General features: G+C 44.4%; 1 protein-coding gene across 2 annotated transcripts; it reads left to right on the top strand.

The window, feature by feature from the left end:
- The first annotated feature begins 2,499 nt into the window (after window positions 1–2,499).
- On the top strand, window positions 2,500–39,530 carry LOC112255863 (tetraspanin-17). Of its 2 annotated transcripts, XR_006083955.1 has the most exons (9): window positions 2,500–3,120; window positions 13,991–14,041; window positions 24,798–24,944; window positions 26,817–26,987; window positions 27,314–27,439; window positions 27,579–27,626; window positions 33,538–33,654; window positions 35,196–35,340; window positions 35,388–39,530. XR_006083955.1 is itself a non-coding variant. In XM_042326137.1 (8 exons), the coding sequence occupies exons 1-8, from the start codon at window positions 3,022–3,024 to the stop codon at window positions 35,259–35,261; spliced, it is 825 nt and encodes a 274-aa protein (XP_042182071.1). In that variant the 5' UTR covers window positions 2,500–3,021; the 3' UTR covers window positions 35,262–39,530. The 2 variants fall into 2 exon arrangements, 1 of the variants encoding a protein (XP_042182071.1); XM_042326137.1 differs by having other exon boundaries at window positions 35,196–39,530.
- The last annotated feature ends 32,559 nt before the right edge of the window (window positions 39,531–72,089 follow it).

The raw sequence follows: 72,089 nt of genomic DNA on the forward strand, positions 1-72,089 counted from the left end.
GAAGGGCCTATGTAGATGTGGTAGAGGCTAATCTGGGATGTTACAACAGGAAGAAGACTATGTAGATTTTGAACAGGCTAATCTGGGAATACCTAAATTCATGGTGTTCTGTAACGATACATAATGCTACACAGTTACCACATTTCTTATCCACGCTCATAGTCTTTTATAGTATATGACAGGGGAAAAGGACTATGACGACATACTAACTCAGAATCATTTAATTCAGCACACCAGCAGCCACCAAGAGAAAATCAATACAGATAGCAGCTAACAAGCAAACGCAAGTCTGTCAGGCAGACCTCTGGGCTTTCTGCGCCCCTTCAGCTATCTCACTGGTGTCTATAAGAGATCATCTTTTTCTGCATCTTAAATAGAACCCTATTTCCTAAATAGTGCACTATTTTTGGCCATGACCCGTAGGTTTCTGGTCTAAAGCAGTGCACCATATAGGGAATAGAGAGTGTCATTTGGGACGCAGATGAATTTATTCATGAGGGAAATCTTTCATTCGCACAGCCAGCTAGTGACAACAAACTATATTGATTCTAGAGTTAAACGTCCACTGACTTTATTCACATTTCAAGAACTACACACTAGGTTTTTAAGAACAAATTCTTATTTACAATGACGGCCTACCCAGACAATTGTGCGCCACCCTGTGGGACTCGCCGCCCCGTGGGACTCTCCGCCCCGTGGGACTCGCCGCCCCGTGGGACTCTCCGCCCCGTGGGACTCTCCGCCCCGTGGGACTCGCCGCCCCGTGGGACTCTCCGCCCCGTGGGACACTCCGCCCCGTGGGACTCGCCGCCCCGTGGGACTCGCCGCCCCGTGGGACTCGCCGCCCCGTGGGACTCTCCACCCTTTGGGATTCTCCACCCTATGGGACTCTCCACCCTGTGGGACTCTCCACCCTGTGGGACTCGCCGCCCTGTGGGACTCTCCGCCCTATGGGACTCTCCGCCCTATGGGACTCTCCACCCTATGGGACTCTCCGCCCTATACTACCAATCACAGCCGGTTGTGATTAAGACTGGATTCCAACCAGAATGTCCGTAGTCATGCCCCTAGCACTGAGATGCAGTGCCTTAGACCACTGTGCCACTCAGGAGCCCAAAGTTAGCCTCAGGAAATCCTAGAGTATTGCTGTGTCTATTTTAATAGCTAATTTTGTCATGAGAACATAGCCAGACAGTAGCTACACATCATCTTGGGGATACTGACCTATGGAAATCTGATTTGATGTAGCCTACATATTGGGCAGCTATACACATGCAAATGAAGGAGGTATAATTATTGGTGATTTAAAGACATGCATAGACTGCCATCTGTAGGACTAAAGAGGGGAGTTTTAATGTCCAGTATCTCCATCTGCAGTAATCTAACATAACACCAGGTTGCAGTACAACACAGGTCAGATATGGACAGGTCAGGAATCACTGATATAGCCTGGCTGACACAACCCACAGTGACTCACAGCACTGGGAAGGCTGTGACACTGACTGGCTGACACAACCCACAGTGACTCACAGCACTGGGAAAGCTGTGACACTGACTGGCTGACACAACCCACAGTGACTCACAGCACTGGGAAAGCTGTGACACTGACTGGCTGACACAACCCACAGTGACTCACAGCACTGGGAAGGCTGTGACACTGACTGGCTGACACAACCCACAGTGACTCACAGCACTGGGAAGGCTGTGACACTGACTGGCTGACACAACCCACAGTGACTCACAGCACTGGGAAAGCTGTGACACTCTGGAATGGAGGCCATTTGTTAAATGCAATCAACGCTCAGAAATTGATCGACGGGTTTGATTGGTTCTCTCAAATGTTTTCTTTGCCTCAAGGGGTTGAGACTTGTTTTTTCAAATCAAATAAATAAATAAAAATTGTGGGGGGGGGTTGAAAAAAAATCCACCCGTTGTTATGGAAGCGGGGGACTGTGTGTGGCTGTGCTTTGGAAGCGGGGGACTGTGTGTGGCTGTGTTTTGTGGGTGTTTGAGTGAGAATAAACACAGAGAGCCAAGCAGTAAAATCACATCCCCCTTCATTATGGATGCATTGTGCTGACAAGGTCAAAGAGCCATTCCTTCTAGACCCCGACATCAGGAGGATTTGGAGAGTTAAGTGTTAGCCAGACTATCACTGATAGGCTCACAGCCACAGCACAACCCCCCATATATTTAAAGTTGTTAATTTGCACATTTTTGTCTTATTCTGTATTGCTTAATTTTTTGTTGTTTTAGTTTAGTAGTTGTACAAGGTTTACATTTCATGATTTTTTTTTTTTTTAAGTAACATTTTAAACTGTCAAATAACAAATTCAAGAATTACCAGTGCCTCTTACTTGGTACATATTATTATCGGTACGTTATTTATGTTGTACAAATAGCTAAATTGTTTTCAGAGGGGTATGTTCATTATTCACCATTGTTCTGTTTGGTCTGTGTACTGCACCAGTGGGGGGGGAAAAAACAGCAGTGCTGTTCCCCGAATAACCCCAGTGCAGGTCTCGCTCTAGATATACAACTTGTCCAGATGGGTTTCTTCAGCTCAGTTCATATGACAACGACGGTTGTTGTCAACAAGAAAAGGTGAAATGTAAAACAACCAAATGCTATGAACGGGAGAAATCGACTTTATTTATATCATCAACAAAACAAAGTAATTCTTTAGATTTTTTTTTTTTAGCTTTCAACTATATGTTTAGTTATGGAGAGTAACGTTGTACGTTGAACCGCAGATGAATGTATATTTTGTTTACACATCCAAAAGTGTTTTTGGATCTGTTGTTAGCTAGTAGGCTAACTAGCTAGCCGGCGATGTATTTGTGATTTGGCTGGCTAGCTAGCTGAATTTTCTTTCTTCTCAAAGTTGTTTTATGGAGATAGTTAGCTTGTGTGTTACACAAATAGTAGTTAGTTTGTCATTGTCGTGATTGTAGGTTAGCTAACTAACCAGTTGCGTCTACATTGTTAGCTAGCTAGCTAGTTAGCCTCGACGTTTACAGGATGAGTAACGTTAGCAGTCAAAAACGCCAGCATTTTAAAGGAGCCGAAGTGAGCTGCGGTGTCAAATACTTCTTGTTTGGATTTAACATCATATTTTGGGTAAGTAGCTGACATTTTTGTATTTCACACCTGCATGTAATTATTCTAAACAAGAGTTTTTCTAGTGCTGCCCGAAAGAGACAAATGAACTAAACAAGTTAAAACTATGCTCGATCGCCTAGCCCTAAAACTATATTCCGATGTTCTTTATCGAATAAATCCTAAAATACTGTTCAGTAAGTTAGTCCCATTAGATAGTGATCATTTCCTGTTATTGATTTGGTGATGCTAGCTACCTTTCTTGACAGTGATCATCTGCCAGGTGAATGTGTCATACGTAATTTATGCATCCCACCATTATGAGTGATTTGTTAATTTGAAACGGTCAATTTTCCAATTTCCCCTCTCTCTCTCTCTCATTCATATATATATATATATATATATATATAACTGTTTTATGATCAATCATCCATCTGCTAATATTTGACTTTGGGCATTATTGTGCCTATTTGTGTGAAGTCTATTGTGTGGTTCCCAGCAGCCCTAATGTGATAGTAATGTAGGACAGCAGAATGCCAACAATAGTAGGTAGTAACTTACACTGTGGGTGGGTGCTCCCCATAGTTCTGATGAATAGCTGTTTGTAGGGTAGGTTTGGGTGTGTATAGGCCTATGTGTGTTGGGCTATTGGAGTCAGACAGCTAGCTAACTGTCTCTGTACTCTACTGCCTTAATGCCTGTCCTATCCGTGCCTGTTAACCTCATACAATAGCCACTCTCACTCTGAGCTAACCTACTCCGCCCATACACACCTCTTAAAGCATGGCTTAGACAGTGAGCTAGTGTACAGTACACAGTAGCCACTGAGTCCATTGTCAGCAACACTGTCATGGCCACACACAAAGAGCTGATAGGCTACTAGCCAGGGACATTATTTCATGTTGCAAGCCTAAGTAGTAATTATAAAACTGGTTGTTTTGGTGCTGATTGGGTGATAGCAGGGAGTTATAGCGCCACAATCCCTGAATTCTTCAGGTAATACCTGTGAACAGTTCTATTAGATTTAATAATTTGCTTCCACATCCCAGCCAGTCAATTTATAAACTTAATCTCCCATAGTAAAAAGTGTCTAGATAATATTTCCCCATGCTATTAGACTAGCATTTGGTTTGCAACATTTGGGGTTTGTCTAAACTTTGCAGTCTGGCTCTCTGACCTGTGGAAAATGTTCAGTTTTTTGTGTGATCTCCACCGTGCCATGCAAATATGTAAGTGAAGAGGCGGACAGCTTCTCTGATCCAGGCACATTCGTTTATCAGGATCATTACAATAGATATCCAAATAAATGACAATAGAAACAAAGGTAAACAAACAAAAGTGTACATAGTTTGCTGTCATTTGAGCTGCTTGATGTGATTGTGTGTTAGCTTTAGTTGGCTAGCTAGCAAATGAGCAGTAGTTAGCCTGCATTGCTGCATGCCAAGGATTTGTTTAGCATATTAACAATTGCAAATAGAATGGCTAGAAGGAGTAAACTGCCGATTTGGCTAGCAACTTCAGAATCTTAGAACTAACGACTGGCTTTTCCCCAGACTATTTTGTATGGTGGAAAGATTAAATAAAACAAATGTACTCAATATAATAAAGATTCTCTGGTCTGATGAAACCAAGATTGAACTCTTTGGCCTGAATGCCAAGCGTCACGCCTGGAGGAACCTGCCACCATCCCTACGGTGAAGCATGGTGGTGGCAGCATCATGCTGTGGGGATGTTTTTCAGCGGCAGGGACTGGGAGACTAGCCAGGATCGAGGTAAAGATTAACAGAGCAAAATACAGAGAGATCCTTGATTAAAAACCTGCTCCAGAGTGCTCAGGACCTCAGATTGGGGCGAAAGTTCATCTTCCAACAGGACAACGCAGGAGTAACTTCGGGACAAGTCTCTGTATGTCCTTCAGTGGCCCAGCCAGAACCCGGACTTGAACCCGATCAAACATCTCTTGAGAGAGATCTGAAAATAGCTGTGCAGCAACGCTCCCCATCCAACCTGACGTAGCTTGAGAGGATCTGTAGAGATGAATGGAAGAAGCTCCCAAATAAAGGTGTGCCAAGCTTGTAGCGTCATACCCAAGAAGACTTGAGGCTTGTAATCGCTGCCATAGGTGCTTCAACAAAGTACCGAGTCACATTCCCAGTGGGTCAGAAGTTTACATATTCTCAATTAGTATTTGGTAGCATTGCCTTTAAATTGTTTAACTTGGGTCTAACATTTTGGGTAGCATTCCACAAGCTTCCCACAATAAGTTTGGTGACTTTTGGCCCATTCCTCCTGACAGAGCTGGTGTAACTGAGTCAGGTTGGTAGGCCTCCTTGCTCACACACACTTTCAGTTCTGCCCACACATTTTCAATAGGATTAAGGTGAGGGCTTTGTGATGGCCACTCCAATACCTTGATTTTGTTGTCCTGAAGCCATTTGCCACAACTTTGGAAATATGCTTGGGGTCATTGTCCATTTGGAAGACGCATTTGCGACCAAGCTTTAACTTGCTGACTGATGTCTTGAGATGTTGCTTCAATATATCCACATAATTTTCCTTCCTCATGATGCCATGTATTTTGTGAAGTGCACCAGTCCCTCCTGCAGCAAAGCACCCCCACAGCATGATGTTGCCACCCCCATGCTTCACAGTTGGGATGGTGTTCTTCGGCTTGCAAGCGTCCCCGTTTTTCCTCCAAACATAAGGATGGTCATTATGGCCAAACAGCTCTGTTTTTGTTTCATTTTTACCCACACGCTCACTAGACTCTACGCACACGCTCACTAGACTCTACGCACACGCTCACTAGACTCTACGCACACGCTCACGAGACTAAATCCAATTTATTTATATAGCCCTTCTTACATCAGCTGATGCCAGAAAGTGCTGTACAGAAACCCAGCCTAAAACCCCTAACAGCAAGCAATGCAGGTGTAGAAGCACAGTGGCTAGGAAAAACTCCCTAGAAAGGCCAAAACCCAGGAAGAAACCTAGAGAGGAACCAGGCTATTAGGGGTGGCCAGTTCTCTTCTGGCTGTGCCGGGTGGAGATTATAACAGAACACAGCCAAGATGTTCAAATGTTCATAAATGACCAGCATGGTCAAATAATAATAATCACAGTAGTTGACGAGGGTGCAACAGGTCAGTACCTCAGGAGTAAATGTCAGTTGGCTTTTCATAGCCGATCATTAAAAGTATCTCTACCGCTCCTGCTGTCTCTAGAGAGTTGAAAACAGCAGATCTGGGACAGGTAGCACGTCCCGTGAACAGGTCAGGTTTCCATAGCCGCAGGCAGAACAGTTGAAACTGGAGCAGCAGCACGGCCAGGTGGACTGGGGACAGCAAGGAGTCATCATGCCAGGTAGTCCTGAGGCATGGTCCTAGGGCTCAGGTCCTCCGAAAGAAAGAGAGAATTAGAGAGAGCATACTTAAATTCACACAGGACACCGGATAAGACAGGAGAAGTACTCCAGATATAACAAACTACTGCTGCATAAATACTGGCTGAGACAGGAGGGATCAGGAGACACTGTGGCCCTATCCGATGATACCCCTGGACAGGGCCAAACAGGAAGGATATAACCCCACCCACTTTGCCAAAGCACAGCCCCCACACCACTAGAGGGATATCTTCAACCACCAACTTACCATCCTGAGGCAAGGCCGAGTATAGCCGACAAAGATCTCCGCCAACACACAACCCAAGGGGGGGCGCCAACCCATACAGGAAGATCACGTCAGTGACTCAACCCACTCAAGTGACACACCCCTCCTAGGGACGGCATGAAAGAGCACCAGCAAGCCAGTGACTCAGCCCCTGTAATAGGGTTAGAGGCAGAGAATCCCAGTGGAGAGAGGGTAACTGGCCAGGCAGAGACAGCAAGGGCGGTTCTTTGCTCCAGAGCCTTTCTGTTCACCTTCACACTCCTGGGCCAGACTACACTCAATCATATGACCTACTGAAGAGATTAGTCTTCAGTAAAGACTTATAGGTTGAGACCGAGTTTGCGTCTCTCACATGGATAGGCAGACCATTCCATAAAAATGGAGCTCTATAGGAGAAAGCCCTGCCTCCAGCTGTTTGCTTAGAAATTCTAGGGACAATTAGGAGGCCTGCGTCTTGTGACCGTAGCGTACGTGTAGGTATGTACGGCAGGACCAAATCGGAAAGATAGGTAGGAGCAAGCCCATGTAATGCTTTGTAGGTTAGCAGCAAAACCTTGAAATCAGCCCTTGCCTTAACAGGAAGCCAGTGTAGGGAGGCTAGTACTGGAGTAATGTGATCAAATTTTTGGGTTCTAGTTAGTGCGAAATACGGCTGCTATAATCCTAACTTAAGTTTATTTAGTGCTTTATTGCAGTAGTCTAACCTAGAAGTAACAAAAGCATGGATACATTTTTTTGGCCAAAGTTTCTGATTTTTGCAATGTTACAATGTCTACCCACACACTCACGCGACTCTACCGACACACTCACGCGACTCTACCGACACACTCACTAGACTCTACCCACACACTCACTGGACTCTACCCACACACTCACTGGACTCTACCCACACACTCACTAGACTCTACCCACACACTCACTAGACTCTACCCACACACTCACTAGACTCTACCCACACACTCACTAGACTCTACCCACACACTCACTAGACTCTACCCACACACTCACTAGACTCTACCCACACACTCACTAGACTCTACCCACACACTCACTAGACTCTACCCACACACTCACTTGACTCTACCCACACACTCACTGGACTCTACCCACACACTCACTGGACTCTACCCACACACTCACTGGACTCTACCCACACACTCACTGACTCTACCCACACACTCACTAGACTCTACCCACACACTCACTTGACTCTACCCACACACTCACTAGACTCTACCCACACACTCACTAGACTCTACCCACACACTCACTAGACTCTACCCACACACTCACTTGACTCTACCCACACACTCACTGGACTCTACCCACACACTCACTGGACTCTACCCACACACTCACTTGACTCTACCCACACACTCACTGGACTCTACCCACACACTCACTAGACTCTACCCACACACTCACTAGACTCTACCCACACACTCACTAGACTCTACCCACACACTCACTTGACTCTACCCACACACTCACTGGACTCTACCCACACACTCACTGGACTCTACCCACACACTCACTGGACTCTACCCACACACTCACTAGACTCTACCCACACACTCACTAGACTCTACCCACACACTCACTTGACTCTACCCACACACTCACTTGACTCTACCCACACACTCACTTGACTCTACCCACACACTCACGAGACTCTACCCACACACTCACGAGACTCTACCCACACACTCACGAGACTCTACCCACACACTCACTAGACTCTACCCACACACTCACTAGACTGATATTCCAACACACACATACATGCAAACACACACCAGTGGAGGCTGCTAAGGGAAGGGCGGCTCATAATAATGTCTGGAATGAAGCAAATAGATTGGCGTCAAATACATGCCAGTGCCAGCCATTACCACGAGCCCATCCTCCCCAATTAAGGTGCCACCAACCTCCTGTGACACACACACACGTGCATTTTAACGACACACACACTCACACATAGACAGTCTTTCATACACTGCTGCTACTCTTTTTATTGTCTATCCTGATTGCCTAGTCACTTACCCCTTCCCAAATGTACCTCAACTACCTCGTACCCCTGAACATTGACTAGGTACTGGTACTTCCTATATATAGCCATGTTACTACCTGGTACTTCCTGTATATAGCCATGTTACTACCTGGTACTCCCTGTATATAACCATGTTATTACCTGGTACTCCCTGTATATAATCATGTTATTACCTGGTACTCCCTGTATATAACCATGTTATTACCTGGTACTCCCTGCATATAGCCATGTTATTACCTGGTACTCCCTGCATATAGCCATGTTATTACCTGGTACTCCCTGTATATAACCATGTTATTACCTGGTACTCCCTGTATATAACCATGTTATTACCTGGTACTCCCTGTATATAACCTTGTTATTTCCTGATACTCCCTGTATATAGCCATGTTATTACCTGGTACTCCCTGTATATAGCCATGTTATTACCTGGTACTCCCTGTATATAACCATGTTATTACCTGGTACTCCCTGTATATAACCATGTTATTACCTGGTACTCCCTGTATATAACCTTGTTATTTCCTGATACTCCCTGTATATAACCATGTTACTACCTGGTACTTCCTGTATATAGCCATGTTATTTTTATACCATTTCCTTTTAACTCAAAGAATGTATATTTTTTTCAGCTCTGCTTTGTTGGGACGTAAGTTAGCATTTCACTGTAGAGGCTACACCTGTTGCATTCGGCGCATGTGACCAATACAATTTGATTTGAACTGTGTGTGCGGTGCTTCAGGGGTGCATTCATTCCACCAATTTTTTTTTTTATTGCAAATGTTTCTTAAACAGAAGGAGACGGGACATCTTTGAATTTGTCCAATAGAAACTCCTTTTGTAGTCTAGGTTGTAGCAACCTTATGGGTATAGGGAACATTAAAGTATCTAGTATTTAGTATCCTAAACGTATCAATGTTACATTGAACTGGGTGAATAGAATATGAACGACAGTCATCCAATATGCTGCTAGGCTAACTGCTAGACCTATAAGGAAGTAGGCTAGCTAACTTGAGACCTACTAGGCCTGCAGATTTCTTTCTAATGGTCATTTTGGCAAGTTGTTGACTTCCAGAAATAACACCTACCTGTCTAGCTCAGCGATTCTCAGCTGGTGGGTCGTGTTTTTTTGAGTAAAAACATAACATTTGTTTGAATGATGAAGTTAGTGTGTATAATTGTTAATTTACGATTGTAAATCATTTAATCTCTGAACAAATGTTCTTCAAACAGAACTATCGGCAATGGCATTTTGGTAGATTTTATTTTTTTTGGTCTCAAGTGAGTTTAATATTCTTCGGCAAGAATATGGGCAACATTTTATTTTTGACAGTGAAAGAGGTGAGAATGTTGTTCCCTTGTTGTTATGTAATTGCTACATTTACTATCAATGTAGCGTAAATATAAAGCGTTTTCTCCAGATTGTATTTTGGGTGCCGAGGATAAACCAGTTAAGAACCACTAATCTAGCTTGTAAACAAAATTAGCCTACTGTCTCTTATCCACGTCGTAATTAATCACGTTTTTCACTCCACTTCTCAGATGTTCTGCGAACCTTACAGGGTTGTAATTACCAGATGGTTCAGAAGATGGAGGCTCAGAGTTTCTGAGTTATCTGCATGAACCTTGTGGTCTCTACTGTAACATTATACAACTCTGTAAATACAGTGCCTTGCGAAAGTATTCGGCTCCCTTGAACTTTGCGACCTTTTGCCACATTTCAGGCTTCAAACATAAAGTTTTAAAACTGTATTTTTTTGTGAAGAATCAACAACAAGTGGGACACAATCATGAAGTGGAACGACATTTATTGGATATTTCAAACTTTTTTAACAAATCAAAAACTGAAAAATTGGGCGTGCAAAATTATTCAGCCCCCGTAAGTTAATACTTTGTAGCGCCACCTTTTGCTGCGATTACAGCTGTAAGTCGCTTGGGGTGTGTCTCTATCAGTTTTGCACATCGAGGAACTGACATTTTTTCCCATTCCTCCTTGCAAAACAGCTCGAGCTCAGTGAGGTTGGATGGAGAGCATTTGTGAACAGCAGTTTTCAGTTCTTTCCACAGATTCTCGATTGGATTCAGGTCTGGACTTTGACTTGGCCATTCTAACACCTGGATATGTTTATTTTTTACCATTCCATTGTAGATTTTGCTTTATGTTTTGGATCATTGTCTTGTTGGAAGACAAATCTCCGTCCCAGTCTCAGGTCTTTTGCAGACTCCATCAGGTTTTCTTCCAGAATGGTCCTGTATTTGGCTCCATCCATCTTCCCATCAATTTTAACCATCTTCCCTGTCCCTGCTGAAGAAAAGCAGTCCCAAACCATGATGCTGCCACCACCATGTTTGACAGTGGGGATGGTGTGTTCAGGGTGATGACCTGTGTTGCTTTTACGCCAAACATAACGTTTTGCATTGTTGCCAAAAAGTTACATTTTGGTTTCATCTGACCAGAGCACCTTCTTCCACATGTTTGGTGTGTCTCCCAGGTGGCTTGTGGCAAACTTTAAACAACACTTTTTATGGATATCTTTAAGAAATGGCTTTCTTCTTGCCACTCTTCCATAAAGGCCAGATTTGTGCAATATACGACTGATTGTTGTCCTATGGCCAGAGTCTCCCACCTCAGCTGTAGATCTCTGCAGTTCATCCAGAGTGATCATGGGCCTCTTGGCTGCATCTCTGATCAGTCTTCTCCTTGTATGAGCTGAAAGTTTAGAGGGACGGCCAGGTCTTGGTAGATTTGCAGTGGTCTGATACTCCTTCCATTTCAATATTATCGCTTGCACAGTGCTCCTTGGGATGTTTAAAGCTTGGGAAATATTTTTGTATCCAAATCCGGCTTTAAACTTCTTCACAACAGTATGTCGGACCTGCCTGGTGTGTTCCTTGTTCTTCATGATGCTCTCTGCGCTTTTAACGGACCTCTGAGACTATCACAGTGCAGGTGCATTTATACGGAGACTTGATTACACACAGGTGGATTGTATTTATCATCATTAGTCATTTAGGTCAACATTGGATCATTCAGAGATCCTCACTGAACTTCTGGAGAGAGTTTGCTGCACTGAAAGTAAAGGGGCTGAATAATTTTGCACGCCCAATTTTTCAGTTTTTGATTTGTTAAAAAAGTTTGAAATATCCAATAAATGTCGTTCCACTTCATGATTGTGTCCCACTTGTTGTTGATTCTTCACAAAAAAATACAGTTTTATATCTTCATGTTTGAAGCCTGAAATGTGGCAAAAGGTCCTAAAGTTCAAGGGGGCTGAATACTTTCGCAAGGCACTGTATCAGGTCTCTACTGTAACATAATACAACTCTGTAAATATCAGGTCTCTACTGTAACATTATACAACTGTAAATATCAGGTCTCTACTGTAACATTATACAACTCTGTAAATATCAGGTCTCCACTATAACATTATACAACTGTAAATATCAGGTCTCTACTGTAACATTATACAACTCTGTAAATATCAGGTCTCCGCTATAACATTATACAACTCTGTAAATATTTTAATGTAGTCTAGTCCCTGGGAAAGGCAGTTGTGTGGTTTGTTGCAACCCAGATAACACATCCACACGTTTGATAGGCCCTACGTTGATTACACAGGATGAGATGTGGTGAATTGGGAATGTTTTTGAATCTTTTTGTGTGTGTGTCGTATCATCAGCAGAGTATATAACCAATGAAAGTGGTTGGCTTTGAAAGGTCATTCATTCATCTGTTGATGAAAGTGTCTAGTATGTAGGCCCTTCCCTAGTTTATTTAAAGCACTGAGATGAGCATGGGACTGGTTGTGTAGCCTAGGGTTAAGGTTGGGTAAATTGAGGTTAACACACACTCAACCTACGCCGAAGAGTGTAACAGGATCATATGGATTAAGGAGAGCTTCTCCCCCCAACTGTCAAACTCTACGGTACTGAATTATACTCTACTTGACTATACTGTTCTCTTTGAATAAACCTATTTGTCTCCCTCTGATTTTCTTTGTGGTCTGTGTTACTGACGAGTAACATCAACTGCTAACAACTATATATACAAAAGTATGTGGACACCTCTTCAAATTAGTGTTTTTTTCTATTTCAGCCACACCTGTTGCTGACAAGTGTATAAAATTGAGCCCAATACCATGCAATCTCCATAGACAAACATTGGCTGTAGGATGTCCTTACTGAAGAGCTCAGTAACTTTCAACGTTGCACCATCATAGGATGCCACCTTTCCAACAAGTCAGTTTGCAAAATGTCTTCCCTGTTAGACCTGCCCCGGTCAACTGTAAGTGCTGTTATGAAGTGCAAACATGTAGGAGCAACAACGGCTCAGCCGAGAAGTGGTAGGCCACACAACCTCACATAACAGGACCGCCGAGTGCTGAAGAGTGTAAAAATCTTCTATATTCGGTTGTAACACTCACTACTGAGGTCCAAACTGCCTCTGGAAGCAACGTCAGCTCGAGAACTGTTCGTCTGAAGCTTCATGAAATGGGTTTCCATGGCCGAGCAGCTGCACACAAGCCTAAGATCACCATGCTCAATGCCAAGCGTCGGCTAGAGTGGTGTAAAACTCGCCGCCATTGGATTATGGAGTGATGAATCATGCTTCACCATCTGACAATCCAATGGACGAATCTGAGTTTGGCAGATGCCAGGAGAATGCTACCTGCGCCCAACATACAATGACATTCTAGATGACTTTGTGGAAACTGTTTGTGCAAGGCCCTTTCCTGTTTCAGCATAACAATGCCTCCGTGCACAAACCGAGGTCTGTATGGAAATGGTTTTGTGGAAGAACTCGACTGGCCTGCACAGAGCCCTGACCTCAACCCCATCGAACACCTTTGGAATGAATTGGAAAGCCAACTGTGAGCCAGGCTTCATCACCCAACATCAGTGCCCGACCTCACTATTGTCCATGGCTGAATGAAAGCAAGTTCCAACATCTAGTGGAAAGACTTCCCAGAAGAGTGTAGGCTGTTCTAGCAGCACAGGGGGGAGCATTAATAACTCCTTATTAATGCCCATGATTTTAGAATGAAATGTGTGATGAGCAGGTGTCCACATACTTTTGCTAATGTAGTGTATATGTGTACAGTCAGTTTACTGTGATGGAATATGTGTAGTTTTTTGTATGTCAGGTAACCTTCTGTTTCTGTGTTTTATTCACCAGTTACTGGGAGCAGCCTTCCTGGGCATAGGACTGTGGGCATGGGCCGAGAAGGTAAAAAACATTTATTAGTCAAATATTTTCAGGACATTTTTTTTCAGGTATCCGGATAGTCCAAATTCTAAACAAAATATATTTAATAAAAATAAAGAGCAAACATGCTGCTTTTCTCTGGTTGTTTGGCTAACAGCAGAAGAGAAGTCGGATTTTTCACAGTGATCGAACTGACTTTTCTGGTGAATATTTTGCATTGATCTGTGTCAGGTATTGTTGAAACTCTCTTATGTGAGCACCTGTAAATGCTATTTGAATTGGGGGAATAGCATGCTGATATCAGGGTAGCCTGGAGGTTAAATACATACTGATGTTAGGGTAGCCTGGAGGTTAAATACATACTGATGTCAGGGTAGCCTGGGGGGTTAAATACATACTGATGTCAGGGTAGCCTGGAGGTTAAATACATACTGATGTCAGGGTAGCCTGGAGGTTAACTACATACTGATGTCAGGGTAGCCTGGAGGTTAAATACATACTGATGTCAGGGTAGCCTGGATGGTTAACTACATACTGATATCAGGGTAGCCTGGAGGTTAAATACATACTGATGTCAGGGTAGCCTGGATGGTTAACTACATACTGATGTCAGGGTAGCCTGGAGGTTAAATACATACTGATGTCAGGGTAGCCTGGAGGTTAAATACATACTGATGTCAGGGTAGCCTGGAGGTTAACTACATACTGATGTCAGGGTAGCCTGGAGGTTAACTACATACTGATGTCAGGGTAGCCTGGAGGTTAACTACATACTGATGTCAGGGTAGCCTGGAGGTTAACTACATACTGATGTCAGGGTAGCCTGGAAGTTAACTACATACTGATGTCAGGGTAGCCTGGAGGTTAACTACATACTGATGTCAGGGTAGCCTGGAGGTTAACTACATACTGAAGTCAGGGTAGCCTGGAGGTTAACTACATACTGATGTCAGGGTAGCCTGGAGGTTAACTACATACTGATGTCAGGGTAGCCTGGAGGTTAACTACATACTGATGTCAGGGTAGCCTGGAGGTTAACTACATACTGATGTCAGGGTAGCCTGGAGGTTAACTACATACTGATGTCAGGGTAGCCTGGAGGTTAACTACATACTGATGTCAGGGTAGCCTGGAGGGTTAAATACATACTGATGTCAGGGTAGCCTGGAGGGTTAAATACATACTGATGTCAGGGTAGCCTGGATGAAATAATACATACTGATGTCAGGGTAGCCAGGAGGTTAACTACATACTGATGTCAGGGTAGCCTGGAGGTTAACTACATACTGATGTCAGGGTAGCCTGGAGGGTTAAATACATACTGATGTCAGGGTAGTCTGGATGAAATAATACATACTGATGTCAGGGTAGCCTGGAGGGTTAAATACATACTGATGTCAGGGTAGCCTGGATGAAATAATACATACTGATGTCAGGGTAGCCTGGATGAAATAATACATACTGATGTCAGGGTAGCCTGGATGAAATAATACATACTGATGTCAGGATAGCCTGGATGAAATAATACATACTGATGTCAGGTTAGCCTGGATGAAATAATACATACTGATGTCAGGGTAGCCTGGAGGTTAAATACATACTGATGTCAGGGTAGCCTGGAGGTTAAATACATACTGATGTCAGGGTAGCCTGGAGGGTTAAATACATACTGATGTCAGGGTAGCCTGGAGGTTAAATACATACTGATGTCAGGGTAGCCTGGAGGGTTAAATACATACTGATGTCAGGGTAGCCTGGAGGTTAAATACATACTGATGTCAGGGTAGCCTGGAGGTTAAATACATACTGATGTCAGAGTAGCCTGGAGGTTAAATACATACTGGTATCAGGGTAGCCTGGAGGTTAAATACATACTGATGTCAGGGTAGCCTGGATGGAATAATACATACTGACGTCAGGGTAGCCTGGAGGTTAAATACATACTGATGTCAGGGTAGCCTGGAGGTTAAATACATACTGATGTCAGGGTAGCCTGGATGGAATAATACATACTGATATCAGGGTAGCCTGGAGGTTAAATACATACTGATGTCAGGGTAGCCTGGATGGAATAATACATACTGATGTCAGGGTAGCCTGGATGAAATAATACATACTGATGTCAGGGTAGCCTGGATGAAATAATACATACTGATGTCAGGGTAGCCTGGATGAAATAATACATACTGATGTCAGGGTAGCCTGGATGAAATAATACATACTGATGTCAGGGTAGCCTGGATGAAATAATACATACTGATGTCAGGGTAGCCTGGAGGTTAAATACATACTGATGTCAGGGTAGCCTGGATGTTAAATACATACTGATGTCAGGGTAGCCTGGATGAAATAATACATACTGATGTCAGGGTAGCCTGGAGGTTAAATACATACTGATGTCAGGGTAGCCTGGATGAAATAATACATACTGATGTCAGGGTAGCCTTGATGAAATAATACATACTGATGTCAGGGTAGCCTGGATGAAATAATACATACTGATGTCAGGGTAGCCTGGAGGGTTAAATACATACTGATGTCAGGGTAGCCTGGATGAAATAATACATACTGATGTCAGGGTAGCCTGGATTAAATAATACATACTGATGTCAGGGTAGCCTGGATGAAATAATACATACTGATGTCAGGGTAGCCTGGAGGAAATAATACATACTGATGTCAGGTTAGCCTGGATGAAATAATACATACTGATGTCAGGGTAGCCTGGAGGTTAAATACATACTGATGTCAGGGTAGCCTGGAGGTTAAATACATACTGATGTCAGGGTAGCCTGGATGGAATAATACATACTGATATCAGGGTAGCCTGGATGAAATAATACATACTGATGTCAGGGTAGCCTGGAGGTTAAATACATACTGATGTCAGGGTAGCCTGGATGAAATAATACATACTGATGTCAGGGTAGCCTTGATGAAATAATACATACTGATGTCAGGGTAGCCTGGATGAAATAATACATACTGATGTCAGGGTAGCCTGGAGGGTTAAATACATACTGATGTCAGGGTAGCCTGGATGAAATAATACATACTGATGTCAGGGTAGCCTGGAGGTTAAATACATACTGATGTCAGGGTAGCCTGGATGAAATAATACATACTGATGTCAGGGTAGCCTGGATTAAATAATACATACTGATGTCAGGGTAGCCTGGATGAAATAATACATACTGATGTCAGGGTAGCCTGGAGGAAATAATACATACTGATGTCAGGTTAGCCTGGATGAAATAATACATACTGATGTCAGGGTAGCCTGGAGGTTAAATACATACTGATGTCAGGGTAGCCTGGAGGTTAAATACATACTGATGTCAGGGTAGCCTGGATGGAATAATACATACTGATATCAGGGTAGCCTGGAGGTTAAATACATACTGATGTCAGGGTAGCCTGGATGGAATAATACATACTGATGTCAGGGTAGCCTGGATGAAATAATACATACTGATGTCAGGGTAGCCTGGATGAAATAATACATACTGATGTCAGGGTAGCCTGGATGAAATAATACATACTGATGTCAGGGTAGCCTGGATGAAATAATACATACTGATGTCAGGGTAGCCTGGATGAAATAATACATACTGATGTCAGGGTAGCCTGGAGGTTAAATACAGACTGATGTCAGGGTAGCCTGGATGTTAAATACATACTGATGTCAGGGTAGCCTGGAGGTTAAATACATACTGATGTCAGGGTAGCCTGGATGAAATAATACATACTGATGTCAGGGTAGCCTTGATGAAATAATACATACTGATGTCAGGGTAGCCTGGATGAAATAATACATACTGATGTCAGGGTAGCCTGGAGGGTTAAATACATACTGATGTCAGGGTAGCCTGGATGAAATAATACATACTGATGTCAGGGTAGCCTGGAGGGTTAAATACATACTGATGTCAGGGTAGCCTGGATGAAATAATACATACTGATGTCAGGGTAGCCTGGAGGTTAAATACATACTGATGTCAGGGTAGCCTGGATGAAATAATACATACTGATGTCAGGGTAGCCTGGATTAAATAATACATACTGATGTCAGGGTAGCCTGGATGAAATAATACACACTGATGTCAGGGTAGCCTGGAGGAAATAATACATACTGATGTCAGGTTAGCCTGGATGAAATAATACATACTGATGTCAGGGTAGCCTGGAGGTTAAGTACATACTGATGTCAGGGTAGCCTGGAGGTTAAATACATACTGATGTCAGGGTAGCCTGGATGAAATAATACATACTGATGTCAGGGTAGCCTGGAGGTTAAATACATACTGATGTCAGGGTAGCCTGGATGAAATAATACATACTGATGTCAGGGTAGCCTGGATTAAATAATACATACTGATGTCAGGGTAGCCTGGATGAAATAATACATACTGATGTCAGGGTAGCCTGGAGGAAATAATACATACTGATGTCAGGTTAGCCTGGATGAAATAATACATACTGATGTCAGGGTAGCCTGGAGGTTAAATACATACTGATGTCAGGGTAGCCTGGAGGTTAAATACATACTGATGTCAGGGTAGCCTGGATGGAATAATACATACTGATATCAGGGTAGCCTGGAGGTTAAATACATACTGATGTCAGGGTAGCCTGGATGGAATAATACATACTGATGTCAGGGTAGCCTGGATGAAATAATACATACTGATGTCAGGGTAGCCTGGAGGGTTAAATACATACTGATGTCAGGGTAGCCTGGATGAAATAATACATACTGATGTCAGGGTAGCCTGGAGGTTAAATACATACTGATGTCAGGGTAGCCTGGATGAAATAATACATACTGATGTCAGGGTAGCCTGGATTAAATAATACATACTGATGTCAGGGTAGCCTGGATGAAATAATACATACTGATGTCAGGGTAGCCTGGAGGAAATAATACATACTGATGTCAGGTTAGCCTGGATGAAATAATACATACTGATGTCAGGGTAGCCTGGAGGTTAAATACATACTGATGTCAGGGTAGCCTGGATGGAATAATACATACTGATATCAGGGTAGCCTGGAGGTTAAATACATACTGATGTCAGGGTAGCCTGGATGGAATAATACATACTGATGTCAGGGTAGCCTGGATTAAATAATACATACTGATGTCAGGGTAGCCTGGATGAAATAATACATACTGATGTCAGGGTAGCCTGGAGGAAATAATACATACTGATGTCAGGTTAGCCTGGATGAAATAATACATACTGATGTCAGGGTAGCCTGGAGGTTAAGTACATACTGATGTCAGGGTAGCCTGGAGGTTAAATACATACTGATGTCAGGGTAGCCTGGAGGGTTAAATACATACTGATGTCAGGGTAGCCTGGAGGTTAAATACATACTGATGTCAGGGTAGCCTGGAGGTTAAATACATACTGATGTCAGGGTAGCCTGGAGGTTAAATACATACTGATGTCAGGGTAGCCTGGTGGGTTAAATACATACTGATGTCAGGGTAGCCTGGAGGTTAAATACATACTGATGTCAGGGTAGCCTGGAGGTTAAATATATACTGGTATCAGGGTAGCCTGGAGGTTAAATACATACTGATGTCAGGGTAGCCTGGATGAAATAATACATACTGATGTCAGGGTGGCCTGGAGGTTAAATACATACTGATGTCAGGGTAGCCTGGAGGTTAAATACATACTCATGTCAGGGTAGCCTGGATGGAATAATACATACTGATATCAGGGTAGCCTGGAGGTTAAATACATACTGATGTCAGGGTAGCCTGGATGGAATAATACATACTGATGTCAGGGTAGCCTGGATGAAATAATACATACTGATGTCAGGGTAGCCTGGATGAAATAATACATACTGATGTCAGGGTAGCCTGGATGAAATAATACATACTGATGTCAGGGTAGCCTGGATGAAATAATACATACTGATGTCAGGGTAGCCTGGATGAAATAATACATACTGATGTCAGGGTAGCCTGGATGAAATAATACATACTGATGTCAGGGTAGCCTGGAGGTTAAATACATACTGATGTCAGGGTAGCCTGGATGAAATAATACATACTGATGTCAGGGTAGCCTGGATGAAATAATACATACTGATGTCAGGGTAGCCTGGATGAAATAATACATACTGATGTCAGGGTAGCCAGGAGGTTAACTACATACTGATGTCAGGGTAGCCTGGAGGTTAACTACATACTGATGTCAGGGTAGCCTGGAGGGTTAAATACATACTGATGTCAGGGTAGCCTGGATGAAATAATACATACTGATGTCAGGGTAGCCTGGAGGGTTAAATACATACTGATGTCAGGGTAGCCTGGATGAAATAATACATACTGATGTCAGGGTAGCCTGGAGGGTTAAATACATACTGATGTCAGGGTAGCCTGGATGAAATAATACATACTGATGTCAGGGTAGCCTGGAGGTTAAATACATACTGATGTCAGGGTAGCCTGGATGAAATAATACATACTGATGTCAGGGTAGCCTGGATGAAATAATACATACTGATGTCAGGGTAGCCTGGATGAAATAATACATACTGATGTCAGGGTAGCCTGGATGAAATAATACATACTGATGTCAGGTTAGCCTGGATGAAATAATACATACTGATGTCAGGGTAGCCTGGAGGTTAAATACATACTGATGTCAGGGTAGCCTGGAGGTTAAATACATACTGATGTCAGGGTAGCCTGGAGGGTTAAATACATACTGATGTCAGGGTAGCCTGGAGGTTAAATACATACTGATGTCAGGGTAGCCTGGAGGGTTAAATACATACTGATGTCAGGGTAGCCTGGAGGTTAAATACATACTGATGTCAGGGTAGCCTGGAGGTTAAATACATACTGATGTCAGGGTAGCCTGGAGGTTAAATACATACTGATGTCAGGGTAGCCTGGTGGGTTAAATACATACTGATGTCAGGGTAGCCTGGGGGTTAAATACATACTGATGTCAGGGTAGCCTGGAGGTTAAATACATACTGATGTCAGGGTAGCCTGGAGGTTAAATACATACTGATGTCAGGGTAGCCTGGAGGTTAAATACATACTGATGTCAGGGTAGCCTGGAGGTTAAATACATACTGATGTCAGGGTAGCCTGGAGGTTAAATACATACTGATGTCAGGGTAGCCTGGATGGAATAATACATACTGATGTCAGGGTAGCCTGGAGGGTAGCCTGGAGGTTAAATACATACTGATGTCAGGGTAGCCTGGATGGAATAAATACATACTGATGTCAGGGTAGCCTGGAGGTTAAATACATACTGATGTCAGGGTAGCCTGGAGGTTAAATACATACTGATGTCAGGGTAGCCTGGATGGAATAATACATACTGATGTCAGGGTAGCCTGGATGAAATAATACATACTGATGTCAGGGTAGCCTGGATGAAATAATACATACTGATGTCAGGGTAGCCTGGATGAAAAATAATACATAGCCTGATGTCAGGGTAGCCTGGATGAAATAATACATACTGATGTCAGGGTAGCCTGGATGAAATAATACATACTGATGTCAGGGTAGCCTGGAGGTTAAATACATACTGATGTCAGGGTAGCCTGGATGAAATAATACATACTGATGTCAGGGTAGCCTGGAGGTTAAATACATACTGATGTCAGGGTAGCCTGGATGAAATAATACATACTGATGTCAGGGTAGCCTGGATGAAATAATACATACTGATGTCAGGGTAGCCTGGAGGTTAACTACATACTGATGTCAGGGTAGCCTGGGGGGTTAAATACAGACTTTACCCTGATCTCCCTTCAGCCCAGCACTGTGACTTTACCCTGACCTCCGTTCAGCCCAGCACTGTGACTTTACCCTGACCTCCGTTCAGCCCAGCACTGTGACTTTACCCTGACCTCCCTTCAGCCCAGCACTGTGACTTTACCCTGATCTCCCTTCAGCCCAGCACTGTGACTTTACCCTGAACTCCCTTCAACCCAGCACTGTGACTTTACCCTGATCTCCCTTCAGCCCAGCACTATGACTTTACCCTGACCTCCCTTCAGCCCAGCACTGTGACTTTACCCTGATATCCCTTCAGTCCAGCACTGTGACTTTACCCTGACCTCCCTTCAGCCCAGCACTGTGACTTTACCCTGACCTCCCTTCAGCCCAGCACTGTGACTTTACCCTGAACTCCCTTCAACCCAGCACTGTGACTTTACCCTGATCTCCCTTCAGCCCAGCACTGTGACTTTACCCTGACCTCCCTTCAGCCCAGCACTGTGACTTTACCCTGACCTCCCTTCAACCCAGCACTGTGACTTTACCCTGAACTCCCTTCAGCCCAGCACTGTGACTTTACCCTGACCTCCCTTCAACCCAGCACTGTGACTTTACCCTGAACTCCCTTCAACCCAGCACTGTGACTTTACACTGATCTCCCTTCAACCCAGCACGGTGACTTTACCCTGATTTCCCTCAATAATAAAGAACTTTGTTAGTTAACAGCTACGGCTGGCTAAATAGAAAAGTCTAATTTGACATCTTTCTTCTCCCTCGCTCTACACCCCCCCCCCCTCTCTCTTTCTGTCCATCCCAATAAACTGAAGGTCAGGTAGAAGATGTTGTTCTGTGATGTGTTGAAAGTGGGATACATTCAGAACCTCATTACAGGTTAACAATTCCTAAATGGTCAATTAGGTCATTAATTAGCTGGAAATGGACCAGTCAAGATGCTAATTGCCAATGTGGAAACTGTTTTGTAATGCTGTTAGGATGATGTTAGGATTCATACTGAATTCATGTTCCAACAGGTTGCTTTTTCTTAAGACATTAAGTCATGCATAAGATCTAAGTCATATTACAGTATTTTGTAGGTCAAGGTTAGCTTGACAACAAAGAGCCTTTTGTAGGTCTCCAGTTTCCTGTGTAACCACAATATAAAAGGATCATATGAACCACAAGAGGAATCTGTGCCATAGATGATTCTGTGGTGCCGTAGCCTCAGGTTGAGGTCAAGGATCATGGCCCAGTTTCTGTTTTGGATTACACAACACCTGAGAAGGCTACAGAATGGAGAAACTAGAGCTCAGAATTCCACCAGAAGCCAACTTCCAATGTCAATCATTCAATCAAATGTATTTATAAAGCCCTTCTTACATCAGCTGATATCTCAAAGTGCTGTACAGAAACCCAGCCTAAAACCCCAAACAGCAAGCAATGCAGGTGTAGAAGCACGGTGGCTAGGAAAAACTCCCTAGAAAGACAGGAACTTAGGAAGAAACCTAGAGAGGAACCAGGCTCTGAGGGGTGGCCAGTCCTCTTCTGGCTGTGCTGGGTGGAGATTATAACAGAACATGGCCAAGATGTTCAAACGTTCATAGATGACCAGCAGGGTCAAATAATAATAATCACAGTAGTTGTCGAGGGTGCAGCAAGTCAGCACCTCAGGAGTAAGTGTCAGTTGGTTTTTCATAGCCGATCATTAAGACATTCTCTACCACTCCTGGTGTCTCTAGAGAGTTGAAAACAGCAGGTCTGGGACAGGTAGCACGTCCTGTGAACAGGTCAGGACTCCATAGCCGCAGGCAGAACAGTTGAAACTGGAGCAGCAGCACGGCCAGGTGGACTGGGGACAGCAAGGAGTCATCATGCCAGGTAGTCCTGAGGCATGGTCCTAGAGCTCAGGTCCCCCAAAAAAGAGCGAGCGAGAAAGAGAGGGAGCATACTTAAATTCACACAGGACACCGGGTAAGACAGGAGAAATTCTCCAGAAATAACTGACTGACCCTTGACCCCTGACACAAACTACTGCAGCATAAATTCCGGGGAAAGAGAAAGGATGTCTTCAGAGCAGAATGTGAATTGGGCTGCTAGAGTGAGAGAGGAAGTCACCTGAAGTTGACCAGTACCCAGCCACAGGGGTTTAGAGGGGGAAGCAGGGTGTTAGGGGAAGCAGGGTGTTAGGGGAAGCAGGGTGTTAGGGGGAAGCAGGGTGTTAGGGGAAGCAGGGTGTTGGGGGAAGCAGGGTGTTGGGGGAAGCAGGGTGTTAGGGGGGAAGCAGGGTGTTGGGGAAGCAGGGTGTTGGGGGAAGCAGGGTGTTGGGGGAAGCAGGGTGTTGGGGGAAGCAGGGTGTTGGGGGAGCAGGAAGCAGAGTGTTAGGGGGAAGCAGGGTGTTAGGGGGAAGCAGAGTGTTGGGGGGGGGGTGTTAGCAGAGTGTTAGGGGGAAGCAGGGTGTTAGTGGGGAAGCAGAGTGTTAGGGGAAGCAGAGTGTTAGGGGAAGCAGAGTGTTAGGGGGAAGCAGAGTGTTAGGGGAAGCAGAGTGTTAGGGGGAAGCAGAGTGTTAGGGGAAGCAGGGGGAGGGCTGTCTGTCTGTGTTTATTGTCCTGGAAGGGAAAGGCAGTGGAATGCCTAGTGTCTCTCTGACAGTAAGGTGTATTGTTGTATTGTATTATATCATGCCAAAGAAGACGTTGCACAACACTGCTTTCTTACAGATCTATCACCGCCATTTTTTACTTTTTACTTTTGGGGTCTTATGCTTTCAGTGGTAAAAAAACACATCTGAATTAACCTCATGGTCCTCCTGTCCTCTAGGGGGTGCAGTTCAACATGGTGTCGCTAACAGACCTGGGAGGTTAGGGTGCTGTCTGTCTATACATCTGTAATAACACCTTGGTCCTCCTGTCCTCTGGGGGTGCAGTTCAACATGGCCTCCATAACAGACCTGGGAGGTTAGGGTGCTGTCTGTCTATACCTCTGTAATAACACCTTGGTCCTCCTGTCCTGCAGGGGGTGCTGTCCAACATGGCCTCCATAACAGACCTGGGAGGCTTCGACCCCGTGTGGCTGTTCATCGTAGTGGGAGGAGTCATGTTCATCCTGGGATTCGCTGGTTGCATCGGAGCGCTACGGGAAAACACCTTGCTGCTCAAATTTGTGAGTTTGAATTAAATATGTTTTATTTCTCCTGAGAGAGTTCAACTCTTTCTTTCTCACATCTCACATAGGCTTTCTTAGTTTAATCTCTCTGTGGGGTGGTAAGACTGTGCCTTGGACGATACCATATTGAACCTCGTATGGTTCCTTTCTACTTTCTGCTCTGCTATCCACACCTTTGGGTTTGCAGTTCAGTAATTTACACCTTGGTTCACACCTTTTAGGTCTTCATTTAGGTATTATTTAGAGGAGGGAAGAGGAGAGGGAGGGAGGGAGGGAGGTACATCCTAGTTTGATTCACAAAAATAACTCTGGCTTCGTTTGATCTGAAAGTTGAGGTCATTCTTAGCAGTTGGCTACTTACTGTAAATGAACAACTAGGATTGGTATTGATCTAGATGGGAAATAATAAACCACTCGTTTATAAAAGCCTGACACTTCCATTATTGAGTACACAAACCTGAGCATGTTATCTAAATATCTGGGGGAACAATGACATCATTCTGAGGAGTTATGTCAAGTTCAACAATGGAGTCTGAGTGACAGAGACAAACTGGGCCTCATAGCCAGCTGTCACTCTCAGTGGCTATTACCTCCACCACTCTGTCCATTAACTCCTGACTGCCCAGCCTACAGAAGAGGGGAAAGAGAAGGGATGGCTCCTGGCTGGCCAGCCTACAGAAGAGGGGAAAGAGAAGGGATGGCTCCTGGTTGGCCAGCCTACAGAAGAGGGGAAAGAGAAGGGATGGCTCCTGGTTGGCCAGCCTACAGAAGAGGAGAAAGGGAAGGGATGGCTCCTGGTTGGCCAGCCTACAGAAGAGGGGAAAGATAATGGATGGCTCCTGGCTGGCCAGCCCAGAAGAGGGGAAAGAGAAGGGATGGCTCCTGGTTGGCCAGCCTACAGAAGAGGGGAAAGAGAAGGGATGGCTCCTGGTTGGCCAGCCTACAGAAGAGGAGAAAGGGAAGGGATGGCTCCTGGTTGGCCAGCCTACAGAAGAGGGGAAAGAGAATGGATGGCTCCTGGCTGGCCAGCCTACAGAAGAGGGGAAAGAGAAGGGATGGCTCCTGGTTGGCCAGCCTACAGAAGAGGGGAAAGAGAAGGGATGGCTCCTGGTTGGCCAGCCTACAGAAGAGGGGAAAGAGAAGGGATGGCTCCTGGTTGGCCAGTCTACAGAAGAGGAGAAAGAGAAGGGATGGCTCCTGGTTGGCCAGCCTACAGAAAGGGGAAAGAGAAGGGATGGCTCCTGGTTGGCCAGCCTACAGAAGAGGGGAAAGAGAAGGGATGGCTCCTGGTTGGCCAGTCTACAGAAGAGGAGAAAGAGAAGGGATGGCTCCTGGTTGGCCAGCCTACAGAAAGGGGAAAGAGAAGGGATGGCTCCTGGTTGGCCAGCCTACAGGTGAAAGAGAAGGGATGGCTCCTGGCTGGCCAGCCTACAGAAGAGGGAAAGAGAATGGATGGCTCCTGGCTGGCCAGCCTACAGAAGAGGGGAAAGAGAAGGGATGGCTCCTGGTTGGCCAGTCTACAGAAAGGAGAAAGGGAAGGGATGGCTCCTGGTTGGCCAGCCTACAGAAGAGGAGAAAGAGAAGGGATGGCTCCTGGTTGGCCAGTCTACAGAAGAGGAGAAAGAGAAGGGATGGCTCCTGGTTGGCCAGCCTACAGAAGAGGGGAAAGAGAAGGGTTGGCTCCTGGTTGGCCAGTCTACAGAAGAGGAGAAAGAGAAGGGATGGCTCCTGGTTGGCCAGCCTACAGAAGAGGTGAAAGAGAAGGGATGGCTCCTGGCTGGCCAGCCTACAGAAGAGGCGAAAGAGAAGGGATGGCTCCTGGCTGGCCAGCCAGGCATCCTGTTCTGATGTTCTCTCTCTGTGTTCTAGTTCTCAGTGTTCCTGGGTCTGATCTTCTTCTTGGAGCTGACAGCAGGCATCCTGGCCTTTGTGTTCAAAGACTGGATCAAAGACCAGCTCAACTTCTTCATCAACAACAACGTCAAGGCTTACCGCGACGACATCGACCTGCAGAACCTCATAGACTTCACACAGGAATATGTGAGTAGTACTATATGTTATAGAGTTAACAGGGATATGTCAGTAGTACTAGATGTTATAGAGTTAACAGGGATATGTCAGTAGTACTATATGTTATGTCTCGTACCTTTAACTGGACTGTACTGGCAGCATGTCTCGTACCTTTAACTGGACTGTACTGGCAGCTAGTGCCTTAACCTTGATTGGATAAATGTACATATACTGAAGCCAACCAGAGCCAGCCGCTTTATCATAGCAGACTTGGTTGTAGTAAGACTGTATAAGGGCTCAACGATGCTTATAACATGTGATAAAGCCTTATACCTGTCTGTGTGTGTGTGTTTTAGTGGTCGTGCTGTGGAGCCCACGGTCCTAATGACTGGAACCTGAATATCTACTTCAACTGCACTGAGTTTAACCCCAGTAGAGAGCGCTGTGGAGTCCCGTTCTCCTGCTGCGTCAAAGACCCTGCCGTGAGATGCCTTATTCGGCTACAGAACATTATAAACCTCAGACTTAATTCAGTTTAACACATTAAACATATTCTACAGATCATAACGGAAGACCCACGTTCTTCTGTTCTCATGATAGTTTTGCTTTCATTCGTTTCAGGAAGACGTCCTTAACACACAGTGTGGCTACGACGTGAGACTTCAAGGGGTTGGTTTTTCTCTTGTGTTTTTCCAATCAGACCCAATCAGTCTTTCTAACCATGCCGGTCGTTATCCAGAGAGGGAGGGAGAGAGGCGGCGGACATTTCAACCTTTCCTCTGAACATCTAGCCAGGCATGGTAGTTAGGGGTTAAGTAGCTAGATAGCGTTCAGGCTCCTCTCCTGTCCTCATCTCTTCCTAGCTAGCTAGCGTTCAGGCTCCTCTCCTCTGTCCTCATCTCTTCCTAGCTAGCGTTCAGGCTCCTCTCCTGTCCTCAACTCTTCCTAGCTAGCTAGTGTTCAGCCCCCTCTCCTCTGTCCTCATCTCTCTTCCTAGCTAGCTAGCGCTCCTCTCTTCCTAGCTAGCTAGCATTCAGGCTCCTCTCCTGTCCTCATCTCTTCCTAGCTAGCTAGCATTCAGGCTCCTCTCCTCTGTCCTCCTCTCTTCCTAGCTAGCTAGCATTCAGGCTCCTCTCCTCTGTCCTCCTCGCTTCCTAGCTAGCTAGCGTTCAGGCTCCTCTCTCCTCCTCTCTTCCTAGCTAGATAGCGTTCAGGCTCCTCTCCTCTGTCCTCATCTCTTCCTAACTAGCTAGCGTTCAGGCTCCTCTCCTCTGTCCTCCTCTCTTCCTAGCTAGCTAGTGTTCAGGCTCCTCTCCTCTGTCCTCATCTCTTCCTATCTAGCTAGTGTTCAGGCTCCTCTCCCCTGTCCTCCTCTCTTCCTAGCTAGCTAGCGTTCAGGCTCCTCTCCTCTGTCCTCATCTCTCTTCCTAGCTAGCTAGCGCTCCTCTCTTCCTAGCTAGCTAGCGTTCAGGCTCTTCTCCTCTGTCCTCATCTCTTCCTAGCTAGCGTTCAGGCTCCTCTCCTGTCCTCAACTCTTCCTAGCTAGCTAGTGTTCAGCCCCCTCTCCTCTGTCCTCATCTCTCTTCCTAGCTAGCTAGCGCTCCTCTCTTCCTAGCTAGCTAGCGTTCAGGCTCCTCTCCTGTCCTCATCTCTTCCTAGCTAGCTAGCATTCAGGCTCCTCTCCTGTCCTCATCTCTTCCTAGCTAGCTAGCATTCAGGCTCCTCTCCTCTGTCCTCGTCTCTTCCTAGCTAGCTAGCGTTCAGGCTCCTCTCCTGTCCTCATCTCTCCCTAGCTAGCTAGCATTCAGGCTCCTCTCCTCTGTCCTCCTCGCTTCCTAGCTAGCTAGCGTTCAGGCTCCTCTCTCCTCCTCTCTTCCTAGCTAGATAGCGTTCAGGCTCCTCTCCTCTGTCCTCATCTCTTCCTATCTAGCTAGTGTTCAGGCTCCTCTCCCCTGTCCTCCTCTCTTCCTAGCTAGCTAGCGTTCAGGCTCCTCTCCTCTGTCCTCATCTCTCTTCCTAGCTAGCTAGCGCTCCTCTCTTCCTAGCTAGCTAGTGTTCAGGCTCCTCTCCTCTGTCCTCTCTTCCTTAATAACAGGGTGTTTCTCTAACAGTGCTGATTAGTCTCCAGTTATAGCCCTGGGAAGCATCACAGCACTACACTCTATAATTGGGGATTCAGTGGGTTATGCCTCCCTCCTGTGTGTGGGGGTGTGGGTGTGTGCACTCATACAGCTCTCCACCAGAGCACTGTTGCTATGCGTACTGTTGCCCTGCGTACTGTTGCCCTGCGTACTGTTGCCCTGCGTACTGTTGCCCTGCGTACTGTTGCCCTGCGTACTGTTGCCCTGCGTACTGTTGCCCTGCGTACTGTTGCCCTGCGTACTGTTGCCCTGCGTACTGTTGCCCTGCGTACTGTTGCCCTGCGTACTGTTGCCCTGCGTACTGTTGCCCTGCGTACTGTTGCCCTGCGTACTGTTGCCCTGCGTACTGTTGCCCTGCATACTGTTGCTCTGCGTACTGTTATGTAGCGTAGCCCCCCCCCTTTGATAGCTTTCCAAGGCTTGTAGGCTGTACAGGCTTGTAGGCTTTGCTATGAAAATCTATTGAAACAAGCTGTGAGCTGTACTTTGTTTGTGTAGTGTTTCGGGGGTGGGAGGGGGGAGAGAGAGAGGAAGAGAATAGCAGAGATCAAGAAAGAAAACACAAACTGAAATGGAAATTGCTCTAGGGGAAGTTCACTGTCACCATCGGAAACATTTCATTGGACGGCCAGGTATTCCGTTACCTCCCATTGGTGGAGAGTTGGTTTCCAGGTTTTAGCTTTGGAACAAGGGTATCCTTGGTGGAGTTGAGTGTCTCTGTTGAGAGAAAAAGACAAGCTTTGTGGGTCAGACCCTCTTTGTCATTGGAGCTGAACAGGACCTTCAGTAGACTTTTATATGGAAACGGAACAAAATGCACAGCTTCATCCACAGTGTACACACACAGCGTCATCCACAGTGTACACACACAGCGTCATCCACAGTGTACACACACAGCGTCATCCACAGTGTACACACACAGCTTCATCCACAGTGTACACACACAGCTTCATCCACAGTGTACACACACAGCGTCATCCACAGTGTACACACACAGCTTCATCCACAGTGTACACACACAGCGTCATCCACAGTGTACACACACAGCTTCATCCACAGTGTACACACACACACAGCTTCATCCACAGTGTACACACACACACAGCTTCATCCACAGTGTACACACACACACAGCTTCATCCACAGTGTACACACACACACAGCTTCATCCACAGTGTACACACACACACACACACAGCTTCATCCACAGTGTACACTCACACAGCTTCATCCAAAGTGTACACACACTCACACAGCTTCATCCAAAGTGTACACACACACACAGCTTCATCCACAGTGTACACACACACACAGCTTCATCCACAGTGTACACACACACACAGCTTCATCCACAGTGTACACTCACACACACACACACACACACACACACACACACACACAGCTTCATCCAAAGTGTACACACACACACACAGCTTCATCCACAGTGTAAACACACACAGCTTCATCCACAGTGTACACACACTAGGGCTGTCCCCGACCAACCAAAATCATGGTCGACCGAGAGTCGTATGTTCTTTTTCCATATATAGACACAGCCGTCTGATGCTTTAAGCGAAATGTTTGATGAAAAAAATAAGACACACACATATGACTCGAGGGAGTCTGACCTCAATTGATTTGTGCCGGGCCGGGCTTAGACTTGCTGCGCTTTGTTACAAAAAGTGAGTGACTGTGACTAGCGGTATGGAAGTATGAAGATAGTTTTGTGTCTCACCATAATATTTTGTTTATACTTAAAATAGTTCCTTAGATTCTAATTCAAATAGCTAAATTATCTAAGTTAGTCTCTTGATTTTAAACTGTCAACATTTCCTCCTGTTTCCAACTGTCGTTTGATGCTCCAGCAGCATTAACCACTAGATGTTCCAGCAGCTAGATGCTCCAGCAGCTAAACCACTAGATGCTCCAGCAGCTAAACCGCTAGATGTTCCAGCAGCTAAACCGCTAGATGTTCCAGCAGCTAAACCGCTAGATGTTCCAGCAGCTAAACCGCTAGATGTTCCAGCAGCTAAACCGCTAGATGTTCCAGCAGCTAGTTGTTCCAGCAGATAAACCACTAGATGTTCCAGCAGCAAAAAAGCTAGATGTTTTCCAGCAGCTAAACCGCTAGATGATCCAGCAGCTAAACCGCTAGATGTTCCAGCAGCTAAACCGCTAGATGTTTTCCAGCAGCTAAACCGCTAGATGTTTTCCAGCAGCTAAACCGCTAGATGTTCCAGCAGCTAAACCGCTAGATGTTCCAGCAGCTAAACAGCTAGATGTTTTCCAGCAGCTAAACAGCTAAAGTTGTTCCAGCAGCTAAACCGCTAGATGTTCCAGCAGCTAAACAGCTAGTTGTTCCAGCAGCTAAACAGCGCGTTCCAGCAGATAAACAGCTAGTTCCAGCAGCTCCAAACAGCTAGTTGTAAACCGCTAGACGTTCCAGCAGCTAAACAGCAGTTGTTCCAGCAGCTAAACAGCTAGATATTCCAGCAGCTAAACAGCTAGACGTTCCAGCAGCTAAACCGCTAGACGTTCCAGCAGCTAAACAGCTAGTTGTTCCAGCAGCTAAACCGCTAGACGTTCCAGCAGCTAAACAGCTAGACGTTCCAGCAGCTAAACAGCTTGTCAAATGAACAATGCGCCAATCCTCTCCAACCTGGTATGGTATAATAAGATACGGAATAGGCTATGGACATTTTTGTTTATACTTTAATGATTGTCAATTTCATACTATGGCATAGCTGTCTCGCTCCTCTTCATACTTTCCTTGTCAATTCATTATCTTAGAGCCTACTTTCGGAAAGGTAGGCCTAGGTTGTTGTTTTTTTTAATACGTTTTTTAGAATAGATAAATATTTTGTTATTGTGTCTGACATACACTGATGACTTTATTGACTGGACCTGTGTGAGTTTGCTGGTTCTCTTATATAGGCCTATTTGTCCATTCACAAGGTTTCCTAAAGTAGTCTGTCTGGACTCTCTCTAATTAGAATCATATGCTCATGTCATGATTTCATCTGGTTAAAAGGCCTGTTTTCATGAGGCTACTTTAGGCTACGTTACTTCTCTCGTTACGGCGTAAAGCCAAAGGACAAATTAAGCATATATCTTTACTCTGTCATGTGCTGATATGAGCCTCCCGGTTGCGGCAGAGCCTGGGCTCGAACCCAGAATCGCTGGTGGCACAGACCACTGCGCCTCCCGGGGACAACAGTAACATACATTTAAACAAAATGGATGCTTTTTAATTTTTTTTTTTTTTTTTACCTTTTATTTAACTAGGCAAGTCAGTTAAGAACAAATTCTTATTTACAATGACGTCCTAGGAACAGTGGGTTAACTGCCTTGTTCAACGGCAGAACAACAGATTTTTTACCTTGTCAGCTCGGGATTTGATCTAGTAACCTTTTGGTTACTGGCCCAATGCTCTAACCACTAGGCTACCTGCCACCCCTACACTCTAACCACCAGGCTACCTGCCGACCCTACACTCTAACCACTAGGCTACCTGCCACCCCTACACTCTAACCACTAGGCTACCTGCCACCCCAACACTCTAACCACTAGGCTTCCTGCCGCCCCTACACTCTAACCACTAGGCTACCTGCCACCCTACCACTAGGCTACCTCTAACCACTAGGCTACCTGCCACCCCAACACTCTAACCACTAGGCTACCTGCCACTCTAACCCAGGCACTCTAACCACTAGGCTACCTGCCACCCCAACACTCTATCCACTAGGCTACCTGCCACCCCAACACTCTAACCACTAGGCTACCTGCTGCCCCTACACTCTAACCACTAGGCTACCTGCCGCCCCTACACTCTAACCACTAGGCTACCTGCTGCCCCTACACTCTAACCACTAGGCTACCTACTGCCCCTACACTCTAACCACTAGGCTACCTGCTGCCCCTACACTCTAACCACTAGGCTACCTGCCGCCCCTACACTCTAACCACTAGGCTACCTGCCCCTACACTCTAACCACTAGGCTACCTGCCGCCCCTACACTCTAACCACTAGGCTACCTGCCGCCCCTACACTCTAACCACTAGGCTACCTGCCACCCCTACACTCTAACCACTAGGCTACCTGCCGCCTCTACACTCTAACCACTAATGAAAAGGAGAAACCAGTAACTAAATGGCACCCTATTCCCTTTTATAGTGCACTTCTTTCAACTAGGTCCCATGGGAAACAGGGTGCCATTTGGGAGTCATCTGGTATTTGTTCTCCTTTGTGTTCTATGAGTCGTAGTCAGTGGTCTGGTTTGGTTTGGCTCGGTTTGGTTTGGTTTGGCTCGGTTTGGTCTGGTTTGGCTCGGTTTGGTCTGGTTTGGCTAACTCAATGTTTAAAAAAAAAAAGTTTTTTCTCCAAATTGTTGGTTGGAGAAACACTGTATTTAAAACATGTATCCAATTTCTCCTCTCAGGAGTTGGACCAGCAGAAGTACATCCACACCAAGGGTTGTGTGGGCCAGTTTGAGAGGTGGCTTCAGGACAACCTGATCATTGTAGCTGGGATCTTTGTGGGCATTGCACTTTTACAGGTAAGGAGGACCCCCAGACACATTATTTAACAAATGTTTATTTAAAGAGTCAGCTTTTGTGTGAATCAGATCATGTCTGCATTTACAGTCACCATCATGGCTGGAAGTCAGGGTTTCCGTTAGCCGGCAATTACCGACTTTTGTCCCCCAAAAATTATATGAAAAGCAGATAAATAAAACTGCTGCCGGCCAAAATGACCCAACAAAATAAATCCCCAAATAATGCTTTTTATAGTTTGATGGAAATGCCAGTCGATGGAAATATATTTGACCATCATGCTTATTAGTCTATAGGTTAATATGCATAATTTATTGGAATTAAATTGTCCTGTGTGTATTTTTGTTAGTTATCTTGTATCTTATTTGTTGACAGCACACGTGTGCTGACCAATAGGGAGACGTCTATGAGCTTGTGATTTGAAACAATCCACAGCTATTTATTTTAAACAATGATGATCCTGGATTTATTTTTGGGGAAGTGTTGTGAATGATTTCGTTTCTTTCTGTATAGACAGTAGTAATGATATCATTTTGGCCGATGTATTTCCATTTACTTCCCTATTGGATCCACCGCTCTGCCATTTTCTCCTGTTCTATTGGTTTTCATACCAACTTTCTTTCGTCGTCCAGGAGCCAAAGGCACAATCCTGGTCATATTAACAACCCGTCCTAGTTGTTGCCTGGTAACAACCCGTCCTAGTTGTTGCCTGGTAACAACCCGTCCTAGTTGTTGCCTGGTAACAACCCGTCCTAGTTGCTGCCTGGTAATAACCCGTCCTAGTTGCTGCCTGGCAACAACCCGTCCTAGTTGCTGCCTGGCAACAACCCGTCCTAGTTGCTGCCTGGTAATAACCCGTCCTAGTTGCTGCCTGGCAACAACCCGTCCTAGTTGCTGCCTGGTAATAACCCGTCCTAGTTGCTGCCTGGTAACCTAGTTGCTGCCTGGTAACAACCCGTCCTAGTTGCTGCCTGGTAACAACCCGTCTTAGTTGCTGCCTGGCAACAACCCGTCCTAGTTGCTGCCTGGCAACAACCCGTCCTAGTTGCTGCCTGGCAACAACCCGTCCTAGTTGCTGCCTCAGAGATTTCCATCTCTGTCACATATGGAACCTCTATCAGGTGTGCTGTTTAGAATGCTGTTTTCCCTCGAATATCATTTTGGCAAATGTTTGAAAATGACGTTTTATTGGGCTGCTTCACTGCATAATTTGCATATTCTCTTAAGAGCAATTACCATAATCTAAATGAGATTTTTCTGGCACTGTGGTTGGACGTCCTAATGGGTTATGCACCCAATGCAAATCGGTCTGGTAAATTTCTCAAATGGCCGTTAAATTAAATTCTTCCCGGTCATGTTGTCCTGCACCACATTTTCCTAACGGAAACCCTGCTTGGAGTTTAGACTGTTTAGACTGCCATCTGCTGGCGAGAATCATGATTACATCCTTCTCCTTGAGTGTCATTCCAAATCAGAGAACCTATGCTTCAGATGTCAGTTAGCTTTATGTCAGAGCTAACCTGTGATGTCATTTCCTGTTTAGATATTTGGGATCTGCCTGGCTCAGAACCTGGTGAGTGACGTCAAGGCCGTGAAGGCCAACTGGTGACGCCAGGATCCTGAGGGGGAGGGAGTACTCTGACCTTTGACCCCCAACATCCAGCTCACCTCCCACTGACCGCTAAGAGGTGAAAACACAAAGAGCTGTTTACCTCTGGACCTGCCAGGCTAGGAGGGGAAAACACAAAGAGCTGTTTACCTCTGGACCTGCCAGGCTGAGAGGTGAAAACACAAAGAGCTGTTTACCTCTGGACCTGCCAGGCTGAGAGGTGAAAACACAAAGAGCTGTTTACCCCTGGACCTGCCAGGCTGAGAGGTGAAAACACAAAGAGCTGTTTACCTCTGGACCTGCCAGGCTGAGAGGTGAAAACACAAAGAGCTGTTTACCTCTGGACCTGCCAGGCTGAGAGGTGAAAACACAAAGAGCTGTTTACCTCTGGACCTGCCAGGCTGAGAGGTGAAAACACAAAGAGCTGTTTACCCCTGGACCTGCCAGGCTGAGAGGTGAAAACACAAAGAGCTGTTTACCTCTGGACCTGCCAGGCTGAGAGGTGAAAACACAAAGAGCTGTTTACCTCTGGACCTGCCAGGCTGAGAGGTGAAAACACAAAGAGCTGTTTACCTCTGGACCTGCCAGGCTGAGAGGTGAAAACACAAAGAGCTGTTTACCTCTGGACCTGCCAGGCTGAGAGGTGAAAACACAAAGAGCTGTTTACCTCTGGACCTGCCAGGCTGAGAGGTGAAAACACAAAGAGCTGTTTACCCCTGGACCTGCCAGGCTGAGAGGTGAAAACACAAAGAGCTGTTTACCTCTGGACCTGCCAGGCTGAGAGGTGAAAACACAAAGAGCTGTTTACCTCTGGACTTGCCAGGCTAAGAGGTGAAAACACAAAGAGATGTTTACCTCTGGACCTGCCCGTCCGTCTATTTTACCTGGTGTCACTTTCAACCCTACTTCCACTAGGATTTCAAAACAGCCCTTCAGAAAGGCCCAGGGCTGCTTGTTGGATACCTCCTATCCCACTTGTGAAGCCTTTCTGACTCCTGTACAGTATAGAGTGGGCTGCTGACTGACCTACCGGCTGGCTGACAGGATGGCATTTTTTCCCGTTATCCTATGACCACTGAAAGACATTAAGCTCTCTTCATGTTAGGGTAAAATCCAGAAAAGTCACAAGATGGCAAGTCTGGAGTTAGCAAGGCCTTGCTACGGATGCATGTCTTTAACCAGCTGTTTGTTGAACAGCATGTTTTAACATAAACATTTTTTTATTTTCTTTTGTCTGTCGATGTTTTGAGTTTAATCAAACAGACAGACATATACGGAGAGGATTTTTCTCTCCTGGCATCCCTGAAGCACATGGGGATAGTAGGCTTTTACTTGATCTAACCTTTAACCTTATACTAACGTTAAATCTACGTTATACTGACGTCGAGGCGATGTTTGTACGTGTTTATTCTGTCTCTCTTCTGGACTCCCACCACTACCTTTTTGGAAGCTTGAATTACCTGACACCCTAGTTGTTATTCTGATCTGTCTGATTTGTCTGGTCTGTCTGGATTTTTACTTTTCTCCTCTCTTAGTTTTTTGGTGTGTTGGTGTGTTTGTTGTCTATCTGTCTTAGTTGGACTGTTTTTTTTAACTAGTTTGTATAGAATAACAAATACTTGTTTAATATCTTCATGTATAAATAGTAACACATTTTCACAATATAACATGAAGGCTGCTTCATCATTGTATCTTAGAGGATTGATATGAGTAAGTAGACTTTCTGGTACATTTCCCATGTTTCCCAGAAATCCTGGTTTTAAGGATTCCGTATTTCCTGTTTATTCCTTCCTGATTTCTAGGAACTCTTCCGCAACCAGGATTTCTGGGAATTTGGGTTTTTCAAATCTATTAGTATGTTATTTGTAACCAGGTCTAAAGCTTCCATGGTGAAATGAAATCCATATTATTATTCTGATCTTGTGCCATATTCATGTTTTTTAATTTTTTTACTTGCGTTATTTCCTTGTCAATACAGAGTTTACACTTTCAGCATACCAGTACATTTTAATTATCAGATTTGTAGCAGTATATGGTTTGAATTGAATTGTATTTATTGGGATTTGGGGATTTTAAATTATGTCTGGCATGAATATATTCCCTGCAGCTTCTGTCTGGCCGCTCTCCAAAATGTCAGCTATTGTACACAGTTATTGCTCCACTCGTTAAGGTCCCTTAGATATACCTTACCACTGTCTCGCTCTTCCTGTGGTGTGTACAAGGCCTATGTGTAGGAGCTGTAGTGTTACTCCTCTTGGGGGAATCCTTCCTGGTTGGGCTGCTGTTGTAGTAACAGGCTTGGTTCTTAGCTGTATTACCATGTACTACCCTGTGTGTCAGAGCTCTTTAATGCTGTTGTTCAGCAGCATGGGCTTTACTACCCTGTGTGTCAGAGCTCTTTAACGCTGTAGTTCAGCAGCATGGGCTCTGGGTGTTTGCGACGACCGCTTTACTGTCGTTCGTCAAGTAGCCTTGAACAATGGTTTGCCTGAATAGGAGAGAAACCAGTTAGTGTGTCAGGCTAGGTTTTTATGCAAAAAAAAAAAAAAAGATTATTCTGACATTAGAATTAGATGTTTGTTTTAAAGGTCTAATTCAGCTATTGTCAAATAAGTTCAGGGTATAAATGAAATACCTTACTGTGATTTTGTTTTTCATTAAAATTGTTTAAATTTTTTTTTTTTTTTTTAAATATATTTTTTTTAAATGCTTCTTAGTAAAGAGCAATTTCTCAAGCAAGAATTTTGCTAGGACTGTCTGAGTGGGGAGAGGAAAACCGAAAACTAGCTGTTATTGGCAGAGAGGTTCGGAACTCTTTCTTGGTCACCAGGCAGGCCAAAATGCCAACCCACCAAAACAGGCTATTTTACTACGCTGGGCCTTTCATTTCATTTAAATTATGCTTTAGTTTAAAAAAAAAAAAAAAAAAATGTGTGGGGGGGGTTACCAGCCATAGGTTGTTGAATTTGTTTTGTTTTGTTTTGTCCTTTTGATCGTGATGGCCTTACAACATGATACCTTGTGATGTTTCATATTTTCTCCTAGGTTTGTGTCCCAAAATCATACTATTCAATATTACAGTTTGCCTGACCACTCCTCCTTAATTGAATTCCGCTGCTCTATTGATCGCTCCACACAACAGTGTGAACTTGCACGAGTCGTTTGTACTGATGTCAAAAATTCAGTGATTTATTATTCGTGTAGGCCAACTCTGGTCCAACCCATCGGTTTCTTGGTCCAATCAGAATGGTTTGAATGTGTTTGCATTTAATAAGTCAGAGGAGGAGGAGAATCCAGACTCTTGGTGGAGAAGAAACCTTAGTGGGCCTTGGCATCTGTCTGGAGCCATGTGGAGCCTCTAGTCAAAAGTAGTGCACTATATAGGGAATAGGGTGCTATTTCGGGCACACCCTTCCCTCCCTAAGATAGATGGCATCATTCCAGAGCCTCCTGCATAATCATGAATGTATACCTATGGATGAATCTCAATTGTATTTCCTTGATTCCTTCCATATGCTCTCCTTGCCTCCTTCTCCAGTCAAAACACATTGAAGGAGGAGTTCCAAAGGGAAGATTGAGATTCACCCTGTCTGTTACCATCTGTTACTTAGACCTGTTCCAATGCATTTCACCCTAACATGTCATCACTACCCTTTAGCAGTGCAATGAACACAAATCTGATGTGAAAATAAGAAATGTGAAAAAAATAAACCTAAGATCTGTTATGTTACATCATTACAAACTTTAGCATTATTTTGTATTTTGTACATGAAATCAAATAGTTTCATTCCATTTTCAGGTGCTTGGTTTTCTTCCTTTTACTTCCTGTTCCTGTTTTACTTCCAGTGTACTTCCTTTGTTACTTCCTGTGTATGTGCATTGTCATCTCAGGAAAAAAAGGAATCTGCAAAATATATATATATATATATATATTTTTTACCTTGCCACATTGCTTCGTGAATGATTTGCTAGATTTCAAAGCACGTCTGTACCTAGGTGGGGCTGTACTATAGGTCTACCCGAGTTCCTGCTGTAAGCTACAATCCTCTCATTGATAATACTGATCTATTATAGAGAGACAACATTGTCTCTGTGTTTTAGGTTCACATCATACATGTGCATTTATACTGGTGTCGGGTGTTTCACAGAACATGACTGAAGTATTTCTCTGTTTTATAAAATGAAAAGTATGTCTGTGGTTGCTTACTGTTATTATCTAACCTGTTCGGTGGGGGTTTAAAAAAATAAAAAACGGTTCTTTGTATTTTATCTCAAAGCCTTTTAAGATATTTTCTTTACGTTCCCCACATAGCTTGTACATTTCCAGAGTCTACCTCATTTTTAGAGAGGTGTCCTTTTTAAAAAGCTAGTGGTTGGATTTGTTCCATGGCCCGTCAGAAAGACGCTGAGAGGTGTAGAGAATCTCAACTGTTTGTTAAAACTTATAAGAGAGTCATGACAGGAAGACAGTAGGTCCTTAAGTTACAACATACAGGTGATTTTATAGGGTTATTTCTACTGTCTGAGGACGTAGCATAGTTTCTATTCTGATGACAAGCTACACTACAGTATGGTGATTTTTAAGGTTCATTTGGTCAAAATGTTTTGACAAGTTTGTCCTGATCTTGAAATGGTGTTATGTAATATGTACCACCACAGTGACAGTACCATGCCTGTCATAGCCATTCCCCTTTTAATAATGATTCCAAATTATATTTCTCTTATTATTATTTTGAAGATGTAACATTCTTATTGTAGCATTTGTTTTAAAAAAAATATTTTTTTAATAGAAATTTTGAAAATGTTATTTCTCTCAATTTCTTGAATTCCATTTTGTTATTAATACAGCTGGAATGTAAATAAATAAAAAATAAACATGATATTAGTCCTTACAAACCTCTAAAATTGATTCATTTTATTTTAGCGATGTTTTGATTGTCATTACGTTAACGTCTTAAAGGATAGTATTGCTGAACAGAGATCCTGAAAACGAGTTAGATGCCTTTCGATAGGGGGACACGGTCTGTTACACTGTACCATTGTGTTACAAATATACTTATTTTTCAGATTAAATAAAAAGGACTTATGAAAAACATCAGGCCTCCAATTGCTAGTTTAGATGCGTCAACAAAATGTCTGTCTGTCTGCATGTACAGTATGTCTGTCTGTCTCTCTGTTTATTGGTTTGAAGAGAGAAAGGCTAGGTCGTCTTAACCAGACGGTTGGTTTATTTGAAATGAAATGTCATAGCTGTGCCACTAGAGGGTGACACTCGTAAAGAATATCTCTACTCATCTGTTGTACTGTATGCGTCAGGTCTCTTGAGTAGGAGTGCTGATCTAGGACCATGTCCTCCCTTCCCCAGTCATGTAATCTGATCAGGTGAAAGTGTTCCTGAATCAGGATGTGGAGGCTGATGTTAGTAAAGGGTTTTACAAGGTTAAACTGTGAAAAGATGACACTTGGTGAAATGACCAGGTTGATGGATTAAATTCTGTGACAGGGTGTGTTTAGCTGTTTCCAAATAGGACCTCCAAAGACTACCAAATAGGACCTCCAAAGACTACCAAATAGGACCTCCAAAGACTACCAAATAGAACCTCCAAAGACTACCAAATAGAACCTCCAAAGACTACCAAATAGGACCTCCAAAAACTACCAAATAGAACCTCCAAAGAATACCAAATAGGACCTCCAAAGACTACCCAATAGGACCTCCAAAGACTACCCAGTAGGACCTCCAAAGACTACCAAATAGAACCTCCAAAGACTACCAAATAGGACCTCCAAAAACTACCAAATAGAACCTCCAAAAACTACCAAATAGAACCTCCAAAGACTACCAAATAGGACCTCCAAAGACTACCCAATAGGACCTCCAAAGACTACCCAGTAGGACCTCCAAAGACTACCCAATAGGACCTCCAAAGACTACCAAATAGAACCTCCAAAAACTACCAAATAGAACCTCCAAAGACTACCAAATAGGACCTCCAAAAACTACCAAATAGAACCTCCAAAGACTACCAAATAGGACCTCCAAAGACTACCCAATAGGACCTCCAAAGACTACCCAATAGGACCTCCAAAGACTACCAAATAGAACCTCCAAAAACTACCAAATAGAACCTCCAAAAACTACCAAATAGAACCTCCAAAGACTACCAAATAGGACCTCCAAAGACTACCCAATAGAAACCTGTGGGGTGGTTGTCTTTGGAGGTTACATTGTGTTTTGCACACATCCAACAGAAAAGCCTCTATAGAGAAGTTTCTAAGGGATCTTTAAATTAAGCCAAGGCGGAAATATAAACAATGTTTTTGACAGACAGTCTTTGTTTGTTCACGTAGGTTTGTTTGTGTGAAAATGCTTTATTAAAGAGGAGTTTGAGGTTTAAGAAAAAAAACAACTACAGAGATTTATTTATAAAAAATGTAAAATGTATCTGTTATTTTACCAGGTAAGTTGACTGAGAACACATTTGCAGCAACGACCTGGGGAATAGTTACAGGGGAGAGGAGGGGGATGAATGAGCCAATTATAAACTGGGGATTATTAGGTGACCAGATTGGGAATTTAGCCAGGACACTCTGGTTAACACCCCTACTCTTATAAGTGCCATGGGTTCTTTAATGACCTCAGAGAGTCAGGACACCCGTTTTAACGTCCCATCCGAAAGACGGCACCCGACACAGGGCAGTGTCCCCAATCACTGCCCTGTGGCATACATACGCCGAATACAACCGGTGTAGAGCTTACAGTGAAATGCTTACATAAAGCCCTAAACCAACAATGCAGTTTTAAGAAAAATACAAAAAAATAGTTCCTGGATGGCATGAAGCTTGGCCCCAGTGATGTACTGGGCCGTACGCACTACAATCTGTAGTGCCTTGCGGTTGGTGGCCGAGCAGTTGCCTTACGAGACAGTGATGCAACCCGTCAGGATGCTCTCGATGGTGCAGCTGTAGAACTTTTTGAGGATCTGAGGACCCATGACAAATCTTTTCAGTCTCCGGAGGGGGAATAGGTTTTGTCATGCCCTCTTCACAACTGTCTTGGTGTGTTTGGACCATGTTAGTTTGTTGGTGATGTGGACGCCAAGGAACTTGAAGCTCTCAACCTGCTCCACTACAGCCCCATCGATGAGAATTGGGGTGTTCTCGGTCCTCCTTTTCCTGTTTCCACAATCATCTATCTTGATCACGTTGAGGGAGAGGTTGTTATCCTGGCACCACACGGTCAGGTTTCTGACCTCCTTATAGGCTGTCTCGTCGTTGTCGGTGATCAGGCCTACAACTGTTGTGTCATCGGCAAACTTAATGATGGTGTTGGAGTCGTGCCTGGCCGTGCAGTCATGAGTGAACAGGGAGTACAGGAGGGGATTGAGCACTCACCCCTTAGCGGCCCCCATGTTGAGGATCAGCGCGGCGGATGTATTGTTACCTACCCTCACCACCTGGGGGCGGCCCGTCAGGAAGTCCAGGATCCAGTTGCAGAGGGAGGTGTTTAGTCCCAGGGTCCTTAGCTTAGTAATGAGTGTTGAGGGCTCTATGGTGTTGAACGTTGAACTGTAGTCAATGAATAACATTCTCACATAGGTGTTCCTTTTGTCCCGGTGTGAAAGGGCAGTGTGGAGAGCAAAAGAGATTGCATCATCTGTGGATCTGTTGAGGCGGTATGCAAATTAGAGTGGGTCTAGGGTCCTCCTTTTTCCTCAGAACATAACAATGGTCATTATGGCCAAACAGTTCTATTTTTGTTTCATCAGGCCAGAGGACATTTCTCCAAAAAGTACGATCTTTGTCCCCATATGCAGTTGTAAACCGTAGTCTGGCTTTTTCTTTGCTGAGTGGACTTTCGGGTTACAGTATGTCGATATAGGACTTATTTTACTGTGGCTGTAGATTATTTTGTACCTGTTTCCTCCAGCATCTTCACAAGGTCCTTTGCTGTTGTTCTGGGATTGATTTGCACTTTTCGCACCAAAGCACTTTGATCTCTAGGAGACAGAATGCGTCTCTTTCCTGAGCAGTATGACAGCTGCGTGGTCCCATGGTGTTTATATTTGCTTACTATTGTTTGTACAGATGCACGTGGTACCTTCAGGCGTTTGGAAATTGCTCCCAAGGATGAACCAGACTTGTGAAGATCTACAATTGTTTTTCTAAGGTCTTGGCTGATTTCTTTTGATTTTCCCATGATGTCAAGCAAAGAGGCACTGAGTTTGAAGGTAGGCCTTGAAATACATCAACAGGTACACCGTCAATTGACTCAAATTACGTCAGAAGCTTCTAAAGCCATGACAGGTATACCTCCAATTGACTCACATTATGTCAATTAGTCTATCAGAAGCTTCTAAAGCCATGACATAATTTTCTAGAATTTTCCTTCCAAGCTGTTTAAAAGCACAGTCAACTTAGTGTATGTAAACTTCTGACCCACTGGATTTGTGATACAGATATGTGAAATAATCTGTCTACAAACAATTGTTGGTCAAATGACTGGGGTCATGCACAAAGTAGATGTCCTAACCGACTTGCCAAAACGATAGTTTGTTAACAAGACATTTGTGGCGTGGTTGAAAAATGAGTTTTAATGTCTCCAACCTAAATTTATGTGATCTTACAACTTCAACTGTAAGTTTCTCTGCATTAAAGTCCCCGGACACTAGGAGCGCCGCCTCTGGATGAGCGTTTTCCTGTTTGCTTATGGCGGTACACGGCTCATTGAGTGCGGTTTTAGTGCAAGCCTCTGACTGTGGTGGTATGTAGACAGCTATGAAAAATACAGATGAAAACTCTCTAGTTAGATAGTGTGGTCTAAAGCTTATCATGAGATACTCTACCTCAGGTGAGCAAAACCTTGAGACTTCCTTAGATATCGTGCACCAGCTGTTTTACAAATATACATAGACTGCCAACCCTTGTCTTACCAGAGGCTGCTGTTCTATCCTGCCGAGGCAGTGTATAACCCGCCAGCTATATGTTATTCATGTCGTCGTTCAGCCACGACTCGGTGAAACATAAGATATTACAGTTTTTAATTTCCTGTTGATAGGATATACGTGCTTTTAGTTCGTCCAATTTATTATCCAGCAATTGTACGTTGGCCAACAGGACCGATGGAAAAGGCAGATTAGCCACTCGCCGGCGGATCCTCACTAGTCACCCCGATCTCCTCCCGTGATATCTCTTTACGTCTCTTTCTCCTGCAAATGACGGGGATGAACGCCTGTTCTGGTGTCTGGAGTAAGTCCCTCTCGTCCGACTCAGTAAAGAAAAATGATTTGTCCAATTCAAGGTGAGTAAATAGCTGTTCTGTTGTCCCGAAGCTCTTTTCGGTCAAACGAAACGGTAAGCAGAAACATTCTGTACAAAATAAGTTACAAAAAATGTGGGGGGAAAAAAACGAAGAAAAGTACCACGCGGTTGGTTAAGAGCTAAATGAAACGGCAGCCATTCTCTCCAGCGTCATTACAGATCTGGACCAGAATGAACACCATTTGGAAGTGTGGGAAATGAAGTAAAAATGAACATGCTGGAGGATACCCACCTAACATGTCTGACCTGACCTGTACGCCATGCATTCCTACATCGTTTTCTCCCTTCTCTCCCTCAGGCTCGGCTCAAGAGTTTATCTTTTGTATTTTTTTGTAATGTATTTGAGTAGATGAACGTTATTGTTTGTTCCTCGGTGTAACAGGGTTTGTTATGCTTCCACTTGCCAATTGAGAAATAGGTATTCATATTGTTAACTGTGAGACAATCCGTTTTCTTTTTTCCCCAATAATCTTACAGGTACCAGAAATATCATTCGCGATCTCCTTGCTGCAAGCGTGGCCAATGGCATTAATTCATGTCATGTAAATAAACAAAGCAATGGAAATACATGTGTCTGCAGAGGCAAGTGGTATCATAACCTAACCTGTTACATACTGTAGATACTCCTTTGTGATATGCCTCTCTTTAACAAACACATCCACAGTATTATTACGGTTTATGTACAAGATGTCCTGCCCTTTGACTAAAGTATACAAGCGGGAGGCACTGCAACAATTATGTTACATCAACAATTATATCTTACATCAACATGAGATCATTTCAGAATTGGAAAGACCAGATTGATATTATTCACGAGATACACATTCATTTCCTATAGGCCAACCAGTCCAGAACAGATCACTTCCTATAGGCCAGTCAGAACAGATCATTTCCTATAGGCCAACCAGTCCAGAACAGATCACTTCCTATAGGCCAGCCAGAACAGATCATTTCCTATAGGCCAACCAGTCCAGAACAGATCACTTCCTATAGGCCAGCCAGAACAGATCATTTCCTATAGGCCAACCAGTCCAGAACAGATCACTTCCTATAGGCCAGCCAGAACAGATCATTTCCTATTGGCCAACCAGTCCAGAACAGATCCGCAATCGAATCAGAAGGCGACTATGATGGTTTAAATTCTGCTAGGGCCACCCATAGGAAAATGTATTCACGCACTGCTATAAGTCATATGTACACTGAGTGTACAAAACATTAAGAACACCTTCCTCATATTTAGTTCTACTAATATGGACTCTACAATGTGTCGAAGCGTTCCACAGGGATCATGGCCCATGTTGACTCCAATGCTTCCCACAGTTGTGCTAAGTTGGCTGGATGTCCTTTGGGTGGTGGACCATTCTTGATACACACAAAAAAACTTAAGTGTGGAAAAACCCAGCAGCTTTGTAATTCTTGACACAAACCGGTGCAGTAAATAGGGAATATGGACCTCTTTGGAATGCATTCCTGACCATCTGTGCGGGAGGGAGAGAAAGCTAGTGTCCTGTGTTGGTCTTGATTCTAGATTGGTTTTGTATTACAGAACTGATTCCAAAGATAAATCACAACTGACATGAACAGGAAAGTGCTGTGTTCCATCTTTCATTCAAGAGAAAGAATGAAATATATATTTCCTTTCCATACTGATTCCCCACCAGTTAATCCATCAGATTAAATGTTTTATTCTTCCTCTGAAGGCTGGTGGATCTATAATACAGACTATCTCTCCAGCTCAGCTGCTTCCATCCACACATATCTACTTCAATTATGTTCCAAATGGAATTCCCTATTCTCATTTTGAAGTGTCTGGCTTCTAAAGGCTTCTATGGAACGGTGTGTTCACCTGGGTTTAGACAGGAAGTATAAAGGCTTCTATGGAACGGTGTGTTCCTCTGGGTTTAGACAGGAAGTATAAAGGCTTCTATGGAACGGTGTGTTCACCTGGGTTTAGACAGGAAGTATAAAGGCTTCTATGGAACGGTGTGTTCCTCTGGGTTTAGACAGGAAGTATAAAGGCTTCTATGGAACGGCGTGTTCCTCTGGGTTTAGACAGGAAGTATAAAGGCTTCTATGGAACGGCGTGTTCCTCTGGGTTTAGACAGGACGGCGTGTTCCTCTGGGTTTAGACAGGAAGTATAAAGGCTTCTATGGAACGGTGTGTTCCTCTGGGTTTAGACAGGAAGTATAAAGGCTTCTATGGAACGGCGTGTTCCTCTGGGTTTAGACAGGAAGTATAAAGGCTTCTATGGAACGGTGTGTTCCTCTGGGTTTAGACAGGAAGTATAAAGCCTTCTATGGAACGGCGTGTTCCTCTGGGTTTAGACAGGAAGTATAAAGCCTTCTATGGAACGGCGTGTTCCTCTGGGTTTAGACAGGAAGTATAAAGGCTTCTATGGAACGGCGTGTTCCTCTGGGTAAAGACATGTGACCTGACTCTGGGTAGTTTGACTCATTTAAGACATTAAAATGGTATCCATGGGTTGACCTGACTCTGGTCAAGTAAGAAAAAAGGGCTTAATTGCCGAAATGTCGCACTATGCCTTTAACTTAAGACACTGTAGAGGACACTGTACACCCCCAAATCAACGCATGATTACAGGTTTTTTTTCCGATCTCTAACATCCCTTTGTCCAATCTGCACTCACATTTTTTTCAAAACTCTAAACACAATTAGCACAACATCCATTTGTTGTTGACCACACCATTAACACAATTCATGTTGTTTTCACAGAATATACATTTTCTTTACGTTCAAGCTTACCCAGTACCAAAATGATGGATCTTTCTTTTCTTATTTACTCATGATTTGCACACAGCATGTCAGAAATGAAGACCTAATGTTCAAAACCTTAAATATAGTATAAAGCCTCTACTTCTGCAACAACAGCAACTCAAAGATATATTGAAACAGCTGATAAGCAGATCATTGAGAAATAGCTAATTTACTGTAAGTTGTTTTAAATAGACCAACCACAGCTGATTCCAATCTCAGTCGGAGACATAGCCAGGTGACATAGCCAGGTGACATAGCCAGGTGACATAGCCAAGTTATTTCAATTACATGGACAGACACAGTACAAAGAGGACCCTTTGGATTGATGTTGTTCAATGTGGATGCAGAACAACACAGAGGAGCAGAGAGAGAGAAAAAATCATGTCTGGACAAGGGAGAGGAGTAGTTGGACCAGGCAGAGGAGTAGTTGGACCAGGCAGAGGAGTAGCTGGACCAGGGAGAAGAGTAGTTGGACCAGGGAGAGAAGGAGGGGTAGGGGGAGAGGAGTAAGAATCTGTGGTGGTGTTCAAAGGAGAGTAGAGCTGTTGTCACTGATGAAATAAGAGCCACCGTCATAGACCATGTGATAAACCATGGTCTATCACTGAGAGAGACTGGTGAAAGAGTCCAGCCTAATACCATGGTCTATCACTGAGAGAGACTGGTGAAAGAGTCCAGCCTAATCTCAGACTGTCAACCTTGGCTTCCATTATCCATTATCCCAATGCAAATATATATGTTGTATTTTTGCTAGGGGGCAGTGTTCGGGAAGTTCAGATAAATGACGTGCCCAAAGTAAAATGCCTGTTCCTCAGGCCCAGAAGCTAGGATATGCATATATGTGTAGCATTGGATAGAAAACACTCAGAAGTTCCTAAAACAGTTAACATAATGTCTGTGAATATAACAGAACTGATATTGCAGGCAAAAACCCAAGGAAAATCAATCCAGAATTTTTTTTTTTTAGGTCACTGTCCATTTCAATGCATCTGTGGGATATACAAATAAATAGCTCCCAGATTGCAGTTCCTATGGCTTCCACTAGATGTCAGTCTTTAGAAAGGGTTTCGGGCTTGTTTTTTGAAAAATGAATTAGTAGTTGTAGTTTTTCAAGGTGGCTCTCATTTTGACTGTAGTCTTGTGGCACGCGTGGGTGAGTGCGTGCACCTCGTTATTTATCTCCGGTAGTGAACATACTATATTCCATCTTAAATTTGATTGTTTATTTACATATTACGGTACCTGAGGATTGATTAGAAACGTTGACTTGTTTGGATGAAGTTTATTGGTAACTTTTGGGATTCCTTTGTATGGATGTTGAACTAGTGGAACGGGTGGATTACTGAATCAAACGTGCTAACTAAACTGACTTTTTTGGGATATAAAGAAGGACTTTATCGAACAAAACAACCATTTGTGGTTTAGCTGGGACCCTTGGGATTGCAAACAGAGGAAGCTCTTCAAAGGTAAGTGATTTATTTTATCGCTATTTCTGACTTTTGTGACGCCTCTGTTGGTTTGGAAAATGTTTTTAATGCTTTTGTATGCGGGACACTGTCCTCAGATAATCGCATGGTGTGCTTTCGCCGTAAAGCCTTTCTGAAATAGGACATAGCGGCTGGATTAACAAGAAGTTAAGCTTTGAAATGATGTAGAACACTTGTATGTTCATGAATGTTTAATATAAAAAATTTGTCATTTGAATTTGGCGCGCTCCAGCTTCACCGGATGTTGACGATTTTGATCCCGTTAACGGGATCCGTGCGCTGAGGCTAAAGGACGCAACGTCTTCCTCCCTCTGGGGGAAGAGGAAAGCTCCTCAGTGAAGACCAAGAGCATGTCATTGTAGGATTGGTCTTTGCTGACAATGCAATTAAACTGAGAGAAAGCATCAGCCTGACTACCATTGCTCGGACTCTGACCAAACGCAGAGTTGGAATGAAACAGTTTTACACAGTTCCTTTTGAAAGGAACAGTGAGCGGGTCAAGGAACTCCGGCAACAATATGTCCTGGTATGGTGTCTATCCATTATGTCTTGTTCTATAGTGAGTTTTACACTATGCTACTCTATGTGTAAACATGGGTTACAGTACATTCAGTAGGACATACTGAAAAGCATTTACATATACTGTGATTGATTTCTTTCATGGAGTCATGGAGTTGGAGGTTAATCAGACCCCACATTAAATAATTTATGTAGACGAGGCAGGGTTTAACCTGGCAACAACATAAATGACGTGCCCAAAGTAAACTGCCTGTTACTAAGCCCCAGAAGCTAGGATATGCATATAATGTGTAGTATTGAATAGAAAACACTCTGAAGTCATTGGGAAAAGGGGCCACCATTGATGTGCCGGATCAGAGAAGAGCAAATATCCCAATGTGCTGCAATCTGGAGTACTGGTTTGGTCCTGCAGAACTGCCATATTGGTCTCTACAACTCTGAGCACCTTCTTTGGTTTTTAGACCTCCACCAACAACTGGTGCCAGAAGTAGAAAGGGAACAGGTAGGAGGAAACATGAGGACATTTCTGATTGCATGGGACAATGTAGCATTCCACCATTCACATGCAATCACAAACAGGTTTGCAGCCCACCCAAGAATGGTTTCTCCTTTTCTTCCCTCCCTACTCGCCTTTCCTCAACCCCATTGAGGAATTATTTTCTGCCTGTAGGTGGAAAGTGTATGATTATCGGTCACATGACCAAATGTCCCTCCTGGATGCAATGGATGCTGTCTGCAGAGACATCTCAGCTGAAGACTGTCAGGGGTGGATAAGGCAAGCTAAGCGTTTCTATCCAAGGTGCAGATACATCTCAGCTGAAGACTGTCAGGGGTGGATAAGGCAGGCCAAGCGTTTCTATCCAAGGTGCATAGCGAGAGACAACACAAGATGCCAGGTTGTTCTTTAAAAGGGCTTTCCTCGCCATCTTAAATAAGCATGCCCCTTACAAAAAAATTTAGAACTAAGAACAGATACTGCCCTTGGTTCTCTCCAGACTTGACTGCCCTTGACCAGTACAAAAACACAGTGTGGCGTACTGCACTAGCATCGAATAGTCCCCGCAATATGCAACTTTTCAGGGAAGTCAGGAACCAATACACACAGTCAGTTAAGAAAGCAAAGGCTGGCTTTTTCAAACAGAAATGTGCATCCTGCAGCACTAAGTCCAAAACGTTCTGGGACACTGTAAAGTCCATGGAGAATAAGAGCACCTCCTCCCAGCTGCCCACTGCACTGAGACTAGGAAACACTGTCACCACTGACAAATCCACTATAATCGAGAATTTCAATAAGCATTTCTCTACGGCTGACCATGCTTTCCACCTGACTACCCCAACCCCAGCCAACTGGCCCAAGCCAGCCCCGCTTCTCCTTCACCCAAATCCAGACAGCTGATGTTCTGAAAGAGCTGCAAAATCTGGATCCCTAAAAATCAGCTGGGCTAGACAATCTGGACCCTCTCTTCCTAAAATGATCACCTGCCATTGTTGCAACCCCTATTACTAGTCTCTTTCGTATCGTCTGAGATTCCTAAAGATTGGAAAGCGGCCGCGGTCATCGCCCTCTTCAAAGGGGGAGACACTCTAGACGCAAACTGTTACAGAACTATATCTATGTTGCCCTTCCTTTCTAACGTCTTTGAAAGCTAAGTTAACAAACAGATCACTGACCATTTCGAATCCCACCGTACCTTCTTCGCTATGCAATCTGGTTTCTGAGCTGGTCACAGGTGCACCTCAGCTACGCTCAAGGTCCTAAACGATATAACTGCCATCAATAAAAGACAGTACTAAGCAGCTGTCTTCATCTACCTGGCCAAGACTTTCAACTCTGTCAGTCACAGTATTCTTATTGGCAGACTCAACAGCCTTGATATCTCTAATGACTGCCTCTCCTGGTTCACTAACTACTTCTCAGATAGAGTTCAGTGTGTCAAATCGGAGGGCCTGTTGTCCAGACCTCTGGCAGTCTCTATGGGGGTGCCACAGGGTTCAATTCTCGGGCCGACTATTTTCTCTGTATATATCAATGATGTCGCTCTTGCTGCTGGTGAGTCTCTGATCCACCTCTATGCAGACAACACCATTCTGTATACATCTGGCCCTTCTTTGGACACTGTGTTAACAAACCTCCAAACGAGCTTTAACGCCATACAACTTTCCTTCCGTGGCCTCCAACTGCTCTTAAATGCTAGTAAAATGAAATGCATGCTCTTCAACCGATCACTGCCCGCACCCGCCCGACTAGCATCACTACTCTGGACGGTTCTGACTTAGAATATGTTGACAACTATAAATACCAAGGTGTCTGGCTAGACTGTAACCTATCCTTCCAGACTCACATTAAGCATTTCCAATCCAAAGTTAAATCTAGAATCGGCTTCCTATTTCACAACAAAGTCTCCTCGTAAATCTGACAGAGGTCATGTATGTTGGATGTGTTTTTGAACCAGAGGTCATGTGTGTTGGATGTGTTGTTGAACCAAAGGTCATGTATGTTGGATGTGTTGTTGAACCAAAGGTCATGTGTGTTGGATGTGTTGTTGATCCAAAGTCATGTGTGTTGGATGTGTTGTTGAACCAGAGGTCATGTGTGTTGGATGTGTTGTTGAACCAGAGGTCATGTGTGTTGGATGTGTTGTTGATCCAAAGGTCATGTGTGTTGGATGTTTTGTTGTTCACCGGCAGCAATTTCATGTTGCTAATAAAGCTTTTACTGCAGCAATTCTGTCACTTACAATTATTTTATACTATACTGTCATGCAGTCAACATACTGTCACGCCCCGACCTTAGTTATCTTAGTTTTCTTTATTATGTTGGTTAGGTCAGGGTGTGATGAGGGTGGTATGTGTAGTTTTTGTATTGTCTAGGGGTTTTTGTATGTCTAGGGGGTTTTGTATATCTTGGTGTTTTTATGTCTATGGTTGCCTAGATTGGTTCCCAGTCAGAGGCAGGACCATATTTAGGTAGCCATATTCCTTGGGTATTTTGTGGCTTATTGTCTATGGTTAGTTGCATGTCAGCACTCGTTATTTATAGCTTCACGGTTGTTTTGTATAGTTTGTTCAGTGTTCTCTTTCATTAAAGAGGAATGTATTCTTATCACGCTGCTCCTTGGTCTCCTCGTTATGACGAACGTGACATGTACGTTGTACTCATTCACTTTTAGATTGTATGTTGCCAAATATGCACACATTTGCCACTCAACCAGAAAAATTTAATTTCATGATATATATTTCTAAACGTTTTATCCTACATCATCAAGCTGTTTTTATGGGGGATCTGTTCTATGTGCTTTATCTCTATGTCTCTTTATATCTCTGTCTCTTTATCTCTGTCTCTTTATCTCTATGTCTCTTTATCTCTCTGTCTCTTTATCTCTATGTCTCTTTATCTCTATGTCTCTTTATCTCTATGTCTCTTTATCTCTATGTTTCCCGTTAAGTTTTATTTTTGAGTCTTCTACTGTGGGTTTTGTTACACCAGCTTCAAACATCTGTATTTTTGGTTATTGAAAAGATATTTCACAATGGTACAATGCTTTTCTACATTGCTTGTTTTGTCACATAAACGGAAATTAGGCGAACTATTCGAATTTTAACAACCAGGAAATGGACAATCTTTGCTAAACTAAACTTTCAAAGTTAAGCTGGATTGCATTTTGTATCATTTCAGAACTCCAAAAATTTAAAGACTCTTTGCAAAGTTTAAACTCAAAACTATAAACTCAACTGGCACTCTCACCAAAACTTTAAATAGCAGCTTAAATCTCTTCACGATTTAAGCAGACGACACAACAGTCGTAGGCTTGATTACCAACACCGACGAGACAGCCTACAGGGAGGTGAGGGCTCTCGGAGTGTGGTGTCATATGCTGAAAATATCCTCTCACTCAAAGTCAACAAAACAAAAGAGCTGATCGTGGACTTCAGGAAACAGCAGAGGGAGCACGTCCCTATCCACATTGACGGTACCACAGTGGAGCAGTTTGAAAGTTTTAAGTTCCTCGGGGTACATATCATGGACAAACTGAAATGGTCTACCCACACAGACAGTGTGGTGAAGAGGCGCAACAGCGCCTCAGGAGATTGAAGAAATGTGGCTTTTCACCTAAAACCTCAGAAACTTTTACAGATGCCTGGTACGGCAACTGCACCCCCCTCAACCACAAGGCTCTCCAGAGGGTAGTGCGGTCTGCACAACGCATCAGCGGATCAATGCATCATGCCCTCCAGGACACCTACACCACCCGATGTCATAGGAAGGCCAAAAAGATCATCAAGGACAACAACCACCCGAGCCACTGCCTGTTCACCCCGCTATCATCCAGGAGGCGAGGTCAGCACAGGTGCATCAAAGCTGGGACCGAGAGACTGAAAAACAGCTACTATCTCAAGGCCATCAGACTGTTAAACAGCCATCACTAACATTGAGAGGCTGCCAACATACAGACCCAAATCACTGGCCACTTTAATAATTGGATTTAATAATGGTATCTCTAGTCACTTTAAATAATGCCACTTTAATAATGTTTACATATCCTAGATTACTCATCTCATATGTATATACTGTATTGTTTTTTACTATCAACAGCATCTTGCCTATCCCGCTCGGCCAACGCGCATCCATATATTTATATGTACATATTCTTATTCATTCCTTTACACTTGTATGTATAAGGTAGTTGTTGTGAATTTGTTAGATTACTTGTTTGATATTACTGTACTGTCAGAACTAGAAGCACAAGCATTTTGCTACACTCGCATTAACATTTGCTAACCGTGTGTGTGTGTGACCAATAAAATGTGGTTTGATTTGCATTTACTCTAGAGACATCACATTCATCAGTAAGAAGGACCTCAATCAGCTATCTAAATTGACCAAGGGCACCAAAACATTGTTGTTAGTAGACTGGCGACATCGAGCTGAGAATTATTCAAGGATTCTAATATTTTAGCGAGAGAAAAAAGTTTAGAAATAGGCTGATAATTATTTAGGTCACCACCTTTGTGAACGGGGAGTACAAGGGCCACCTTCCAAACCTTGGGGATAGTACCAGATATAATCGTTAGGTTAATATGGGTTAATTATACAACCAATCAGTGGATTTTTTTTTTTACATCAAACTTAAGCAAGGCATTGAGAACATCACAGATTGGAAGTTGTTGAAATAAAAACAAAGATTCACTAGAAGTTAAAGTGTTAACCGTCGAGTCAGCTAGAGGCTGTCAGAGGGAAGAGCAGTCAATTGACTGACAAGGGTCAATTAAACCAGTCTATTTCAAATAAAAAGCCTGCCGAGATGAAAATTATGATTAAAAGCATCACTAACCCCATTCTTCTCAGTTATGATGCCAGAACGAGACAGAACTTAAAGGAAGTTGTACGCTTCAGTGCATGTACTGTTTTCCAAACATTTAGAAGGATCACCAGAGTTTAAAAAGTAGTTTGATTTAGCTAGTCTGAAAGACTACCAGTCTAATACAGTAATTTTCAAATTCCTTGTCCCAGGCCTCATTTCCTCATCTGAATGAGCTCAGATAGCACCGAAGAAAACCAAGGGTTAGATCAACACTAAACAAAATAATATAAACAATACAACATATAAAGTGTTCACGTGTTCACTGATCGGAAATTAAAGATCCCCCTCGGTTGGCAGAGTCTACACGAATGAAGCTCCCGCCAAAGGAAAGGAGTGGCAGTTAATGCTCCATTCTGGGTGTGTTGGTGTGGCTCCTGTTGCAGGGTTGGGCTGCCAAGGGGGGCAGGAGTGTCCTGGGGATGGGGGTAGGGATGGTATTCAAAACTTGCCTGTGAGGGAGGTTGTAGGGGGGATTGAGGTTAGTGGTGTGGAGGGCTGATGATGTGAATGATACGTGGACTGACTACATCATGTGGTCCACTACTGTCAACAGTGTTTTGCCAGACCCTAAGTTAGTGGTCGGTGCTGCGTAGAGCTGTGCTGAGGCAGGCCTGGTCTAGTAGAGCTGTGCTGAGGCAGGCCTGGTCTGGTAGAGCTGTGCTGAGGCGGGCCTGGTCTGGTAGAGCTGTGCTGAGGCGGGCCTGGTCTGAGGCAGGCAGGCCTGGTCTGGTAGAGCTGTGCTGAGGCGGGCCTGGTCTCTGGCTGAGGCAGAGCTGTGCTGAGGCAGGCCTGGTCTGGTAGAGCTGTGCTGAGGCAGGCCTGGTCTGGTTGAGCTGTGCTGAGGCCTGGTCAGGCCTGGCGGGCTGGGGTAGAGCTGTGCTGAGGCAGGCCTGGTCTGGTAGAGCTGTGCTGAGGCGGGCCTGGTCTGGTAGAGCTGTGCTGAGGCGGGCTGGGTCTAGTAGAGCTGTGCTGAGGCGCGCTGGGTCTGGTGGCATGGGAGAGAGGTTGTATGGGGAATTGAAGAGGGTGGTGTGGAGGGCGGTATTTGTATTTATTAATGGTCCCAATTAGCTGCTTCCCAGGCAGCATCTACTCTTCCTGGGGTCCAGCAAAATTAAGGCAGTTAAATTAAAAACATTACAATTTTAAAAAATTACAATACATTCAGAGATTTCACAACACACTGAGTGCCCTCAGGCCCCTACTCCACCACTACCACTTATCTACAGTATATAATCCACGTGTACGTGTGTGTGTATCGAGCATATGTTGTCGTGTGTGCATGTGTCTGTGACTATGTTTGCGTTGCTTCACAATCCACGCTGTTCCATAAGGTGTATTTTTATCTGTTTTTGAAGTATAATTTATTTGATGTGGAATATTGTTCCATGTAGTCATGGCTCTATGTAGTACTGTGCACCTCCCATAGTCTGTTCTGGACTTAGGGACTGTGAAGAGACCTCTTGTGGCATGTCTAGTGGGGTACAGCAGGGGTGTCCAAGCTGTGCGCCAGTAGTTCAGACAGACAGCTCGGTGCTTTCAACAAGTCAATACTTCTCATAAATACAAGTATTGATGAAGTCAATCTCTCCTCCACTTTGAGGCAGGAGAAATTGTCATGCATATGATTGATGTTAGCTCTCTGTGTACATCCAAGGGCCGGCCGTGCAGCCCTGTTCTGAAGCAATTGCTTTTTTGGCCTGGATGGAATATGGGGAAAAATGCACCAAATTATTTTTCAATCTTCAACATAGAAATGCTTCCAAAATAAATGGATTGAAACTTGTTACAAATGACTGAGTCACTTATGATTCACCAAACAATATTTTGAAAGAGGAAGTAAAGTACTTTAATAATAGGTTATTATTTCAGTCTCCTCCATCTCCACTAACCGAAGCAAATTGTATGGATTTTTTTCCTATTAATAATGTAAAATTAACATCTGTACAGAAAGACTCATGTTAAGGCCCAATTACAGAGGAGGAACTTCTTGATGCAATTAAAGCCTTTAAGTCCGGGAAAACTCCAGGGCTGGATGACATAACAGTGGAAGTATACCAAACCTTTTTTTTATATACTCAGAGGACCAGTATTATTATGTTTTAATCACTCCTATATAAACGGTAGATTATTGGACACGCAACAAGATCTGATTTCATTTTTACTGAAACAGAATCCAAGTGGTATATGTAAAGATTCTGTCCATTAAAACATATTGGAGGCCTCTTACACTTCAGTGTTGTGATGCAAAAATTCTAGCTAAATGATTGGTGCATAGAATTAAAAAGATATTGTCAGATATTATTCATCCTAATCAGACAGGTTTTTGGAGTTAATATAAAACAATAATATGGAAACAATCACAGTTGACCTGTTTACTTACGGCTTTGCCTACACCTAGAGAATTAATTGTATTTATTTATTTTACTAGGCAAGTCAGTTAAGAAAATATTCTTATTTTCAATGACGGCCTAGGAACAGTGGGTGAACTGCCTGTTCAGGGGCAGAACGACAGATTTGTACCTTGTCAGCTCGGGGATTTGAACTTGCAACCTTTCGGTTACTAGTCCAACGCTCTAACCACTAGACTACCCTGCCACCCCAATATAGAATACAAAAAGAACAAGAGAAACCAAAATGAAAACCGAAACATTCCCGAATGGTGCAGACACTATAACGGAAAGTATAATATAAAAACGTTTTTATATGTATATATATGTGTATATGTATGAATGTTTATGTGTATATATGTGTATGTGTATATATATGAATATACATATTTCCCCAAAATAATATATGGGGGATTGGAAATTATGCAGACAATAACATTGATGGAAGCAACAATCTATCCGCAGTATTAAAGCTGATCCACCCATTAAATAAAAAAATATGCAGGCACTAGGGATGAGGGTGTGAGCATGTGAGTCTGGCCAGAGGAGGTGTGGTCATTGTTTGTGTGAGCATGTGGGTGTGGCCAGAGGAGGTGTGGTCATTGTTTGTGTGAGCATGTGGGTGTGGCCAGAGTAGGTGTATTCATTGTTTTTGTGTGTATCTGTAAGTTGTTGTCTCTATGTATACTATTAGGGGCTTAGTCACTGGCTTACTGGTGCTCTTTCATGCCGTCCCTAGGAGGGGTGCGTCACTTGAGTGGGTTGAGTCACTGATGTGATCTTCCTGTCTGGGTTGGCGCCCTCCCTTGGGTTGTTCTGTGGCGGAAATCTTTGTGGGCTATACTCGGCCTTGTCTCAGGATGGTAAGTTGGTGGTTGAGGATATCCCTCTAGTGGTGTGGGGGCTGTGCTTTGGCAAAGTGGGTGGGGTTATATCCTTACTGTTTGGTCCTGTCTGGGGGTATCTTCGGATGGGGCCACAGTGTCTCCTGACCCCTCCTGTCTCAGCCTCCAGTATTTATGCTGCAGTAGTTTATGTGTCGGGGGGCTAAGGTTAGTTTGTGTGAATTTAAGTATGCTCTCTCTAATTCTCTCTTTCTTTCTCTCTCTCGGAGGACCTGAGCCCTAGGACCATGCCTCAGGACTACCTGGCATGATGACTCCTTGCTGTCCCCAGTCCACCAGGCCGTGCTGCTGCTCCAGTTTCAACTGTTCTGCCTGCGGCTATGGAATCCTGACCTGTTCACCTGACCTGTTCACCGGACGTGCTACTTGTCCCAGACCTATTATTTGACCATGCCGGTCATATATGAACATTTGAACATCTTGGCCATGTTCTGTTATAATCTCCACCCAGCACAGCCAGAAGAGGACTGGCCACCCCTCATAGCCTGGTTCCTCTCTAGGTTTCTTCCTAGGTTTTGGCCTTTCTTGGGAGTTTTTCCTAGCCACCGTGCTTCTACACCTGCATTGCTTGCTGTTTGGGGTTTTAGGCTGGGTTTCTGTACAGCACTTTCTGGCATCAGCTGATGTACGAAGGGCTATATAAATAAATTTGATTTGATTTTGATTTGATTTATTCATTTCCTGTGCGTTTTTTAAACGGTTTTTACTTTTTAATTATGGTTTATATTTTTCGTTTTTCCCTCGCTCGACTTTTTACATTCAACTTTTTCACCCCAGACGCTTTATCTGGATGTGGTTCGTCAGGACCTCCACCAGACAAAGCTAAGTAGTAACATTAACATGATGCCTTCTAATTGCAGTCGCTGTACTCATAATATACAGGAGAACGATCACCTTATGGTGAGGATAGCTGTCCTGCAAGTCCAGCTTCAGACGCGATCGTTAGGTCATTTAAGTGTAGGAAAGGGTGAAACGGCGTCTGTACCACCGGTAAGTACAGTAGTTTAAATACCCTCGCAAATTTTCCGCAGCCGGAAAATCTTCTCATGGCTTCTGGAAGGAAATGTTGTAGTAATGCTGTAGGAAATGCTGTAGGAAATGCTGTAGGAACGCTGTAGGAAATGCTGTAGGAACGCTGTAGGAAATGCTGTAGGAATGCTGTAGGAAATGCTGTAGGAATGCTGTAGGAAATGCTGTAGGAAATGCTGTAGGAAATGCTGTAGGAAATGCTGTAGGAAATGCTGTAGGGAATGCTCAACCGGTGTCGCTCATTCAGCCGACAGAAACTTTCAACCGGTTCTCCCCATTAAGCAGCGAGTCGGAGTCAGAGGCCGAGCCTTCTCTGGTCTCTCCTCCTCCCATCACGGGGTCTGAGACGCCGAAGCTTCCCACCATGAGCTCTGACAAATTGATAACTCTAGTCATTGACGACTCCATTACCCGCAATATTAGACTTAAAAAGAATCATCCAGATCATACACTGTTTATCAGGGGGCAGGGCTACTGACGTTAAGGCTAATCTGAAGATGGTGCTGGCTAAAGCTAAAACTGGCGAGTGTAGAGAGTATAGGGATATTGTTATCCACGTTGGCACCAACTGTCACGACTTTGGCCGAAGTTGGTCTCTCTCCTTGTTCGGGCGGTGTTCGGCGGTTGACGTCACCGGCTTTCTAGACACCACTGATCCATGTTTCATTTTCGTTTTGTTTTGTCTTGATTATTTCACACCTAGTTTCCATTCCATTAATTATGTTCCTTATTTAGCCCTCTGGCTTCCCTCTCTGTTTTGTGCGTTATTGTTTGTCATGTGGGTTCTCGTTGTTCGTGCTTTAGTTTATTGTATATGTTCCTTGTTTGAATCTTACCATTTATTGAGTATATCGTGGATTTTTACTCAGAACTGTGTCCTGCGCTTGACTCGGTCTTTATTCAATTTTTTACAAACGATGTTAGGATGTAACAGTCAGAGGTGACCAAGCGCAACATAACTTCAGCATGTAACTTAGCTAGAAAGATGGGTTGGCATCTGTTAAGAGAATTATGTTCTCAATGTTCATAAACTGAACTTCAATTAAACTACTCGGTCTGTTACCAAGAATTTGTAAGGTTCTTGTTGAAATGAAACAGTGGCCAGTCTACAATAGTCAGCAACGTTTATTTAAGAGAGCTCTGCCCATCCTTACATGTACATTGGTTTATATACCTCTCATTTCATCATAACTGTCCCTCCTCCTCTAACACAATGACAATATACTTTACAAGTCTTCATACATTGCTTATCACATCCTACAACATGTTACACAATCTACTGCAAGCCCATGGTTTCTCCCCTCCCTAGGTGGGGAGACTTCCTTCCCTGTTATCAGTTTCACAGTGGTCACAAGTTGTCTGCCACAGTTCCTTGCCTGCTAACAGTCCCTCTTTCTTATGGAAAAAAACATTATCATTATACAGAGACAGGGTAGAATTCTGTTAGTTATAGTTCTATGTTAAATGTATACATCATTTCGTCATTATTCATAAAATTCATAACAGCATCGAATAATTGTCTCTGGCCCCCTCCCAGTTAGGGGGAGTAATGAGCTCTACAGCAGTCTCACAACTCAATCGCTGGTTGAAAACTGTTTTCTGCCCCCCTCCCAAAAGATAGAATTTGTAGATATTTGGCCCTCCTGGGACTCACCCACAAACAGGACCAAGCCTGGCCTGTTGAGGAGTGACGGACTCCATCCTAGCTGGAGGGGTGCGCTCATCTATTCTACGAACATGGACAGGGCTGTAAGTCCTCTAGCTCCACAATGAGATAGGGTGCAGGCCAGGCAGCAACCTGTTATCTAGCCTGCCAGCTTAGTGGAGCCTGCTACTAACACAGTCAGTGTAGTCAGCTCAGCTATCCCCATTGAGACCGTGTCTCTGCCTCGATCTAGGTTGGGCAAAACTAAACATGGCGGTGTTTGCTTTAGCAATCTCACTGGAATAAAGACCTCCTCCAATCCTGCCATTTTTGAAAGAGATTGTGATATCTCACATCTCAAAATAGGGCTACTTAATGTTAGATCCTCACTTCCAAGGCAGTTATAGTCAATGAACTGATCACTGATCATAATCTTGATGTGATTGGTCTGACTGAAACATGGCTTAAACCTGATGAATTTATTGTGTTAAATGAGGCCTCTCTTCCTGGTTACACTAGTGACCATTTCCCCCGCGCATCCCGCAAAGGCGGAGGTGTTGGTAACATTTACCATAACAAATTTTAATTGACAAAAAAAATAAAAACTGCATTTTCGTCTTTTGAGCTTCTAGTCATAATCTATGCAGCCTACTCAAACACTTTTTTATAGCTTCTGTTTACAGGCCTCCTGGGCCTCCTCACTGAGTTCCCTGAATTCCTATTGGACCTTGTAGTCATGGCAGATAATATTCTAATTTTTGGTGACTTTAATATTCACATGGAAAAGTCCACAGACCCACTCCAAAAGGCTTTCAGAGCCATCATCGACTCAGTGGGTTTTGTCCAACATATCTCCGGACCTACTCACTGCCACAGTCATACTCTGGACCTGCCAGAGTCATACTCTTACTTCTGTCACCGACAGAGATGGCCGCCTCGCTTCGCGTTCCTAGGAAGCTATGCAGTATTTAGTTTTTTTTACGTGTTATTTATTACACTGGTAATCTTAGGTTTTATTACATACAGTCGGGAGAAACTACTGGATATGAGAGCAACGTCAACTCACCATCATTACGACCAGGAATACGACTTTCCCGAAGCGGATCCTGTGTTTTGCCCACCACCCGGGACAATGGATTGGATCCCAGCCGGTGAACCAAAACAACGATGCCGTAAAAGGGACAGACGAAGCTTCTGGTCAGGCTCCGGAGACGGGCACATCGTGCACCACTCCCTAGCATACTACTCACCAATGTCCAGTCTCTTGACAACAAGGTTGATGAAATCCGAGCAAGGGTAGCATTCCAGAGAGACATAAGAGACTAACGTTCTTTGCTTCATAGAAACTTGACTCACTCGAGACACGTTATTGGAGTCGGTGCAGCCAGCTGGTTTCTTCACTCATCGCGCCAACAGAAACAAGCTTCTTTCTGGTAAGAAGAGGGGCGGGGGGTTATGCCTTATGATTAACGAGACGTGGTGGGATTATAACAACACACAGGAACTCAAGTCCTTCTGTTCACCTGACTTAAAATTCTTCACAATCAAAAGCCTAGGTTTCTTCCTAGGTTTTGGCCTTTCTAAGGAGTTTTTCCTAGCCACCGTATTTCTACACCTGCCTTGCTTGCTGTTTGGGGTTTTAGGCTGGGTTTCTGTACAGCACTTTGTGACATCAGCATGTAAATCAGCTGTCTGTGCGCTAGGGCAAAAACAGAACCGTACACACTTTGTGTCCCCAGTATCATGAGAAAGAAACAGTGTACTATACTATAAGGGGAACAGGGTGTGATTTGAGACTCATCCCAAGAAAGCAAGGCACCTCAGGAGAGCTCTTCAGGATCGGTGTACCGTCCACGGGACGGTTGAGCTAAAGTAGACTAATGTGATTAACATGAGGTTATAAGTAACAAGGACAATTCCCAGAACATAGATATATCTGATATTGGCAGAAAGCTTAAATTATTGTTAATCTAACTGCACTGTCAAATTTACAGTAGCTATTACAGTGAAAGAATACCATGCTATTGTTTGAGGAGAGTGCACAATTCTGAACATGAAATGTTATTAATAAACAAATTAGGCACATTTGTCTTGATACAAAATGTTGAACAGAAATACAATGCTTCATTGGATCAGTCTAAAACTTTGCACATACACTGCTGCCATCTAGTGGCCAAAACTCTAAATTACACCAGGGCTGTAAAAATACTTTATGGCCTTTCTCTTGCATTTCAAAGATGATGGTACAAAACAATCCAAAAGAACAGTTGGTTTATTCTTTCTATTATCTTTTACCAGATCTATTGTGTTATATTCTCCTACATTCCTTTCACATGTCCACAAAGGTCAAAGTGTTTCCTTTCAAATGGTACCAAGAACATGCATATCCTTGCTTCAGGGCCTGAGCTACAGGCAGTTAGATTTGGGTATGTCATTTTAGGCAAAAATTGAATAAAATATCCTTAAAATGGCCACCAGCAGACTGATAGACATGGTCATTACTGTATTGATCTGAAAAATACTTATTCCTGTCTGAGTGAACCCATTCAGTCTGAGCAGCATGAAGCATCTTGGCTGAGTGGATCCATTCAGTCTGAGCAGCATGAAGCATCTTGGCTGAGTGGATCCATTCAGTCTGTGAACAGCATGAATCATCTTGGCTGAGTGGATCCATTCAGTCTGTGAACAGCATGAAGTATCTTGGCTGAGTGGATCCATTCAGTCTGTGAACAGCATGAAGTATCTTGGCTGAGTGGATCCATTCAGTCTGAACAGCATGAATCATCTTGGCTGAGTGGATCCATTCAGTCTGAGCAGCATGAAGCATCTTGGCTGAGTGGATCCATTCAGTCTGTGAACAGCATGAATCATCTTGGCTGAGTGGATCCATTCAGTCTGTGAACAGCATGAAGTATCTTGGCTGAGTGGATCCATTCAGTCTGTGAACAGCATGAAGTATCTTGGCTGAGTGGATCCATTCAGTCTGTAGTGGTGTCAATAGTGAGTGTGTGTGAGTTGTCAGTAGTGAGTGTGTTTGTGGTGTCAGTAGTGAGTGTGTTTGTGGTGTCAGTAGTGAGTTTGTGTGTGAGGTGTCATTAGTGAGTGTGTTTGTGGTGTCAGTAGTGAGTGTGTGTGTGTGGTGTCAGTAGTGAGTGTGTTTGTGGTGTCAGTAGTGAGTGTGTTTGTGGTGTCAGTAGTGAGTGTGTGTGTGAGGTGTCAGTAGAGAGTGTGTGTCAGGTGTGTGTGTTTGTGGTGTCAGTAGTGAGTGTGTTTGTGGTGTCAGTAGTGAGTGTGTTTGTGAGGTGTCAGTAGTGAGTGTGTGTGTGAGGTGTCAGTAGTGAGTGTGTTTGTGGTGTCAGTAGTGAGTGTGTGTGTGAGGTGTCAGTAGTGAGTGTGTTTGTGGTGTCAGTAGTGAGTGTGTTTGTGGTGTCAGTAGTGAGTGTGTGTGTGAGGTGTCAGTAGTGTGTGTGTGTGAGGTGTCAGTAGAGAGTGTGTGTCAGGTGTCAGTGTGAGTGTGTTTGTGGTGTCAGTAGTGAGTGTGTGTGTGAGGTGTCAGTAGAGAGTGTGTGTCAGGTGTGTGTGTGTGAGGTGTCAGTAGTGAGTGTGTTTGTGGTGTCAGTAGTGAGTGTGTTTGTGGTGTCAGTAGTGAGTGTGTGTGTGAGGTGTCAGTAGAGAGTGTGTGTCAGGTGTGTGTGTGAGGTGTCAGTAGTGAGTGTGTGTGAGGTGTCAGTAGAGAGTGTGTGTCAGGTGTGTGTGTGAGGTGTCAGTAGAGAGTGTGTGTCAGGTGTGTGTGTGAGGTGTCAGTAGAGAGTGTGTGTCAGGTGTGTGTGTGAGGTGTCAGTAGAGAGTGTGTGTCAGGTGTGTGTGTGAGGTGTCAGTAGAGAGTGTGTGTCAGGTGTGTGTGTGAGGTGTCAGTAGAGAGTGTGTGTCAGGTGTGTGTGTGAGGTGTCAGTAGAGAGTGTGTGTCAGGTGTGTGTGTGAGGTGTCAGTAGAGAGTGTGTGTCAGGTGTGTGTGTGAGGTGTCAGTAGAGTGTGTGTGTCAGGTGTGTGTGTGTGTCAGGTGTGTGTGTGTGAGGTGTCAGTAGAGAGTGTGTGTCAGGGTGTGTGTGTGTGAGGTGTCAGTAGAGAGTGTGTTTGTGGTGTCAGTAGTGAGTGTGTTTGTGGTGTCAGTAGTGAGTGTGTGTGTGAGGTGTCAGTAGAGAGTGTGTGTCAGGTGTGTGTGTGTGAGGTGTCAGTAGAGAGTGTGTGTCAGGTGTGTGTGTGAGGTGTCAGTAGAGAGTGTGTGTCAGGTGTCAGTAGAGAGTGTGTGTCAGGTGTGTGTGTGAGGTGTCAGTAGAGAGTGTGTGTCAGGTGTGTGTGTGAGGTGTCAGTAGAGAGTGTGTGTCAGGTGTGTGTGTGAGGTGTCAGTAGAGTGTGTGTCAGGTGTGTGTGTGAGGTGTCAGTAGAGAGTGTGTGTCAGGTGTGTGTGTGAGGTGTCAGTAGAGAGTGTGTGTCAGGTGTGTGTGTGTGTGTGAGGTGTCAGTAGAGAGTGTGTGTCAGGTGTGTGTGTGAGGTGTCAGTAGAGAGTGTGTGTCAGGTGTGTGTGTGAGGTGTCAGTAGAGAGTGTGTGTCAGGTGTGTGTGTGAGGTGTCAGTAGAGAGTGTGTGTCAGGTGTGTGTGTGAGGTGTCAGTAGAGTCAGGTGTGTGTGTGAGGTGTCAGTAGAGGGTGTGTGTCAGGTGTGTGTGTGAGGTGTCAGTAGAGAGTGTGTGTCAGGTGTGTGTGTGAGGTGTCAGTAGAGAGTGTGTGTCAGGTGTGTGTGTGAGGTGTCAGTAGAGAGTGTGTGTGAGGTGTGTGTGTGAGGTGTCAGTAGAGAGTGTGTGTGAGGTGTGTGTGTATGCGTTACTACAGGTTTTGTTTTTTCCATTTATGCTTTGAGGTTGGACTTGAACACGTAATTTGGTGTCACCTCGTTAATCAGTATGCGTTACACCGGTGCTGGCTTGTCCATCTCGTTAGTGTGACAGTGTTTCACCTGTGCTGGCCAGATGCTATTTAGAGTGTCTGGTCCAGTGCTCCAGTTGTCTTGGCAGATGTGGAGGGTTAGCATCTTTAGTTAACGCTCCCTATTTGGGTTTCCACACTAACAGACGTGTATCTGATTTTGTTTTGCGCCATCGTTTTGGTTTGCTTCCTGTCTAAGTTTGGTGGGGTTTTTCTTTTGTTTGCCTCTTCTTGGGTAAATTTAGTGGGAGCTCATGGTGGGTGTCTTTTAGTGGGCGCTCATGGTGGGTGTCTTTTAGTGGGAGCTCATGGTGGGTGTCTTTTAGTGGGAGCTCATGGTGGGTGTCTTTTAGTGGGAGCTCATGGTGGGTGTCTTTTAGTGGGAGCTCATGGTGGGTGTCTTTTAGTGGGAGCTCATGGTGGGTGTCTTTTAGTGGGAGCTCATGGTGGGTGTCTTTTAGTGGGAGCTCATGGTGGGTGTCTTTTAGTGGGAGCTCATGGTGGGTGTCTTTTAGTGGGAGCTCATGGTGGGTGTCTTTTAGTGGGAGCTCATGGTGGGTGTCTTTTGTCTTTTAGTGGGAGCTCATGGTGGGTGTCTTTTAGTGGGAGCTCATGGTGGGTGTCTGGGAGCTCATGGTGGGTGTCTTTTAGTGGGAGCTCATGGTGGGTGTCTTTTAGTGGGAGCTCATGGTGGGTGTCTTTTAGTGGGAGCATGGTGGGTGTCGCTCATGGTGGGTGTCTTTTAGTGGGAGCTCATGGTGGGTGTCTTTAGTGGGAGCTCATGGTGGGTGTCTTTTAGTGGGAGCTCATGGTGGGTGTCTTTTAGTGGGAGCTCATGGTGGGTGTCTTTTAGTGGGAGCTCATGGTGGGTGTCTTTTAGTGGGAGCTCATGGTGGGTGTCTTTTTTAGTCTTTTAGGGAGCTCATGGTGGGTGTCTTTTAGTGGGAGCTCATGGTGGGTGTCTTTTAGTGGGAGCTCATGGTGGGTGTCTTTTAGTGGGAGCTCATGGTGGGTGTCTTTTAGTGGGCATGCTCATGGTGGGTGTCTTTTAGTGGGAGCTCATGGTGGGTGTCTTTTAGTGGGAGCTCATGGTGGGTGTCTTTTAGTGGGCGCTCATGGTGGTGTCTTTTAGTGGGAGCTCATGGTGGGTGTCTTTTAGTGGGAGCTCATGGTGGGTGTCTTTTAGTGGGCGCTCATGGTGGGTGTCTTTTAGTGGGCGCTCATGGTGGGTGTCTTTTAGTGGGCGCTCATGGTGGGTGTCTTTTAGTGGGCGCTCATGGTGGGTGTCTTTTAGTGGGCGCTCATGGTGGGTGTCTTTTGTCTTTTAGTGGTGGGTGCGCTCATGGTGGGTGTCTTTTAGTGGGCGCTCATGGTGGGTGTCTTTTAGTGGGCGCTCATGGTGGGTGTCTTTTAGTGGGCGCTCATGGTGGGTGTCTTTTAGTGGGCGCTCATGGTGGGTGTCTTTTAGTGGGCGCTCATGGTGGGTGTCTTTTAGTGGGCGCTCATGGTGGGTGTCTTTTAGTGGGCGCTCATGGTGGGTGTCTTTTAGTGGGAGCTCATGGTGGGTGTCTTTTAGTGGGAGCTCATGGTGGGTGTCTTTTAGTGGGAGCTCATGGTGGGTGTCTTTTAGTGGGAGCTCATGGTGGGTGTCTTTTAGTGGGCGCTCATGGTGGGTGTCTTTTAGTGGGCGCTCATGGTGGGTGTCTTTTAGTGGGCGCTCATGGTGGGTGTCTTTTAGTGGGAGCTCATGGTGGGTGTCTTTTTTAGTGGGCGCTCATGGTGGGTGTCTTTTAGTGGGAGCTCATGGTGGGTGTCTTTTGGGAGCTCATGGTGGGTGTCTTTTAGCTGGGCTCATGGTGGGTGTCTTTTAGTGGGAGCTCATGGTGGGTGTCTTTTAGTGGGAGCTCATGGTGGGTGTCTTTTAGTGGGCGCTCATGGTGGGTGTCTTTTAGTGGGAGCTCATGGTGGGTGTCTTTTAGTGGGAGCTCATGGTGGGTGTCTTTTAGTGGGAGCTCATGGTGGGTGTCTTTTAGTGGGCGCTCATGGTGGGTGTCTTTTAGTGGGAGCTCATGGTGGGTGTCTTTTAGTGGGAGCTCATGGTGGGTGTCTTTTAGTGGGAGCTCATGGTGGGTGTCTTTTAGTGGGAGCTCATGGTGGGTGTCTTTTAGTGGGAGCTCATGGTGGGTGTCTTTTAGTGGGCGCTCATGGTGGGTGTCTTTTAGTGGGCGCTCATGGTGGGTGTCTTTAGTGGGAGCTCATGGTGGGTGTCTTTTAGTGGGAGCTCATGGTGGGTGTCTTTAGTGGGGGAGCTCATGGTGGGTGTCTTTTAGTGGGAGCTCATGGTGGGTGTCTTTTTGGGCGCTCATGGTGGGTGTCTTTTAGTGGGCGCTCATGGTGGGTGTCTTTTAGTGGGCGCTCATGGTGGGTGTCTTTTGGGCGCTCATGGTGGGTGGGCGCTCATGGTGGGTGTCTTTTAGTGGGCGCTCATGGTGGTGTCTTTTAGTGGGAGCTCATGGTGGGTGTCTTTTTTCATGGTGGGTGTCTTTTAGTGGGCGCTCATGGTGGTGTCTTTTAGTGGGAGCTCATGGTGGGTGTCTTTTAGTGGGAGCTCATGGTGGGTGTCTTTTAGTGGGCGCTCATGGTGGGTGTCTTTTAGTGGGAGCTCATGTCTTTTAGTGGGCGCTCATGGTGGGGTGTGTCTTTTAGTGGGCGCTCATGGTGGGTGTCTTTTAGTGGGAGCTCATGGTGGGCGCTCATGGTGGGTGTCTTTTAGTGGGAGCTCATGGTGGGTGTCTTTTAGTGGGCGCTCATGGTGGGTGTCTTTTAGTGGGCGCTCATGGTGGGTGTCTTTTAGTGGGAGCTCATGGTGGGTGTGGGCGCTCATGGTGGGTGTCTTTTAGTGGGCGCTCATGGTGGGTGTCTTAGTGGGCGCTCGTGGTGGGCGCTCATGGTGGGTGTCTTAGTGGGCGCTCATGGTGGGTGTCTTTTAGTGGACGCTCATGGTGGGTGTCTTTTGGGTTTCAGTTGTTGTTGCTAGGCAACATTCAGTGGACACCCCAATAAGTGTCTTTCACAACCCCTCTTAAAACTCCACCTGTTTTGATTGTTGTCAGTGACCCTCCTGTTGGAGTGACCTTATTTGGTTTTCTTCCTGGGGAACGTAACAACGTGAATGTGATGAATGACAGTGTTGGTGTGTGTGGCTGAGGATGGGAGTGTGTGTGTTTTACTTCTTAACCAGGTCCTTCCAGTCTGGACAGCCTCCTATAGAGAAGGAAAAAGAATTCTTAGAAGAGATTGCTGTTTAGAGTGACCTGGAGTGATGGTGCTAATTTGAAGGAAAACACATTTCTGCTCTCTCTCTCGCTTTCTATAGCTCTATTGTTCTCTCTCTCTCGTTCTCTCTATCGTTCTCTCTCTCTCGTTAAATCCTGACCTCAGGTGTCATCAGGGACTACAGGATTCAAGGTTGTTCTGTAATTTACACAGCCACGGTTTATATTCACAGTGTTACTTTTTTACCTCTCATAAGTACTGGTCTGGACTTCATTTAGACACGCTTCGCTGTGTGACCTACAGGGGCATGAAATGATGTCATCACCAGTGATGAAAAGTTCATGGCATTTATTGTGCCCTTAATACTCTGTGATTGGTTGATTGCCTAATTGAATTGGAACTTTTAAGTGGTTTACCAGGAAGTAGTAATCAATTGAATAAGAGAGCTCTTCAATTAATGGAGAGTTGGATAGGATGAGGATGATGAGTTGAGTTATGTCCCAAATGTCACCCTATTCCTTACATAGTGAACTACTTTTGACCAGAACCCTACGAGCCCTAGTCATATGTAGTGTACTTCATCGGAAAATGGGTGTCATTTGGGACACAATTAATGTTATTTAACCTTTTAGATGCTTTTGGAAGCCCCATGTTACTGTTGTGATCCTTACTTCAATCGTAAGGACATTTGTTTCACAGAATGGTGGAAGGGATGTTGAAGGGATGAAGGGACAGTTGAAGGGATGACTTGTCCTCCACACCAGATACTTCCTACCAAGCTTGGAAGCACCAGTAGAAGGTCCGGTATTAAAATCTTCATGTGGTCTTCAATAACCTGGTACCTAACTACATTAGTCATTGTACAGTTGTACAGCCTATCAATGTCCCACCCCACTGCTGACACACCGGCCACTCATACATACAGTGCCTTGCAAAGGTATTCACCCCCCATTTTTCCTATTTTCTTTTTTTTAACATTTGGATTTCATGTTATGGACCTACACAAAAGAGTCAAAAATGGTGGTGAAATTTAAAAAAATACTTGTTTCAATTTTTTTCTCTAAAATAAAAAAATGGAAAAGTGGTGCGTTTATTCACCCCCCTTTGCTATGAAGCCCCTAAATAAGATCTGGTGCAACCAAATACCTTCAGAAGTCACATAATTAGTTAAATAAAGTCCACCTGTGTGCAATCTAAGTGTCACATGATCTCAGTATGTATACACCTGTTCTGAAAGGCCCCACAGTCTGCCACACCACTAAGCAAGGGGTACCACCAAGTAAGCAGAACTGTGACGACCAAGGAGCTCGCCAAACAGGTCAAGGACAAAGTTGTGATGACGTACAGATCAGGGTTGGGCTATATATATATATATATTTTTTTTTTTAAATGTCTTGGAATGGCCTTGTCAAAGCCCAGACCTCAATCCAATTAAAAATCTGTGGTATGACTTAAATATTGCTGTACACCAGCAGAACCCATCCAACTTCAAGGAGCTGGAGCAGTTTTGCCTTGAAGAATGGGCAAAAATCCCAGTGGCTAGATGTGCCAAGCTTATAGAGACATACCCCAAGAGACTTGCAGCTGTAATTGCTGCTGAAGGTGGCTCTACAAATTATTGACTTTGGGGGGTTGAATAGTTATGCAAACTCAAGTTTTCTGTTTTTCAGTCTTATTTCTCGTTTGTGTAAATCAAATTAAACCCCCCCAAAAATCTATTTTAATTCAGCTGTTATTGCTGCAAAAGGGGGCTCTACAAAGTATTGACTTTGGGGGGGTGAATAGTTATGCATGGTCAAGTTTTCTGTTTTATTCATCTCTTATTTCTTGTTTGTTTCACGAAAAATGTTTTGCATTTTAAAGTGGTATGCACTTTGTATAAATCAAATGATACAACAACAATTTTACACACTGAACTCTATCTGAGAAGTAGTTGGTGAACCAGAAGAGGCAATCATTTTAGAAACCAAGGCTGTTGAGTCTGCTGATTAGAATGTGGTGATTGACAGAGTCGAAAGCCTTGGCCAGGTCGATGAATACGGCTGCACAGTAATTTCTCTTATCGATGGCGGTTATGATATCGTTTAGGACCTTGAGCGTGGCTGAGGTGCACCCATGACCAGCTCTGAAACCAGATTGCATAGCGGAGAAGGTACGGTGGGATTCATAATGGTCGGAAATCTGTTAATTTGGCTTCGAAGACCTTAGAAAGACAAGGTAGGATAGATATAATTCTATAGCAGTTTGGGTCTAGAGTGTCTCCCCCTTTGAAGAGGGTGATGACCGCGTCAGCTTTCCAATCTTTGGGAATCTCCGATGATACAAAAGAGAGGTTGAACAGGCTAGTAATAGGGGTTGCAACAATTTCGGCAGATAATTTTAGAAAGAGAGGGTCCAGATTGTCTAGCCCGAGTGATTTGTCTAGCCCGAGTGATTTGTAGGGGTCCAGATTTTGCAGATCTTTCAGAACATCAGCTATCTGGATTTGGGTGAAGTAGAAATGGGTGAGGCTTGGGCGAGTTGCTGTGCGGAGTGCAGGGCTGTTGATTGGGGTTGGGGTAGCCAGGTGGAAAGCATGGCCAGCCGTAGAAAAATGCTTAATGAAACTCTCAATTATAGTGATTTAATGGTGGTGACAGTGTTTCCTAGCCTTGGTGCAGTGGGCAGCTGGGAGGAGGTGCTCTTATTCTCCATGGACATTACAGTGTCCCAGAACTTTTTTGAGTTTGTGTTGCAGGATGCAAATTTCTGCTTGAAAAAGCTAGCCTTAGCTTTCCAAACTGCCTGTGTATATTGGTTCCTAACTTCCCTGAAAAGTTGCATATCATGGAGACTATTCGATGCTAATGCAGAATGCCACAGGATGTTTTTGTGCTGCTCAAGGGCAGTCAGGTCTGGAGAGAACCAAGGACTATATCTGTTCATGGTTCTACATTTTGTGAAAGGGGCATGATTATTTAAGATTGTGAGGAAGGCACTTTTAAAGAACAACCAGGCATCCTCTACTGACGGGATGAGGTCAATATCCTTCCAGGGACCCAGGCCAGATTGATTAGAAAGGCCTGCTCGCTGAAGTGTTTTAGGGAGCGTTTGACAGCGATGAGGGGTGGTCGTTTGACTGCAGACCCATTATGGA

The sequence above is a fragment of the Oncorhynchus tshawytscha genome, linkage group LG08, assembly GCF_018296145.1.
Source record: "Oncorhynchus tshawytscha isolate Ot180627B linkage group LG08, Otsh_v2.0, whole genome shotgun sequence".
Classification (NCBI taxonomy): Eukaryota; Metazoa; Chordata; class Actinopteri; order Salmoniformes; family Salmonidae; genus Oncorhynchus; species Oncorhynchus tshawytscha.

Bases quoted from the DNA above. Each gene is read 5' to 3' on its own strand.
- LOC112255863 (XM_042326137.1), top strand. From the start codon at position 3,022: ATGAGTAACGTTAGCAGTCAAAAACGCCAGCATTTTAAAGGAGCCGAA. The intron at 27,627-33,537 runs GTTGGTTTTTCT...TTCTCCTCTCAG, and splicing joins ACGACGTGAGACTTCAAGGG to GAGTTGGACCAGCAGAAGTA. The intron at 33,655-35,195 runs GTAAGGAGGACC...TTTCCTGTTTAG, and splicing joins TGGGCATTGCACTTTTACAG to ATATTTGGGATCTGCCTGGC.